This window comes from Gossypium hirsutum, chromosome A10, assembly GCF_007990345.1.
Source record: "Gossypium hirsutum isolate 1008001.06 chromosome A10, Gossypium_hirsutum_v2.1, whole genome shotgun sequence".
In the NCBI taxonomy this organism is placed as follows: domain Eukaryota; kingdom Viridiplantae; phylum Streptophyta; class Magnoliopsida; order Malvales; family Malvaceae; genus Gossypium; species Gossypium hirsutum.
The window spans coordinates 117,468,506-117,540,594 of NC_053433.1; the positions used below are offsets into that span (position 1 = coordinate 117,468,506).

The following is a 72,089-nucleotide window of genomic DNA, read 5'->3' on the forward strand; positions in this document are numbered from 1 at the left end:
GTATAAACATTTTCCAACATTCCTCCCATGCCGCTACCGGACACTCCACATTCAGAATGAATAAATCCTCCCGACACAAAGATGTAGATATGTGGGGAAAGGTTAAAGGCTCACACTTAGCTTCATGTCCATTCAAACGCGCCCTTCTTCTCTCTTGTCTCTTTCTACTTCTTTCTTCTTCTGCTTCATGTCTGGCTTGTACCCTAAACCAAATCTATCAAACTTTTCCTTCGGCATTGGTGCCTCAATCCTTCCCTGAAGATATTTTCCCAATCCTTTCCCGGGTAAGGCTTCTCTTCCTACCATCAATCGCAATCCCATCTCAGTGGTCCTGGATATTTTCGGTGCTGGAATTCTATTTCCCTCCGCAATAAACATCGCGTTCACAAATTCTAACGACCGAAAAGAACATTCTAGTGCCTCATCGTTGATGTCCACATAAGGTGCATCGCTAGTCATCATTGCGATAATATCCTCCTCTGCATCTATTGTTACCAACCGATCCTCCGATACCAACTTCACCTTCTGATGTAATGATGAAGGTACTGCCCCTGCTGAGTGTATCCACGGTCTCCCCAATAGACAGTTGTAGGAGGGTTTAATATCCATTACCAAGAAATCCACCTCATAAGTGACTGGGCCAATCCTTAATGGTACCTCAATTCTCCCCATAACCTCCTTTTTTGTTCCATCAAATGCCCTTACTATGCTCTGGCATGCTTTCATGTGCGAACTGTCTATTGGTAATCGACTAAGAGTGGACAAAGGCAATACATTTAGTGCAGATCCATTATCAACCAAGCCCCCGGGAGTGTGTACCCTTTGCATCGGACAGTAACATGCAGGGCTTTAGTAGAACCTCTTCCTCCGGATGGTATTTCATCATCATTGAAGAAGATAAAATTGTCAGCACCAATATTGTTGATCAACCGATCCAGCTTGTTTACCGAAATATCGTCAGCCACATATGTTTCGTTTAGCACCTTTAAAAGTGCATTCCGATGTACTTCTGAGTTTAGGAGTAAAGCTAATACAGAAATGCGGGCTGGCTGTTTGTGCAGTTGCTCCACAACACTGTATTCACTGTGTTTCAAAAACTTCAAAAACTCCTTTGCCTCCTCTTCTTTTATTGGTTCATTTACCAATGGTTCAACTTCTACTGCTTTCCCTTTCCTCTGTTCTTTCTTCCAATTCTCTTCCCTGGACGACTCTGCTTGAGCGTCATATCTTTTTCCATTGCGCGTGTAAGAGCCTATTTCCTGATTTCTTTCTGCTTCTTTTCCCAAAATGGTCACATTACACCCGTAATTCCACGGCACCATTTTGTTATCCCTATAAGAGAAATTTGATGGTTTCTGGATTACAATTTTCGGTGTTACCTGAGCCCTAACCTCATTACCCTTAGGGAGTGAGATAATGACCACAGGATGATTTATTTTTGGAGCCTTTGTTCCCAACTCTGTCGCGCATATGCTCCTCATTTCTTTCTCATCTTCGTAAAACCTCATCTCCTTGTTATCCATCATACTTTGAACCAAAGCCTTGAATCCTTCACATTCTTGGATTTCGTGCCCTGTTTTATGGTGAAATTCACAATAATTTCCCATCTCATGCCCTTCCTCAGAATCTGAAATAACCAAACCTCTTTTCGCCATTTCTTTCCAGACCCGTTTCAATGGAGTTTTTACTTCAGCAATGTTAGTCTTGACTTCTTCTCCCGTACCTTCGCTAACCATATTCACCCCATTATCTGCGTGATTAGGTAACGGATTCTTTCCGTTAGGTGAGTCGTCAAGTTTGACAACACCTAAATTCATAAGTCCTTCTACTACCTTCTTGAAGGCAGTACAATTTTCTATCGAGTGCCCAGAAATTCCCGTATGATAATCACATTGCGCGTTCGTATCATACCATTTTGGATACGGGGGTTGTAGAGGACTCAAGTAACGAGGAGCAACAACATGTGCATCGAATAAAGTCTGATACAACTTCTTGTATGACATCGGGATTGGCGTGAATTGGGGCTTTTCAGTAGTTTGCCTAGCTCCCGACTCTTGTCTTGATGATCCCTGTTGATTAGCAACCACTTTCTTTGGTTGATTCACGGTAATTGACCTACCATAAGCATTCACATTATTCACTTCATTTTCTCTTTTCCTCGGGGGTACCCTCCTATTATTTTCTCCTCCATCTATTTTTCCACTTTTAATGGCATGCTCAATCATTTCACCATTCATGATTATATCCGAGAAATTTTTTGAAGCGCTTCCCAACATGTGAGTGATGAACGGGGCTTTCAAAGTATTAATAAAAAGCGTCGTCATCTCCTTTTCCAAAAGCGGTGGTTGCACCTGAACCGCCACCTCTCGCCACCTCTGCGCATATTGTCTGAAGCTTTCGTTCGATTTCTTCTCTAAATTTTGCAGAGTTATCCTGTCAGGCATCATTTCTGAGACATGATTGTATTGTCTCAGGAAAGCCTGTGCTAAATCCCTCCAAGTAGCAATTTTAGCTCGGCTCAGCTGATTGTACCACTTTGACGCCGCTCCCGTAAGACTTTCCTGAAAGCAATGTATTAATAATTGATCATTATTAATATGCCCCGTCATTCTTCTACAAAACATAGTAATATGGGATCCTGGGCAACTAGTCCCGTTGTATTTCTCGAATTCCGGCATCTTAAATTTGTAAGGGAGCACCAAGTCCGGAACCAAGCTCAAATCCTTTGCATCTATTCCATAGCTTTCGATGCTTTCTATTGCCCTAAACTTCTCTTCTATCCATTTCCATTTCTCCTCAAATTGTTTTGGAAATTCCTCCTTCGCCTTGTCCTTTTCAACCATCTCGTCAAGATCTGGGACAGCAATATTATTCGGGCTATCACCGGGATTAAAGCCCGCTCCGAGTTGAAAATTCATTGGGATTGAAGCATCGCCTTGGAACTGCTGAGGCCTAACCGACACAGAGGGTCTCCGCGGATGCAGCTCAGTCTGTACTTGCGCATGCGGAGGCGTGAAACCTGGAGGATAAAGTGGTTCACCATTGTTTTCTTCTTCACTAACAATCACAGGACCTTTACCCTTATCTACTCCCTTCAATAATTGCGTCATCTTAGCCACCAGATCATTTTGGGACTCCTCCATCTTTTGCACCATGTCACGCAGAATCTTTTCTATTTGCTCTTTCATTTGCGCCTGCAACTGGTCTTGCATTTCTCTTTGAAGTCGCTCTAGCTTCTCCAACCTTTGGTCCATAATTTTTGTCTTAGCTCGGGTGCCGTAACTTTGTTGGTTTTCTAGGTTAACTGAAATGATTTTATTCGATTAGGTTTTTAATGGTCATTAATGCATATGATGTGATGCAATGCATGAAAAGAATGCAAAGAAAAAGAGGCACTGATTCTAATTCAACTTCATTAGAAAACTTTACTAGATAAAGAGTTTCTTTACATAAAATAGACTACATATATGGCTTTGCCCTTACACTCAAAGCCTTAACCTTTCTAAGAAGCCAAGCTAATTCTCGGCCCCTGTCCGACTCTGACTCATACTTCAAACTTAAGAGATCAGCCTGAACCGCTAGAGTTTGCAGATGATCAGCTACTTCGCGCACTTGAGTCACCGCCTCTCCCATAATATAATCTCTTTCTCTAATCTGCTCTTGAGACCGACGGAATTGTCTTTGCCACTGCTCATTATTTTCTTCCAGAAGCTCTATCCGGATTTCACTATTTTGCAATGCATTCTTTAGCCCTCCTATTTGTCTTTTTAATTCTTCAATTTTGTCTAAGCTCGCCCTTAATTCAACCTAGCATTACGATTACAGTACTGGTGAAGCGATCTTTCTAGTTCAGTTATCCGGACCTTCAACTCCGTCTTCTCGTCTTGGCAAACTAGTAGACTCTTTCCCAAGGCGACTTCTCGAGCCCGGGTATCTTGAAATTTCTTTTCCCATTGATTAGCTTTCGTCTTTTCCTCCTGAATTTCTTGTCGCCATTGTTCTGGCGTTTTACCCAAGCCAGCAGCTCTTACCGACCTACACAACTTCTTGTAATCTGTCTTCAGGCTGTCCAAATCTTCTTCTGCTTTGTTCTTTCCTTTTCTCAATTTATCGGCCTCTAATATTTGAATGTCCACATCCAGTCCTAACTGCATTTTTTCTTCCTCTAGTTGTTCTATCTTCTTCCCCAATTCTAAACTCCTTTTTTCAAATTCTTGTTTGATGATTTCTATCTCAGAAGGCAAAACTTGTAAGTGTTCCTCTAAAGATCGAGCAGTTTCTGAATTTGACGCCGGGATGTTGTCGTTGATCTTTTGATCACGCCACTGACTATACTCGGGGGTAATTGTCGGACCCACGGCTAAGATCTTCACTCGACGAGTCTGGTTCCAGGCACTAGATATTTCTCGAACCTTCTTCTTGTAATTGTCTTCCCTATAGGAAAAATCACAATAGGCCAACCCCTGCGTTGCTGGTATGAATTGTCGTGATCTATACTGTCTTGATACGAGTAGAGGAGCATATCCGATAGATCCCCATATCCCGAGCAGCGGAACCCATTCAAAATCTCCACATCGGTACAATATCTCATCAGGAATTAACCAAGGAGCCCTCCATTCAATATCTTCATCCCGGAGATTCTGGAGTATCTCTATCCATTTTTCTTCTGAAATATCATCCCGTCTTTGCGTGGCCACCAATTCTCTTAGAGGGGAGTAGCTATCAGAGAATACCCGATAAGAGACCTTTTCGACTTTCCAGAAGTGACTATGGAACCATGCCAATAAGAGCTGCGCGCATCCAATAAACCTTCCCTCCCCTGCTTTTCGACACGCATTCAAGGATCTAAAAGTTTCAGCGAGTATTGCCGGAACCGGTGTAACCCCTTTACTAAGCCGATCAAACAAATCAGATACAGCCTCGTCTATGTGTCCTAAAGCTTTGGGGAAAACCACTAGTCCATAGATACCTAAAGCGAAGACATCGACCCTTTTCTTTAAGTCAGGATGTACAAGCACCAAATCTCGCAAACTTTTCCAATGAACACATTTACTGTCGCCCTTCTGTTGGATCCGGGCAGCGACCCACTGCTTGCTCATCCCAGTGATGTTCATTAATTTCTTTAACAACGGAGGGACACAAGCAGCTCTGGAATAAGCCTTGTCGACTTGAATCTTTGGGCACCGAAGCAAGGTCGTATACTCCTCCACAGTAGGCGTCAAATCTACCTTCCCAAAAGTGAAACAACTGTAGGCAGGATTCCAAAACTGAGCAAGGGCTCGGAATAAATACTTGTCCACTTTGACACTAAGCAGATAAGGTAGGTCACCGTAGTTACAATAGAACAGCTGCTTGGCCTCGACATCCCATTGATCCCAGACTTCTTTCATTTCTCGAAGGTCATTCTGGATTACACTGATACGGGTAAAATCCCACAATTCTGACACGTACCCTTCGGTAAGACTATCGCCTTTCTCTCGTTGTGTCGTTTCAGCCCATATTCGCACAGCCGCATTATCCTCTACTTTATCAACAAACCCCTTTTCCATGATAAGCTTTCTACCAAGAAACTGAACGTAAATCGACACCTCTTTTAGAATGAAGATGCCATGCAATCACAAACAAAGTAAATTAGCATTAAACACAGAATAAGATTTAAAATAAGCGACAATAAATACAACATTCATTTAGGTAAGCACTAAAAATTGGAGTAGCTCTACCTAGGTCAGTTCCTATGGCTCATTACATGTGGTTTGGTTCTAAAGTAGGGTACCTGAACCAGCAGATTCCTTGATCCTCACCCATTATAGGCTCATACGGACCGAGTTCGATTCAGGGGGAAACATTTCCCTATGGCCATGCGGAGATGAAAATCTCACGAAGACATAGGTACGGATATATCCCGAAAGCGATTCACTATCCCATGCGGAGGTGAAAACCTCACAAAGGCGTAGCTTCTCACTCCCACTTAAAAAGGTGTGACCAACGGTCATGCAATGCAATGCGGAAAGATACCAAAATTTAAACAAACAGAGCAATTATAAACCCCAATGATGATGATTATGATAAAGACAGATAAAATGCGATGAAAGGATCGTAATTTTAAACCGAATTTTCAATTTCTGACAAAAGACAAAAAGTAGTCACCACGTGGCTTGACCCACTTATCGGTGTCCCCAGTGGAGTCGCCAAGCTGTTGACACCATTTTTGATGAAAAACGGGTCTTGGGTTTTGGAAAATGAAAACAAAAATGGGAGTCGCCACCAATCCTTTTTTATGAGGTGTGATTGGATTACCTCGAAAAATGGTTGTTTTTAATAAACGGTTTGATTTTATTAAAACAACGGTTTTGGTCCACGAAATTTAGAAAACGGGTTCGGGAGTCGGTTACGCACGAGGAAGGATTAGCACCCTCGATACGCCCAAAATTGGTACCTAGTTGATTACTTAATGTCTTAATGTCAAAAATTGAGAATTTAAAAGAATTTTAAAAATACGATCCTTTTATTAAAATGTTAAAAATTTTCAAGAAAAGGAGGATATTTCACGTTATTCGAGAAAAAGAATCATATTCAGTAAGTTAGAATACAATATCTCAAATTCTCGATACGCGAATGAAAAAGTTTATTTAAGAAATTTTAGCCATCTCGAATTTAAAAATGAGATCATAACCAGTAAGTTAGGATGCGACCCCTTTTTTAAATTTCGAGATCATTTAAAACTTGATTTTGAAAAGATTCGTGTATTTAGATTCATCGAGAAAATCGAAACCCAGTAAGTTAGGGCACGATTTTCTCGAATCCAAACACGAAATGCCATTTAAAAAAATTGTTACTTCAAGTAAGATAAAACACAAAATCATAGTGAAAGCAAATTACATTTTTATGCATGGTAAATAATAAAAAGTCAACAAAAATAAAAAATAAACAAACAAGAATAAAGACATTTAAGCAAATAATAACGAACATGTAGATAAATAAATAAATCAACATGAAATGATAATTATAATAATGAATAAAATGGTGATATATATATGTATGTATGTTAGAAACAAATTATACGGGGTAAAAACATAAAGTTAAATACAAAAAAGAAGTATATATAATTATAAAATACATATATATACATAAATAAGGAAATAGAAATGCTCATAAAATAAAAATAAAATATTCGTATGCACGTGTATTATATTGTATATGCGTAGGTATAAATATTATGTAGTATATGTATATAAATATATAGATATTAAATAAATAAAAAGCAGGATAGATATAAAAAATATTGAATATATATAATATAATATTATTATTAGATATATATTAAAGTTTATAAATATATAGATTCGTAATAATTTTAGACATATATATTATAGTATATAAGCACATATATATAAATAATAATAATATAATAATAATAATAAATAAATAAATGAGCAAAAAGGAAAAAACATGATTAAAAGGGACTTAAATCGAAATAAAACAAAGTTTCTAGGCCAATTTAAAAATAAAAAGGCGGAGGGACCTAATTGCAAGCGCGCGTAAAAAAGGGGACCGAAAGGGTAATTAAACCCTCAATGTCAAAACGACGCCGTTCCAGGGAGGAGGGCGCAGATGGTCGAAGGACCAAATCGAAAAACAAACTAAATTAATGGGCCAATTTGCAAAAATTAAAAAAGGATTAAATTAAAAATAATTAAAACTACGGAGGGGCTAAACGAGCAATTAGCCCCTCCGCAAAGAAAACACGCGGATCCTCCTGGTAATGGGTCGGGTCGATCCGATCCAAAGCAAAACGACGTCGTTTTGGGCGTTATGGAGCTGGGCCAAAACGGCGTCGTTTCACACGCCTATATATTCAAAAAAATTTCCAAAAAAATTCATTTTCTCCCCCTCTTTTCAGAAAAAAAACCCAAAAATTCTCTCTCTTCCTCCCTTACTCTCCCCAGAATCCGACGAACTTGGCCACCACGTCGCCGCCGCTCCGTCGTCGCGCCGGCCACCGTACACGGTGGCCGGAAAATTCAAAAAAGGTATTATTTTTTATTTTAAAATCTATATATTATATTTATATATATATATATATATGTTTTAAAAATAAAAGAAAAATAAAAATAAGAATAAAGAATCAAACAGTTTCGGATGGAAGAAAAATAAAGAGAAAAATATAAATAAAAGAAAATAGAGTTTATACCAAAAGAAAAATTTCTTGAATCCGTTTTCTTTGCCCTTTTTATTTCTTGAAATAGTGAAAGAGGGGCCGAACCCCTTACAATTCGTTTGAATGGCCTTTATATAGCCATTTTTACACAATTTATTTTATTATTGTTTCTACTGTTTTGTCCTTCTTTGCTTGCGTGTTCTCCTTTGTTTTGCAGGTGGAGCAGGTGGTGCAAGTGGGCGAAACAGTGGCGGTGGCAGAGGGTAGGTGATGGCGGCAGTAGTAGCAGAAAGATCAGAAGAGGCGGCTAGGGTTAGGGGGATTAGGTTTTCTGAAATGATTTTAAAATTTTGGGCCACTGGGCCTTGTAATTGGGTCTGTTGGTATGGGTTAGTGTTTAGGTGGGTTATTGGGTTTGTGGGTATTGGGTTCTTTTGTTAGTGGGCCGGGCAGAAATTGGGTTTGTACAAGGGATATTTTTATGTTTTTATATAAATTCTAAAAAATACATACCCATGATGGAATTCAGAATAAAACCACGAACTCTACTCTCTCGTTTTTACCATTTCAATTGAATACGTATTTAATATTTATATCAATTTCTTATAATTCTAAATACATTATGGTTGTGCCATACTTAAACTAATTTAACTTATTTAGATAACCCTTTAAAAAAAGTAAATAAATATTAAAGTGTTGAGTGTAATAATAAGGCATATTGTACTCTCTAGAAAAGAATATTTATGAATTCCAGAATCGCGATTTGCTAGAAATTTACTTTTAAACCCTCCTACGTGGACGCGTTTTATCAAAATCGGCCATTTCAGGTAAATAATGCAGAAATTGGCCCATTTCCGTAAATATACTTAGAAATGGACCTTTTTAGGTAAATTAGTCTTGTAACCTCTTTGAAATCATAAATTTCTAATTATTGCAACAATAACAAAATTAACCAAGTTAAAATTAAATCGAAAAAAAGTAGAGAGCTTGTTATTTTTTATATAATTAAACGTGTATTAATTCGTATTATGGTCTAAGATCAATCCTATTTGACCAAGCTTATATTTAAGTAAAACCCTAAATTGATCCAAACACTGGAAAAACAACTTACCTAGGTAAAAGAAAAGTAACTACAATTATCAAATTTTCGATTGTTATCATCATGATGATGATGATGTTCCAACACTAAAACCGACATCTTCCCCCCGGAGAAATCCAACGTTGCTATGGCATCGCCAATAACCCCGAGCTCCAAATATTGCACCCAACTCTCCAACGCTTGTAACTCCGGGCTCGCATGGTGTTTCCCTACAACAACAAGATCATATCCACTTTTTAATGACCGAAGTGCTTTCATTACATCCTCGACATCATCCGCCATCCATTCAACGCACTCAACACGACCATTGTTTACATTCATAGCTTCAAAATCTCTAAACAAAGTGTTATCCGCTTCTTTTTCTATTTGATCTTCTAATGTATAAGTCCCTCTTAAATTAATCCTAAAGACGGTAATTGAAACATTCGGTTGACACGAAGCGCGACTCGCCAACGCTAAAGCCTCTCGATCGTCGCCTCCGCCAATGAAAATCACCACCATGTTGTAGGAAAAAGTGGTTATAATCGAGCTCCTTAGCCCACGGTCAACAAGTAACCCCACCGTACATTTCGCCGTGGCTTGGATGTTAGTATTGAAAATCCGCAACGTACCGTCAATGTTATGTGCTTCTTCGCTTTTAAAAAATGGTACTATAATTAGTGGTGCATGTATTCTTTGGGAGAGCCTAGTAATCGGTTGGTGCATGTACTTATATGGCGAAATCATTTGAAAGGGCTGAATCTGAACAGGTCCTTTCGAGTGTTCAGAGTAGTTAAGGAAAGCTCGGATGATATTGTCGGAGACACTCGGTCGGACGAATTCCCGTAAGTGGTTTTTGTAAGGGGCTAATGTTGGAACACTTTGGCTAGCTACCGCGACAAGATGGATCACATAGGCACATACGGGACTAATTTCTTGTGGGTTCAATGCTTCAAGTAGGCTAATGATGCTTGGGACATTGTCTTCATCTTGAATGCATGTAATGATACGTAACTCGCCGACGTTCGATGTTGTCCCGAGCGACCTCGTGCCTAGTCGGAGCATATCGAAATTTTCCACCGCCGGTTTGTATAAGATTTCTATTATTGGGGTTATAATGGCATTTACCACAATGATGCTAACCACAGATGTTGCATATGTTTGATCATCTATTAGCTGTATATACACAAACACCAACCATTATTATTAGTAATAAAAATTTTAAAAAAGAAAGAAAAAGGGTAAATTTGTGGTTAGTCCATGTACTTTAAAAACTTTAAAAATTAATCCCCTATATTAAAAATTGCTTTAGAGCCCCTTTAGAAAAAAAATTATTTTAGCTTCCCAAACATTTATATTTTACTTTGGCCCTTTCAAGAAAAAATTCTAGCTTCACCATTAATGTCAAACTGACAAATTTTGATAAAAAATATTTACAATTTAAATGATTAGACTTAGTTTTTAACCTTTTTAAGGATTAAATCTAAATTTTATCAAAGTACAGGGACTAACAATATATTTTAAACAAAAAGAGGGAAAGAAAAGAAGAAAAATCTGACCTGTAGGTGTTTCCATTGAATGGATTGAATTAATTCAACAATTCCTTGTAAGCTCAAAACAAGGCTAAGCAAAACGGCAGTGCTTTTCCTCAAATTCATAGATGAAGCAAACAGAAGACATGCGATTAGCCTTCCTATGTATCCCACGATAACGATTGTTGCAAAAGTCGCACATTCCCCCCAATTTTTTATTGCCGATAAATCGGTGAAATATCCGATCCGAACGAAGAACAATGGAAGAAAAAACTCGTAAAGAATTAGTTCGCTTTTCCGTATAATCGTCGTCCCGAGCGGCGGTCCGTCTGGTGTAATAAATCCCATTACCATAAACGCCCCACCAAACGACGCTCCTATAGCGTCCGTGGTCACTCCCATTACAAAAGTCGACAGTAATATCGCTACGACATAAGATTCCTTCACAGGTTTCCCTTTAGGTGTTTGTTTGATAACCCAATATAACACCGGTCGTGCCACGAAGAGCGCAAACACTATAAACGAACATAACGAAAGGATGGCAAGGAAAGCGGATTTAGCTTCTTTTTGTACCGTAGCGACCCCGATGATAACGAAAGCGGCTGAAACCATCTCGTTAAGCATCGTAATAGACGAAGAAATTCGTCCTAGCTCGGAACTTAAAAGATTGAGTTCGTCTAAAGCACGCGTAACAACGATGAAATAACTCAACGACGAGACGACGCTGAATTGGACCGGAAACGGATTTCCGGCGTTTAAACCGGGGAAGAAACGTTGTTTCGCAATATCAACCGAAACAATGAGTACAATAGGAAAAGCAAGACAACATATACCAAGTTTCCATGTATGTTTGGCTGCTTTTGTTAACATTATTGTATCCATTTTAATACATACGATAAAAGTATATAAATTAGACGCCAACTGTGACATTGTTGCAATTACCACCTCTTCTTTTGCTGGAAACATGTTTTCCATGTATGTTTTGTTACGACCAAGAACAGAAGGTCCTAAAATCACACCAGCCTGTAATAAAAACCCATATAAGAACATGATAAACATAATAACATGAAAAGAAATTAGAAACTTACCAAGAGATGGCAGACAAGTTTAGGTTGTTTCAATGGTCTAAGAATAACATGGATGACCCGAAAGACAACTACAGACAAGATGACTTGAAGCATTAAGACAGGGAAGATGTGGTTTAAAGGGTTTTCTTTCCAAAACATGCTATTGTAATGCAGGTTTTTATTCAAGAAGACGCATACTGTAGAGCTAACCGGCGTTGCGTTTGATGTAGTTGAAGCCATTTTTTCCCTTCGAATTATGTTTCGAAGGGAATGCGTAAAGAACATAATGACAGGAACTTGATTATTATAATTAAGATGTAATTAATCAAACTAATGTTGGTTAAACTTGTAGTTTGTTACTAGGACACCTGTTGTGTTTTTTAGTTCATTTAGGTTTGGTTTTGGTTGTCCTTCTAAAACAAAACATTAATTAATTGTCTTGTAACATAATCCAACCTTCACATTAACAAATATTCTATATTTCTATTCTTTAACCTCTTCATTATTTTATTATTTTCAATTTTAATAATAAAAAGGATGAAGTTGGAGTATTTATGTAAGGTTACATTTTTTGAAAATTAAGAATTTAGTCCCTGTATGTGTATTTCTAGGAATTTAGTCTTTCTACTTTTCAGATTTCATAATTCAAGTCCAATTGTTAATATTGTTAATTTTTAGGAAATGAAGTGTCTTCTTTTAATTGGATGGGATCATGGATGATGTGGTAGAAAAGGTTCATAAAATAATTTCTCCATTTAAAGACTAGTTTAATATCTTTGTGCGAATCAGTATATCCCAAACATATATAACAATAAATTTCTAATCTAACCGGTTTAATTGCTACGTCTCATTTGATTCTGAAAACATTGAATTTATCATAATAAATTGACTGATTAATTGTTAAAGTCTAGATTATTTTCTTTTTTAGTCACGTAACTATGAAAAGTTACAAAATAATCACTCAACTATTAGGAAAATTCTTTTTTGGTTACAAAATGGTCATCCCACTATTCAATTTTGTCTTGATTCTAAAAAACATTGTGTAATTTGGTGTTTTTTGTAGTTTTGCTTTTCTTTGTGACTCTTTCACCTAAAAAGTTAGAAAAAAATAAATTTATCAACTAAATTTGATTGAAAATATACAAAAAAATAGAAACACTCAAAAATCAAAGAAAATAATTTTCATATTTTCTCATTCTTTTAAAATCAACCTTAATGTCACAAAGAAAAACAAAACTGTAAAAGATAAAAAAGACCAAATTACACAATGTGTAAATATTGAGGGTTATTTTTTTAGAATCAAGACCAAATTGGCAACACTTATAAATGTTGAGGGTTAAAAGTTCTATTATGTCAATTTTAAAAGCAGCTAGTGTTAGCCAGTTGGTGACCAAAAAAAAATTGAATACTTGAGTGAGCATTTTGTAATTTTTCATAGTTGGACGACAAAAAGAATTACTAATAGTTGAGTGGCTACTAGTGTAGTTTACCCTAATTAAATTTAATTATAAATTTTCAATTTTGGTACTTAAACTAACAACTACTTTTTTTTTTCTTTTTTAAAAAAAATCAAATTAACTAATATTATGTTATAGAATATCAACTATTCATAATTATAAGGGTTTAAGAGGACGTGGGTCAAGTGCGTTGAAGTAAATTATCTTCCTATTTAAGAGTTAAGGAGGGATTATGAGTAATTCTAGGTATTATATCAAAAAGAACATGTATGATAAGGACCTATAATGAAATTAATGTTAAAAAAAAACCTCATTCTTATTTCTTATTAATATTAAATATTAAGGATAGAAAGAAAATGTCAAATTCTACCATTAATCCCTGTATTATTTATAAGTTATAAATTTAGTCTATGTACTTTAAATTGGTCATTTTTAATTTCATTAGATTTTGAATTTGAATATTTTAGTTCTGGCTAAACGGTAGTCATTAAATTTGTTAAGTTAAATTTTCTATTTCTAAAATCTTATGTAATAGACATATTATCACGTGTAATGTCATATAGACTTATTATTGTCACATAATACTCATAAAAGATAGGTCATTTCAGTTAATAGGTTTAAGAAGTACTGTTTAAGTTATGACTAAAATTTAAAAAGTACAGAAACTAAATCCACAACTACGTATACTACAGGACTAATAACAGAATTTGATCTAAAAAAACGTAATTGCTACCAATTTTTTCAGGACTAAAATTTCAAGATTCAAAAAGTACAAAGACTAAAATTGACCATTTCGGACTAAAATTAACTAAACTAGAGTATAGAGACAAAACCCATAACGTATACATAGTACAAGGACTAATAGTAGAATTTGACCAAAGAAAGAAAGTGGCAATCTTGCAAATTGTAAGGATTAGTCAATGTGAATATGACAATATTGCCATAAATAATGAAAATAATTCAGATTTAGGTAACTATTATTATATGATAAAAGAATTTACTATTATTAAGAACTTATTACAATATTACTTTTTCCATTCAAAGGTTTTAGGATAATTTATTAAATAAGGTTTTAGTATATTTCTTAAAAATCTGACTAAGTCATATGTTTTTTTTTTCTTTTGACCAAGCCATATTTTTTAATAATTACTTATAGAAGCCTTTAACTTTAAGTGCAAGTAATAAAAAAAAGGGTAAACTAGCTAGGTGGGTCACTCAATTTTTAGGACGTTTTCATTTTAGTCACCCAAAATGAAATCCTTGAAATTTAGTCACTCGACTTTTAAGGTGTTTTCATTTTAGTCACTCAAGCGTTAAATCTTTAACAATGGTTTACTGTACATACCACATTATGTTTATACTTTCATTTTGATCACATATTGATCAGGGTAAAAAAACATTAAGCATTAAAGTGAAAAAGTGGTAGAAACTAAAAGAATACATTAAAAAATTTGTCAAGTTGTACTTATTTATTCCTTTGTCGAAAGTTTTGAATTTTTTCAATATTGAAAATTTAATTAAATAAATTATTAAAAATTTATGCCTTGATAGTGTCAATCAATTTTTTACTAAAATATCGAAACTAATTAAATTAATTAGTTTAATCTCCTTGTAAAATTTAAAATTTTATTTTATATTTCCAAATTAAAATACTCCAATTTCTTTTGATTATAATCTTGAATCCTCCATGTTAAGTTAAAAGTAAAAACAAAAAAAATCGTTGCAATTATTTAAATCAATTAATTTTATCTTCCATGCCAAACAAAAACTTTTCTTTTCATTACTTCTTTACCCGATAGAAGAATTAATTACAAGGGTTTTTATTTGCTTTTAGCTTAGCATGGAAGATTTGAGATCATATAATCAAACGAAATTTAAGTTTCGTAAATAATTATTAAATATAAGTTAATTGAGTTGATTTCGTTAAGGATAATCTAGAAACATAAAATAAAATTTTAAAATTAGATGAGTGAGCAAAACAACTGATTTGTTAAAATTTGGTGTTTATATATAAGATATAATAACAAATTTAGCCCTCAACATTTACAAATTTATTCAATTTGATTTTAACCCCTACTCTTTTATTGGTAGTAAATTATAAATTTTTGAAACTAATAAAGCTAATGGGTCAAAAAGGCCTTAGTAACAAATTAAAAAAATAAATTAAGTCCTTTTAAATTTTAAAAATTATTTTTAAAAATGTAAAAAATTAAAAAAATAACAATACCAGCCCAATGACTTTTAAAAAAATTGACCCCCACTCTTTTATTGGGTTAGTATTATTTTTTTAATTAAAAAATTATAATTTTAAAATTTTATAACTTTTTTCATAAATTTTATTTTCTATTTTTATTTTTTAATAATTTTTAAATTTTAAAAGGGCTTAATTTATTTTCTTTTAATTTGTTACTAAGGCCCTTTTGACCCTTTAGCCTTATTAGTTTCAAAATTTTCTAATTTACTTCCAATAAAAGGGGTCAAATTGAATAAATGTATAAAAATTGAGTGATAAATTTATTATTATACCTTATATATAAACATCAAATTGTAACGAATGGGCCTTTTTGCTCAGTCATCTAACGTATATGGGCTAATTTGTCTATTTTTTTAGTAGAAGAGCTGAAATACAATCCAATATATAGTACAGGAGGTTTTGTGGTACTTTTATCGTAGAGAAACCAAATCATATCAAATTAAAATATTGGAACAACATCCTGAATTTTAGCATAATAGAGACGCTAAATTAATAATTTCACATTATTAATATTATAAATTTAATATGCATCTATATACATTTAAATTATAGAATATCAACTGGCTTTTAAAATCTCGTAACTAGGTTTGTTCAAAGGCTAAGTCATTTATCCAAGCTGAAAGGCTCGTTCAAAAATTTAAAGGATTTAAACAAAAAAAAATTAAGCAAAAAATCTGTTTAGAATATGAATTAAACTTAAACTCCAATATTTAAAGCCCGAACTTAGCTTGACCCCACCCATTTTCAAGTTTACAATATGCTAAATTTTTTTCTTTTATATATGTATATTATTAATTTATATGATATGAAAAATTAAATATACGACACTATAATGTAAATATTAGCAAAAACATATTAACTTGTTTAAGTTTAGAAACTTAATAAAAAAATATTGTATAATGGTAGTAAAATATATATAATTACTAAATGTTAAATAAAATAATTATATATTTAAAATAAAAGATAATATGGGTAAGTAAGTTTAAATTAGTTATTTGTAAATATGAATAGATTTAGATAAAATTTAAGGCCAATGGCATATTTAGGGGGTTGACAAAGGTTCAGGTGTCCCCTAAAATGAAAACTTTACATTTATGCTTTTTAAAATTTTTAAAATTTTAAATTGGTAAAGAAAAAGTACACTGTAGCCCCCTAAAAAGGATAAAAATTTGATTTAATCCTTTCAAAATTATAAAATATAAGTTATTAAAAATTAAAATTTAATTTTGACTCCAAGGCTCATATTTTACAACAAATCAAACTTAAATAATTATGTATAATAGTTACACCATGTTTAAGATTAACCCAAACTCGATCCGATCCAATCCAACTTATAAACATCTCTACTCTTAGGATATTTATATACACCCACTCATCCACATATGTTATTAACTTCTTCTTTTTTGTGCAAGACACTCAGAATTCAGTACTGTATCAATAAAATTGAATGTAAAGTTCCTAGGTTAGATCCTAAATGGGGGACAAAGCACTTTAGACCTCTATTTTCTTTGTATACAAATCTCAAGACCTTGCTGAAAGCATATCAAGCTTCTTAGAATTGACCCAAAAGGGGCTGGTATTAATATTAATTATTAAAAATAATTAATTAATAAAATGATGATAATGTTATAGTTTATATAAAATAATTAAGACCCAAAAGGAAATGAAGCTCTTTCTATTTTGTTCATTCACAAGACTCAATTTAAGAATTAATCGAACAGAAATTGAGTTTTTATAACTCGACTCAAAAGGAGTTGGTATTAATATCAAGGGTAAACTATAGTTGTAGTCATCCAACTATCAGTAAGTATTTATTTTTTATCGCTCACCTATAAAAAATTATAAAATGGTCACCTGACTATTTCATTTTTTTTCCTTTTTAGTCACTTGCCATTAAATGGGTAACAGAAAGATGACGTGTCAGCCTTTAATATTGACATAAGAATAAAATTAGCCCTCAATGTTTACACATTATCTAATTTTATCTTTTTTTACATGAAAATATATTTCAATACACAATGTATAAGTTAGAAATAAAAATGTATTTTTAAAAATATGTTTATTTTCAAACTAGACAATCCTGGAATACATTGCTTTCCTTATACTTCAAATGATTAAAAACTTGATATTCCTCAATGACACTTAATTCATTTTTTGTTAGCTTTGAGCCGGTTGCCATTGATGAAGTAAATCAAAGTTTGGGGCTTTGCTTGGTAGAGTGGAAAGAAAATTGGAAGAATGAAAAAAATGAAATGATAGAAAACTAGAAGGATGAAAAACATAAATTTTCTTTCTATAGGTGTGCTTGGTAGAGGTTAAAAATGTAATGAAAGAAAATAAAACATTTGAAAAATGCATAATTTTGAACAAACATGCACATCTCTTTCATTTTCTCTCCTCTTATCATTCCAATTTGGAAGATTTGATTTTTATGCATTAAGATGGAAAATGATCATCTCTCGTATTTTCTTTCCTCTCACTTTTCTGCCCAACAAGGCACACTCAAAATTTATTTTCTTTCGACTTTTCCACCCAACCAAGCACAAACTAATTTTTCTTAAAGCTATTAGACTTACAATTGGGTTGAATTAACGAAGTGGATTTTTTTTATTTGCAAGAAATTGAATCGGCTATTTTTCAAAATTTGGGTCATTTTATTTCTTCTTCTTCTTCTTGTTGTTGTTCATTTTTCCATTGAATCAAACGCAAAGACAATTTCAGAAAGAGTCAAAAAGAAAAGCAAAATTACAAAACGATAAAATTACACAACATTCATTTTTTTAGAATCAAGACTAAATTTTCACAATGTATAAATGTTGAGAGTTAAAATTGTTATTATGCTAATTTTAAAAGTTACCATGTCAACTTTCCATTAGTCATTTAACGACGGGTTACCAAAAAAAAAAGAAATCGAATAATTAGATGACCACTTTTTGTAAATTTTCATAATGGAGTGGCTAAAAAAGAAATATTCTAATAATTGGATGACTGCCAATATAGTTTACCCCAACATTAAGTAATAAAAATAAATAAATAAGAAATGGCAATCTTGTAGTTTATATAAAATTAAAGGGTAAATATATGTTAACAAAGCCCAAAGGAACTACAACTTGGGCATCCACTTGCGTTGTCCAGCGTAAGCTGTTACATTTGCATACGAGAATACCGAAAATAAATAAATAAAATAAAACCCTTAAAATCTAAAGTGGAAATTTTCCTTTAAATTTTCAAATATCTCAAACTCACAAGCATACCACAAAAAAAGAAAAACATGCCTTCCCCTTTGCAACTCCACCGCTCCACCGCCACCACCCTCGGCAGCAGCCACCACCACCACCACCACCACAAACAACCTCAACCCTTACCCACCACCACACTCACAAGGTGTTCCCCTCTTCCATGCGGCGTCTCCCTACCTGACGCGGTCTCGTTGTACCACGTACACACCCGTGGACCGAACCAATGTTGTTCCGCGGTGGTTCAACCCATCGAAGCCCCGATCGAGACGGTTTGGTCTTTGGTTCGCAGATTCGATAACCCTCAAGCTTACAAAAATTTCGTCAAGAGTTGCCACGTTATAGTCGGGGACGGTGACGTGGGAACCCTCCGCGAAGTCCACGTGATATCCGGCCTCCCCGCCGCTTCTAGCACAGAGAGGCTTGAGATCCTTGATGATGAACGTCACGTGCTTAGCTTCAGCGTGGTTGGAGGCGATCATCGGTTAAGAAATTATAAGTCGGTCACCACCTTACACGCTTCTACAGACGGTAAAGGGACGGTTGCCGTTGAGTCGTACGTCGTTGATGTACCGTCGGGTAATACTAAAGAAGATACATGCACTTTTGTTGATATGATTGTAAGTTGTAACCTTCGATCTTTGGCTCAAATGGCCGCAAATTCGGCTAAAAAAGAAAAATATTCATCATCCCCATAATCATTCAACAAAAAGAAAACATATTTCTCTTTGTTTCAACATATAATCATACATACAGACATACATACATACATACATATATATGAAGAAATTTTGGCTTGGATGATGACAATTAATTTTCATTTCATTTCCCTATGCAATTATTGAGTATATTTCCCTTGTAAATTCTATATAAATTACCTATCTTTCATAAATATATATATTTGACTAAATTTATAATTAATACATCACAACAATATGCATTGAATGTGGTTCCAATTTGCTAATTTACCCATATTAGTACATAATGTACCTTTTTTTCTCCTCCATGGAAATTAAGATAAATTAACCCACCTTGTACTATATAGTTTTATGTCGTACGACTACATTATTCTTATATAATTCAGGTTTAATGAATGGCATGTGAGATTATATATATATGTATATATATAGCTTTTATAGGTTTTATTTGAAGTTTGTTGTGTAGAACATGTTTAGAAGAAAGAGGGTGAGAGTTGAATACATTATTGTATATAGAGGGTTAAGTGAATTAGTATCACCATCCATCTTAAAAAATTATCAAAAAATTATTTCTTTTTATAAAATAATAAATATTATCGTGATAGCATTTTTATCATGTTACGTAATTCATTTTTACCCACACTATGAATGTGTTATAATCTAATTATTCATATAAAAGATGTCCTAAAGTGGTTTTTGTTCATACAAAATGGGTTTCTGACCGTGTATAATTTTATAAATATTACCAGTAAATTTCATATTATTAATTTTTTATTTTACGCAGTGAACAATAATAGATTTTAATCCATATATTGCCTCTTCTTGAATTTGATAAATGTTATAATAAACGTCGATAATGGCAGTAGAATGATCAGAAAGCAATAAAAACGAAAATTAAGAACACATAGATTTTATGTGAAAAACCCTTATCGGGAAAACTACAAGCAGAGAAGAAAAAATTCACTAAGTTGAAAACACACCAATACAAGAGGAGCTCGATTACATCTATTTAAGAACTAAACAATCCTACTATAATCAAAATCTAATAAAAGAAAAAATTAGGATCACACAACTTTAACAATAAAACTAATAGGATTAATTTAACCATCTTTTATTAATGTTTATGTAAATAAAATCCTAATAGGATTCTTAAAATCAACAATACAGATGTTTTCTAAGAGACAAAGAATCAACAGCTGCTTTGCAAATTGCAACTTAATTAAGACTTTTATATAGAGAAAAGCATGCAAGTTGATGTTAACCTAGCCCCTTTTTTCTAATTATATATTCTCCCCCTTTTCTTTATTTATATATTCATCTGGTACATATATATATATATATGTTGTTGAGCAAGGGACGAGGTTTTGCAAGTTGGATTGCAAGTGGGCAACGAGGCCTTTAATGTTTCCACGTTGTAGGTTTCCTATATTATTCTAGAAGTATATTTTATATAGAGAGAGGAGAGGTAAGTTGTTTTATATCTTTTGGTATTTTTTTATACTATTAATATTCTATCGATTTAATCGTTATATTTTATTCATATAGATCATGCATATCAAATAGAGATATCAGATCAGTTTGTGAAAATTTACATGCATGACAATTACAATTATATTGATAAATTCAACAGTTAGATCGTTAAAATATTGATCTTGTAATACAGTAGTAAATAAGTGAATCTCTCACATGCATATATAAAGTAAATTATACCCAATGCCATTAAATTACTTCAAAAAGTTAGAAAATGTTCATTAAACTATTTAAAATTTTTAATTTAAATTATTGACATAACTTCATCTTAACTAGTAGCTTAATTTTCCAATATTAAAGAACAGGATAAAACTAAATTATCCATCGTTTTTAAGTTCAAATTTTAAATCCGACATTATTTAGGAGGAAAACTATGTATTCTAAAAGGATTAATATTTATAGACTGTAAAATGAGCATAAGATACCTTTATTCCAAAAAAAAAAATTATCCCCCATTCACATTTTACTATCTTTGATGAAAAAAAATTTTAAAAGCATACTTTGATCTCTCAATAAAAAGAAGAAAAAGAAGTTCATTTTGGCCACTTGTTTACATACATGTGATTTTCTCATAATTTAAACAGATGGAATTTGCTTAGGAAACCAGATGTTGGCCTCCTACGTGGGTTTGTTGTCTGCAACTTGATAAACATACAAAAAAAATTTAATATACAATGTGAAATTTAATTCTCAATGTTTATATTTTTTTTATCAATTTAATCTTTTTTTTTCTTTAGTTAAATTTGGCAAACAGTCTTTTAAAAACAGTTAAAAAAGTTGAATGGTTTTAAAATACTGACTAAAACGTTACATTTTTAAACGTGGGAGTCCATATGGCAATCCACGTGTACTTCATGCTTTTTTTTTAAATTTTTATAATTTTTTTACATTTTATAGTTTTTAATGTTTGTACAATTTTTAAGTTATTTGTCAACGTAGCATAAAAGACAAATAATGTTATGTTAACATGAAGTACATGTAGATTATCATGGCAACATCGTTAAAAATTAATGTTTTAGTTATCATTTCCTTTTAAAAAAAATTATTTATTCTTTTTTAAATATAAAAAAAGAATAAGAGCTAAATTGATAAAAATGTAAACATTGGGAGCTAAATTTGATCTCATGTCAAAATTTAATAATATATTCGTACATTTGAGATTTAGTCTTTTTACTTATACTTTCAAAATTTTAGTTTATCTACTTTCATATTTCTAAATTTAAGTCCAATTGTGTGACACTATTAAGAATTTTTGATAAATTCGTTGGCGTGACAGTTTGAAATAAAAAAATTTACTCAAATTGGTAATCAAGTAACAAAAAATGACATTATAATGAACTTGAATTTAACCAAAAAAACTTAACGGTATTAACAATTAGACTTGTATTTTTAAATCCAAAAGCTAAAAACTAAGCTCCAAATGTAAAGAAAGTACAATGAGTTAGAGCATATTTAACCTTAAATGCCAATTACGACTTGAAATCAATATTTTAGATTAAAAATTAATTCTATATATTAAGCCATTGACTGAATTGGCGTCGAGTTAATCGGGTACCAGTTTAGTTGAATAATGACTAAAATATCATTGTTTTACAAAATAAATTATATTATTTTAACGGTATTTTTTTTATCATTTTACATATTTTATATAAGAAAAATTAAAATAATATATATTTGAACTTAAAACATTATAATTTTAAATATTTTTAATTTATCATTTCATGTTATTTTTTATATAATTTTTTATAAATATATTTATTTAATTGTCACTAATATTTCAACATTATTAGTGTCAATATCACCTTTCAACACAGAATCATGTGGATAGTATTTCTGAAAAGGAAAATTGTTAATTTTTAACCACAAATATTTTAGGGGTAATCAATTAAATAAATGAAGAATTTCTTAAAATTAAGAAACATAGGATGTATATTGTGTTTATAATTTTTTTTATTAATTTACAGATTGAGCAGGGCGAAGTCTGAAATTTTTTTAGGGGGTCGGAATTAAATTATTTATTTTTTGTAGTAAAAATATAATTTCACCATTTTAATAACCTATATTTTTTTAAGTTTTAGAGGATTAAATTAAATTTTTGTCATTTTTGAAGGGAGCAAAGTGTAATTTTATTAATTTAAAATTTTATAAATTATAAAGACCTAAATGAAAATTTTTCAATGAGGCACGCCGATCCATCTCTTAGACCGAGAAGAAAGTATCCCCAAAAGGAGAACAATGAAGGTCCTTTGGCCTGTTATGGAATTGATAAAAATTACATGTATTAGAGAAACTTAAGAGGAAAGTTTTTGGGTTGCATTTAACTCCTCTACTTAAAAAGTGAATAATTTAATCTATGTAGGTAGATCAAAAATAAATCTATCCAAATTTATTGTTAAAAATGAGTTCACGTACGTCAACATTTGGTGCACATGGCATGCTACATATAACCGTTTTGTTATTGCGTCAATCACGTCAGTATTTAACAATAAAAATGGATAAAAAATTTATCAAAAAAGACTGCTCTTTAATTTAACATATAAGAACTAATTTACTCGTTTTTTAAATAATTAAAACAAAATACAATCTAATTCCTAATATAAAAACTTCAATTTAAAAAAATATCTTCTCCAATCACAGGTCCTTTGAATCGATTACAACTTTTATAAATATATTTATTATATAATTTTTTTCATATCTCGTGAGTATATCTATATATATATTTATACATATATCAATACACTTTGGAGAATTGGGCCTCTATTATTATCTTACAAAAGCTCTTCTTTTTCATCTATTTTGTTGATCAAATGTTACCACCTCAAGCACCAAAACCTTGTATCAATGGCAGTAGTATGCATGTGGGTATAACCAAAAACCAAATTGTAAAAGAATATTAATTTGATATATATAAAGTCATGAATGGAAATTAGATTAAATCAGGATGGAAAAGCTTGGCAAAGAGAAGCTCATTCCAAGTATCTTGAAGTCCCGGCAAACACCAATGGATGCAATCTGCATAGCTAGCCGGGTTGGCTAGTTGCTCTGTCGTCAATGGATTCCATTGTTTCTTGTAAATCGAGGTGTGCGCATCTTTGCGGTAACTCGAGAGTTGTGTGATGTTAAGAAACGTGATGGGGAATTCGGATTTACTGAATTCTTCCCCAATCACTTTCATTATGCTTTTCCTGCTATCAGAACCCCAATAATTTGGGTCTACAATTGGTGTTGTTTGATTGTAACAGTTCTCACCAGCCTCACCTCCCCAGTTGCCCCTGCCAATATATGTGTAGTGTAAATTTTCTATCTACTAGTCTCAAACCATCACCTAAATTCTAAATTTATCTCTAAATTTCAGAACATTTTAATTTAAGTTCCAAAAACATCACTATTGTATCAAACAAATCCTTCTGTAAGCCTAGCCATCAATTTAGACATTAAATGCCACTTTGGATCTAACATGAAACACAAGTGAATCAAATCGTAAATACGTGTGTGCCTAACGCATAAAAAACATAAATCATTTGTGTTAAAGAACATACAATGTCAATAAAATTTAAGAGGATCATTTCTTTTCTTTTCTTTTTTCTTAACAGGTCATACTTAGGTTGTTCATTCAATAGATACAAATAAATTTACAGTTTGATCCATGTATGTTAAGTATATGCCATCTCAAATTTGAGCTAGCATTTAACATCTAGGCTAATTGACAACACTATAGAAAGGACTTGGTTGATAAAATACTAATAATTTGAGGATTTAATTAGAATGTTTTAAAGTTTAAGGCCAATTAATCCAAATAGTAATAATAAACTATAACTACGAATAGACCTATCAATTGGCCAGTCGGGTTGATTAGAGGTCGGATCAATTTAGGATCATTTCAAGTTCAAGCTATCTTGGATTCGGTCGTTTTAAGTTTTATCAGTTGGGTTTAACACTCGAGTTTGAGCTTTCTTGAATTATTTGTTTAGACCATTTCAGGTTCATGTCATTTCTCGGTTTGGATTGCACAGGTCTAGCTAAGTTGTTAGACTTACTTGTAATCAAATTGAACTAGATCAAACTCGTATGATTCAATTTATCAATTTAGATTTCCGAATTTAGACCAAATTTAATTTATACTCACTTTGAATGAGTAGGAGACATGCTGGTGAAGAACACCCTAGTCTTCTCACGATCCAAATTTCTGGTCACCCATCTCAACAAGCTCTTCATTGCCATACGATAAGCATCCTCAGTTGAGATCTGCATTATTTCTTTCTCAACATCCTTGAATGACCCTTTCCTGTCAGAATAAAACACACATACAAATCATCACAATTAAGCACACAAACACATATATGTTTTCCCCTAAAAGACAAAAATTAAGAAAAAAAACAGTTGCGATTGAAATGAGACATACAAGATCTTCATGTCTTGGCCAGTCACCCACCACAAGTACGTATTGAAAACCAAAATGTCGACACCCTTCCAATGCCTGCCATGCTTATTCATCGAGCCTTTCCTCACTATCCTATCGGATATTCTATGAACTACAGCATTATCCGAGTTGGATTCTAGAAGAAATGGAGCCCAATAGAATTCTATTGTGGCATTGTAATCCTACACAAGAAAAACGCATATTAATTAACCATGCACTATGAGTTGGATTGATTTTAAGTTGGATTAATTCAAAATTTAAAATTTTAGAGTCATTTTAGTTCAGTTTAGATCAATTTCGGGTTTCGATCATTTTAGATTTGTATCTATTTCAAATTTAGTTTACTCGATTTTGAGAGTTGAGTTTTTTCAGTTAGGTCATTATTCAATTAATTTCAGACTGAAATCATTTCGAGCTTGGGGTTTGAATTTTTCATTCAAGTTTTGAAGCTTGTATGAATCATTTTGAGATTGTGTCAAGTTCAAATTTTTCCTTTTTAGATTCAAGTCATTTCGGGTTCGGTTTATTTGGATCTAAGTCTTGGTTTTTCCTTACTCGTTATAGATTCAAGTCTTTTCAAGTTTGAGTCAATTTTAAGTTCTAGTTATTTCAGGTTCCAATCATTCCAAGTTCAATCAATTCAAGTTTGAAGTTTTCATTCAAATCATTATAAGTTCAAATCACTTTAACTTCGAATTTACCTTGACTCGAAAAACAGTGAGGGCGTCATTATTGTATGTTTCCATGGATTTTTTATCCTCGGGAATGAGCCTATGAATGAGGCAAACCATTGATACATATTGACCACGGTTCAATGAGTCACCCACAAACATCATTCTCTTCCCCCTTAGGCTCTCTAGCATCAATGTGGCATTGAATCTGTTAATCATCAAAATCTACTATCATAATTAAATTTATTTTCATGCTAAATAAACTATACAATTATAATTAATACGCACAAGTTACTACAATAAATGTATGTATTGATAATCAAAATATATCTATTTTTTTTACACAATGCCTAAAATTACTTATAGGAAGATAATGTGTTTCAGTGCATTCGAACCCACATCCTCCTACATGTACAATAATGCTTATGTTAATCGAACTAAGACTCAACCGCAACTAATAATTAAATAAATTTAATATTTTAAATTTTTTTATGCAACTAATCGATTAATAGATTTATTTATAGATTTATTTATAGGTTGAGATTCGAGCAACCACTCATCAATCGTGATTTGAATTCAAATTAAATCATAAAAAATATTTATTATTCAAATTAATTATAAAATATAAAAATAATTTTTTAATATTTTAAAAACTTGAGAACAGTAAAATGAATTTACTAATCAGAAAATAAAAATAAAATATTCCTTTTTTTAAAACCAGACCAGGATCTGACCCATGGGAACAGGTCCCTAGACTTGCTTGCACCTGCTTGCACGTGTTCCCAACTCAACACCTGATTGATCCCACGTGGCAGAATGACAATATTACAAGCCACCACATCAAGCGACACGTGGAAATAATGAAAGAAAATGGGTCCCACTTTCTTAATATTTCCTACCAACACCTCACCGACAACTTTTGCTTATTCCTATGGCCATATGACCCATCCGGTTCGGCACGTGTGTACAATCACGCACCCTGAACCGCCGGCCCTAGAATTTAACCCCACTAATTCGTAATTACTTCAATTTACTACCCAAATTCATCTTTCGTTTTACTTAAAAAATTTAGATACCAAAATGAAAATTTTGACATAATTTAGGGACTTATTTATAAGATAAACCTTAATTTATAGCTCTAATTTTACTAAGTCAAGTCAAGCCTACCAAGAAAACAACAACATCACTATTTTTAATCACATTTTAAATTTATTTCATAGAAAATTAAAATTATTTAATTGAAAATTGCAAATTATATTTTAACCCTAGGCTTTAATTCAATTTTATTATAGAAATTCAGTTTTTTAATTTAATTTAGTTTATTTTTTTTTACTTTTTATAATATCGGTTAGTCTTAATAGTTAAAGGATGTAAAACTGAAACATGCATACTAGAAGGATCAATAACAAAATTAAACCTATAATTAAAAACCCTTCAAGAATTCAACTAAAAACCCAAAAAGAACAAGACAAAGTTCGTTTATGAATTCGGACAATTTTTCTATCAGTCGACAAAACAATGAGAACAAACACAAGAAGAAGAAAAAAAAATTCAGAGGCTTTAAATTATCAACCAAAAAAATAGAAAAATAAACTAAAGGGGCTTTCTGTGGAATTATACCTACCTAGGAAGATCACAGCCATGGGGTTGCCATCTCCATTTCTGATACTCAGTATCCGGTCTCCCATGTGTTCTACACGTTAATTGTGGCTGGATGTATGGACACTCCGATTCATCATAGTGAGGCCGAGTCAACTCGTCCTTGACCCACTTCCCACTGAATATATCACATCCTTCTTCACTTTCCTCCACCGCAAATGACGGCAGCTGCACCACCAACTTCTCCCTTTTCTTCACTAACCCCACAAAGAAAAATCAGCCAAAAAAACAAAGAGAGCTCGACTTTTGAGTTTGAGTTGGACTGACTGAGTCAAGTATAAGATGAACTCACCTGGTGTGGTGGAGATAACTGGGCTGGGGATTATTGGGTCAACTCGGCCAAAATTGGCGATGGAGTATTCTCCATGGATGATAGCAATGAAAACAATGAAAGCTAATAAAATGTATAAGTAAGTTGAGAGACGAGACCTTCTAAGAATACCAGAGGATGATGATGTTGATGAAGAAAGTGGAGCCTTCATTTTTGTTCTTTAAAAGAAAAAGAAGAACAGAGAAACTTTTCTTTGGTTTTGATTGTTTGTGGAAGTTTGTTCATGAATAATTAATGTATTTGGATACCATGGAAAAGTGTTGAATGCTTTTATTAATGTGATGTAGGTGTGGTGAGAAAGTGAAATTATATAATTTTATAAAAGGCTAAATTCCATTTTTGATCCCTCTATTATGATTCATTTTGATATCAACTGGCTAAATGATTAGACTATGGTTACATATAGCAAGTGTCACCTTCTTACGTGCCTATTTCGATCCCAACCCCATAATCCTTACATAAATCTCTTTAATTTGACATGATTTGGTCTTTATAATTTTATAAAATATCGAATTATGGCTGCATATAGCAAGTGTCACCTCCAATGAAGCACCAATTCTAAAAGCATCATCTCACTAATAATATTAACTATTTGAACTAATACATTGTGAAATCAAAAGGTTCAATTATGTTGAATCAAAATAAAAACACTAAATTTCAAATTTGAGCACAGTTGAGGGACTGAAATCAGAATTTAACCCTTTTGTAAAATAAAATAAAACAAAATGATTGGTTGCATATGATCACCAGGTCATATCTTTCTGTTTGTTCGCCACTTTCTGACATGTGAGGTTGGGATTTTGGGGGTTTTCTTTACTTTATTGTTTTGTAACAATTTAATTTAGGTGAATAATTTTTGGATTAACATTAATTAAATGGTGATTAGGTTGGGGATCAATTTGCTAACAGGAAAAAGTGATCCAATTTCTGTTGTAAAGACAACTTGCCTTTGCTTCAACTCAACTCAATTTTTGATTATAGATCTTGTAGAATAAGAATTTTTGATCGATCGAGTCTTAATTCAATTGATATAGGTATTGTTGTCAATGCAGGAAGACGTAGGTTCGAGTGTGCTGAAACTTATCATCTCTCTATTTATAGGTTGGAGAGGGACTATGAATAGTTGTAGACATTGTGTCAAAAAAAGCAAATATGATCAATTTTCGTACGAGTTAAAAAAAATCGATTTTTGATATTCATCTAATTTAATAATTCATTGATTTTTAATCCAATATGTATTTGATATTCTTTCAACACTAACTAGTAGTGCAAGGAAAGTCAATAATATTTATCTTTGTTTTTAAGCCTAATTAGTATTCTTTCAACATAGATGCACCCATTATTACAATGACTTGAAGGGTAAAAAAGTGGGATAAATAGTAAAATCATAAATGAATTTTAGTTTAATATGTAATTTGATATATATAAATTTTGAATTTGTGCAATTATACACATAAAACTTGAATTATGGTTCATATATATGTATATAAAAAATTTTGATTTAATTAATTGTACATATTTAAATAAATGAATACATACATTTAATTTCATATTGGATTAATATAATTGTTTGTGGAAATTGAATCAGATTAAAATTTTATGTATAAAATTACACAAAATTAAAATTTATATATGATATTATACATTGAATCAAAGTTCATATATGATTTTGATATTTATCCTTAAAAGTAGTTTCATCATTGAGGATGTATTAAAATAGGGTTGCTTTAATTAATTAAGGGATTTAGGTGAAGATTTGGTAACATTTCAACTTCTACTTTGTTGGTTTTAAATGTTTTTCTTTTTCTTACTCTAATCCTCAACAAGAAAATAGGTGTTTAAGGTGTCATCCAATTGATATGATCAGCAACCCAATTGGGATGTATCAACTACAACATATTCCATATTCATATGGAGAAAAACACTTTATAAAAGAGAAGATTTTTATAATTTTTTGTACGATTAATATTTTAATAATTTAATTGTTGTATTTCATGTTCTTGCATATTATGTTAGTCACGTTTGGGGTAAATTAAATTTTTTTGAACTATTTATTTTAATGTAAAAATTTCAACAGTTAAACAATGGTAAAACACATTACACTCTCAATGAAAATTTTGGGTTCGAACTTTGGAAATAATATTGTTGAGAGAGGCCACAAAGAACCTCAGAAAGATTAATCTTAATCTTCATAGACCATAAAATGAACATAAAAGATACATTGACCATACCCCAAATATATATATAGAGAGAGAGAGAGACAATAAGTGGATTTTTTAAAATTTTAATTGTACAAAAAGTTATGAATTCTCATACTATCAATTGGAGAGATCAAGTCACTCTAGATGTAGTTAATTCAAATTATTAAATTTCTAAGTCGTTTCGGTTTGAGTCAATTTTAAGTTCGAATCCTTTTAAATCTTGACTTTTTCTAAATTTGGGTCATTCAAATTTGAGGTTTAAGTTGTTGGTCAAATCATTTTGAATTATATTAACTTTAGGTTCAAATCACTTCAAATTACTTGTTTGATTCATTTAAGATTCAATTTAGTTTCATATTTGAGTTAATTTACATTTGAGTCAATTCGGAATCAAATTTTTGACTCTTTATAATCAAATTAGATTAAACCGAATTCGAGCTCAAATTATTTAAAATGACCTGTCGAGTTTAACCCAAAACTGACAAATCTAATTATTATTTATTAAATGATTCCAAATTCAAAATAATCTATATTTGAATTTGATAATTTGTACCTATTTGGTACCTAAATTATTTATTTATTTGGTATTTAAACTTGAAAACTATAAGCTAACTTGGTACTTTCTTTAGGTACCTGGCTAATACTATTAAAATACGTTGATGTGACAGTAATGACCAATAGTATATTGACATGTGATAGTCTCACATTTTGATACGTAGTAAAAAAACAAAAAATCGGAATTTATAATTTTTTATTTTTGCCCCTTGTCAAAATGTGAGGCTACTATATGTCACAATGCTATTGATTATCAACGTCACGTCAGTGTATTTTAACAGTGTCAATCAGATGTCTAGAAAAGTACCAAATGGACTTATCAATTAAGTCCAAAAATATTTTAAAGAGTAAGTACCTATAAATTACCACCTCTATATATATGTTAACCCTTTTAAGAAAATTTATTTTGGCAGGTTGCAGAAAGTGGAGATAAAAGCTGGTCATGCAAAGAATGTAAGGGTATTCTCAATCTTTGCTTACTTTTATTATGAAATTAGCATAAAATGCATTCAATTTTCTTATATGGGGAGAGAGGCATTTTAAAGGAGCTCGTGTTACACAAATTGAGATTTTAAAATTTACCAAAGTAGTAGTTATAGAGGTTAAGTGAAATAGTAAATGTCTCTCTTACCTTAATTAATGGTCAAGAGTTCAATTCTCATCTTGAGTATGAAACAACTTTAAAATCTGTGACCAATGTCTACACCTTTAATGGGCCTACAGAACACAAAAATTTAGATACTAACCTCGCTGTAATGGATACGTGATAATGGAGAAAGAGACTTCACAACTTTAGAGGTTAACCCTTTTCCATTAAATAGATGTATTTGATTGCAATTCGTTTTCTGCTTAACTGTACAATTTTCGTTTTTCCAGTTAGGTATTTAATCTTCTTTAGTAACATTTTTGGGACCACATATCCTATTTTTATTGGACTGGCCGAGGTCATGTTTAGGGTAAGACGAGACTAAATTAATAGTTTAAGTATCATTTTGATAGAAAAGAAAAAAAAATTTAAACACTTGACCTTAAAATATATTTTCTCTCAATTTTGAAAATGAGAAAATTAATCTCTTAAAAAAATTGGATCAATTTAATCCCTGTAAATTTTAAAAGTGAGTAATTAATGACAATTAATTAGAGCATTAATGTCTTTTATCAATGGTACATAAGTTTGATATAATAACAAATTTAATCCTCAATGTTTACATATTTTGTTAATTTGATCTTGATTTTAAAAAATTCAATATATTTAACTTTAGCATTTACACATTTACAAAAATATTGTAAGCCAAATTTGTTAAATCATTACCAAACTAATACAATATGTAAATTATGAAAGTTAAATTTATTATTATACCAATCAAATTTATGTAAAATTGATAATAATAATTAAAAAAAACATTGATGCTATGATTAGTTGTCCTTAATTGCTCACATTCGAAATTGACAATGATTAAATTGTTTCAATTTTTTTTAGAGAGGCCAATTTACTCAATATCAAAATTATAATATCCAATTTTGCATTTAAGCCAAAAATTAAAATTCCTAGATTATGGCAAACTCATGATAGGAGTAAAAAAAAATTATGTAACAAAATGAAACCTGTAAATTCGTGAATTACCGAAACAAGGAATTACTTAAAACACGAAAAAATAACAATTTTCTAAATGCAACAGTCATTGAATTAGGTTTTAACAATTCAAGCAAATTTAACATTGTACCCTCTTATCAATTTAAATGTATAACTATCCCTAGTAAGAACAAAGGGAATGAAGATTCTACTATTAGTTAGTTGTTCTCCGAGTAAACTACTCTTTCAACACTGGAAAAAATCGTCAACTTCAATTAACAAGAGGCGTATCATCGGAAAACCGATTCCCTGTGCAATCATATTAGCAGTTTGGAACTTACTGGGAACAAAGGGTTCCTGACCAAGCGATCTCAAAGCTGGTTTACATCCTATGAACGCGGAACCAAAATTGCAAGTGCTCAAGAATTGACTGGCGAATAGGAGTTTCTGTGACTGGTTGAAGGTCCACTAAACTGTCGTACCAAAGAGGAGAAAAATATCTGCAAGAATGATAACATGTACGATTGTAAGACTAGTGGGTTTTGGCTTGGCTCGTTTTTATTGCTTGTGCGGTTGAAAATAGCGAATAATGAGAGGTACCTGAGTTCTATGTGGTAAGCTGGCCCACAAATCCAAGTTTGGAACTGCCTGAAGAAAGTAGAGCAAGGATATAACAGAAGTTAGGAAAATGGTGAGTCGATCGAGGCAAGACAAAGTACCAAGTACCGACTTTTGCATAGAACAAACAGAGAATTTTAAGAGCAAGCACTAAAAACTTACTTCTATACCGTGAACTCCAAAGAAAAAATATCGATAAACTGTACCAGCAAGCAGATAGGCTCCAAAGAGGCATATGATACTACAAAAGAGAGAGAGTGAGAGAGAGAGAGAGAAGTCAACCAAGAGACTCTTTTAGAGCTAAAACTGTTGTCGATTATTATTAGGCATAATGATAAGTTTAGCCCTCAGTGTTTACATCTTTTGTCAATTTGGCTCTTATTCTTTCTTTGAGCTAAATTTGGCCATAGACTTTTAAAAAAAAGTGAATTTGACTATCAACCTTTCAAAAAAAGTTGAATTGTCGTTTTTTTAATGGGAATTCGGACTAAAACATTAAAATTTTAAACACAACTCGCATGGCAATCTACATATATGTTAATGACCAAATTTAGCTCAAAAAAAATAAGAGCCAATTTGACAAAAGATGTAGAGCTAAATTTATCATTATACCTTATTATTATTGAAGAAGTAAAAACCTTACATGATTAGCAAGGTGCCAAACCAGCCAAACCCTTTCCCACCAATGGATATGATTGTTGCACAACCAGAAGGATGCCGCAGCGTTGTAGCCTATCAAAAGTAAGGAAACAAACTTGAAACACCAGAGATGACAAATAAACCATTTGTCAAATGCGAGGAAACAGAAAAGTTATCAATATAATAGATATCGTGCTCTCTATTGAAAGTCTTTCAGACATAGAGATTTGTACTCTGATAACTAAGTATTCCCGAACTCGAGAAAAAGTAAGCATCCTCATCTTTCTCAAATGGAAACTATATTCCTTTATTCTATCTTTGCCATACTACAAAAAATTTTCTTTGGCCAGACAGGTTGATAAGAGACACCTTTTTGTAGACTAAACCTCAATTATTCGTAGGCAACTTGAGCTTAAACACGAATAACCTTACCATAACTAGGAAAAAGAGAACCTAAGTGTTCCAATCTGAATTCAAAACCACAACATTGAGACAGTCAATCGGTTGGATGGATGAAAACCACCATTTATGGTAAAAGCTATAATCCTCAGCCCAAACATAAAGCTAGAAGCCTAGAACCCTCTGCTCATATTTCTGAAAATGCATTGGACGACACTCACTCGTCCTTTCTTCCCTTCCCCATTATTTCTAGAGTAGTGGTCAAATGAAATAGGGGACAACCAGGGTCAAAGTACTATGGAGGCCCTTGTACTAGGAGTCAGATTGCATTTTGACCCCTCTACCTCTACTCAAAAAAAGGGCAAATTGATCCCTGTACAGTATATCAAAAAACAAATTGATCCTTTTTGTTAATTATCATTTTATCAAAAAACAAATTGATCCTTTTTGTTAATTATCATTTTTTTGTACTGTTAAAAACCAACATTACTGACAGAATAACCAGATAGTGACAAGTGGCGTGTCACGTATACCTCATGCTTATATACAAAGACCAATTTTTAACAGTAAAAATGGATACAATTTTTAACAAAATAACCAGTTTGCTCTTTGATCTAATGTACAGGAACTGATTTGCCCATTTTTTGAGTAGAGTGACCAAAATGCAATCTGACTCCTAGTACAAGGGCCTCCATAATACTTTTACCAATAGCCAAATTATTATATAAAGTAACATTTGCAAAAGAATTTAAAATGACTGGTTATAGAATAATATATCACAAAACTGCACTTCTTGGACACGATGTAATGCATGTGCATCTATATTCAAGCATATACATACTCACCACATACATGATGTTTGGTTAAAAATATCATCAAGTATATCAGAAACTAAGTTTGCTAGAAACTTACATAATCACAAGTCCCCAGTTTCTCCACTGAATCTGGCCCCTGTTAAAAACAGAATGATGTATAGATATATGTCATAATACAGGTATTTGCAACTCTAGAGAATTTCTATTTGATCAAATTCAGCATAAACATTGTGGTAAACGATCTTACTTGAGCTCCATTTGAATCACAAATGATTGAGACCGAGAGCGAACAACTGGGATCTTTTCCACTGCTTGACATTCTAACGATGACACCTTTGAAAGGGTTCTGCTTGTCTGTCATGTAAAAGGTGATAGAGAAGTCAGTATTACCAAACTGCATTCATACAAATAAGCATGAAATCGACTGCCTCCTAATAGCACAGCACTATGGAAAGTGAAAGAATTTCCATTTTGAGGCTAAGTTAGAGTGTTAATTTTATTTACTAAGGCCTGGACACAATTGAAAGACACCTACAAAATAAAAGGTATGGTAAAAGTACCATAAGAGCCAGATTGCATTTTGCCCCCTCAACTCAAAAAAGGAGCAAATTCATCTCTGAACATTAGATCAAAGAGAAAATTGGTCCTTTCTGTTAAAAATCGCATCCTTTTGTACTGTTAGAAACTGGTGTGGCTGATAGAATAACCAGATACACATGGCATGTCATGTATAACTCATGCTGATGCACATAAACCAGTTTTTAATAGTAAAAATAGATGAAATTTTCATCAGAAGGACCAGTTTGTTCTTTGATCTAATGTATGGAAACTGATTTGCCCAATTTGTAAGTAGAGGGGCCAAAATGCAATCCAACTTCTAGTATAGGGGCCCCCATGATACTTTTACCTAAAAGGTATCTTTGACTTACCAAGGATGCTAACATTTGTACTTGAAGCATGTCCAAGAGTAGAACATACGTGATAACCTACATGAACCACAGAGATTCAATTAGAATTAGACAATTTAACATACTGAATTTGTTAGCAAGGCAGGAAAATCTTTGGTATCCTACATGAATATGAAGTTTCTACCATGTTGTCAATAACGCATATATAAAAGAATATTGTAGATTTCAAGTAATCCAAATGTTAAGCAGCAATCCACTCCAAAGAGAAACAAAATCACACATTTTTAGCACCGTTTTTTATTAGACTCTTATAGGTTACGGTTTAGAAAAGATAATATTAAGTGACAATGCCTAAACAGAGAGTGATGGGCCACTAGTAACAAAGAATCTGCTAACTAGATGCAAGAAAATCAGCAAAAAATGCTTACCTCCAGCATTTCTAGCCGCTAACGCACTACATTCCGTTCCACAGCGTGATGGACCTCCACATTCCTAAAATATCATAAGACAATCAAATAAATAATTACCACCATCGTTATTCTGGATCCTTCCACGATCAGAATGTAAACAATAAAACTCTGATAAAATTAATGAAGTAATTACCGAGCACTGAGCACATCTAGGTGGATCATGGTTAAAAAGCATTCCACCACAAAGCTGCTCCAGTAAGTCAATGAAAAGAAAGCCAATAAGAGAATAAGTTAAATTTATAAGGTAAAACATCCTATACTCAGCTTGTAAAAGACCCTCGAACAAAGATCAGTAACAACTTATTGCCTCTGCTCAATAGTTACAAGTTCTCTAATTAAAACGCACAAATGTTCTCGAGTTTAAACAATCAACAAGAATTTAAAAGCATACTTCAGTTGTTTAATTAACCACATCAGATTCCACATAAGAAGTTCATACTCAAAAGGAGAAAAACAGTGCTACTTAAACAAAAGTAATAAAGTGTAACCTGATGGAGCCAACCTGAAACCAAAGCACAGTCTCATTCCCCGCCACTTTATAAAACCTAACACATAGTTACACGAAATAAAACATATTTCAATAAAAATGGAAGCTGACCCAATCAAGATATGATAGCTTCCAATCAAACTAAGATAATCTGCAATTTAACCCAATTTCATTATTCAAACAGGTCTAAAGTTCTACTAAACCAAGAGGAACTCTCTTCAATTCAAACCAATTCCTTTATCACTTCGTCTTCAAACAAGTATCCTTATCAACAATGATTGGATGCAACAGTAGCCAGCACCAAAGTTTCTTTTTAATCTCATAACAAATACAAAATCAAACTTGTTTAAAAACCATAGAAATTTCACTCTTTGATGAAGTTAATTATACCAAATTGCACCAAACAATTAAATTCAAAATATTCTAAATTAGTATAATATACGCATAAAAGGGGAAATTACCAAAATTTTCAACAACCTCGTACACTAAAAACGAACAATATAAATGTATGTACATATAACAGAGCATTTTACACTAAAATTCAATTAAAACAAAGTAATTTTAATAGAAATGAGAGACATTCAGATCAGGCAATAAAAGGAAAAAGCTAAAACCTAAGAGAAAGAGGGAATTAGTGAGTTACCCGTCTTCGCTGAGAATGCCATGAGGGAATTTAGGCAAAGGAGAAGCCAAGCTAAAGTTGTATAACTTGTTGCCGTCATTGAAGCTGTGTTCACAGATCCCAATGACTGAGATAACTCGGAGTTGAACCGTCAAGAGAAAAATCAATAGAAGAAGCAATCTCCGAGATTCATTTCCCATTATCAATTTATTCACTCCAAAAAAAAAATCTAAATTATTTTATTTCTTTGGTTCCTGAATTTCCTATGATGTTGTTTTGGTTTTCAGCTAAAAAAAAAGAACAGTGAAGAGGGAAATAAAATACAAAGCTGGGCCGAAGACGACAAGCAGGGAAGGGAAACAAGCTTTCATTGCTGAAATTAAGAGGAAATTTTTGAACTTTGAGTTAATTTCTCAATTTCAACTCATGTTTTTGATTAATTATAATTTGACCCCTTTATTTTTAATAGTGCCCAACTTAAATTCATTAAAATATTAGTTAAGCTTAAAAAAGTTACAAAAATAGTTAATAAATTATTCGAATATTTTTATTTAAGTCATTAGGCTGTTAATATTTTTTTTAAATGTTCAACTAGCGAGTTCCAAATAACTATTCGATGATTAGTACGATGGATCAATACACATCGACGAGTAGAACAACATACCTTAAGTCCAAGTCGTTCTAACGGTCAATGTCAAAATCAGAAAAGAAAATTATTTAAATTTTGATTCGTAAATTTGTGACGTTTAAACTATTTTATGAAAAAACTAAATTGTAAAAGAAAATGAAGAAAGCTTTCTAACTTAAATTGTAGTGTAAATAAAGAATGCCAAACAATAGTGATTTTAATAAATTAGTGACTTAAATGAAAATTTATTATTATTAATTTTCTAACTTTTTATAATTGAATAAGTAAAATATAAACTTACTAATATTTTAATTTAATGACATTAAATGTAATTTACCCTTAATTTTAATAATAGCGATGTGGCCACTGGCCCAAAGTGCCCAAGATTATCAATTATCACTTACCAGTCACTAGCCCGCTTTAAGAGGGGGTTAATACTTAATGTTTGAAACTATGTTGAGCCATGTCAGGATAGAGTCGTCTATGGGTCGGGTCGGATTTGAGTTTGATTAAGTAAAAATTTTAGGCCTATTTTCTAGATTTGAGTCTGGCCCGGCCTAAAAACTAAGCCTAAAATTTTGTCCAAGGCTGGCTCGGATAGAAAAGTTAAAACCCGAGTGGACTCGGCTAGCCCGTATTAGTTTTTTTTATATTTTTTATACAAACAATAAATCAAACACATTAAAAACATTAAAATAAATATTTCTCAACCAATGGAAAACAAATTAAAAAATTTATAAACTTAAATAACACTAAATAAGTGTAACTTAGCAAGCAAATATCTCTAAAATAGTAGCAAAATTATTAATAAAATAATAGCAATATAATAGTAAAGTGATAGCAAAATAATGAAAAAGCAGTGGCAAAATAGTAAAAAAACCCTCCTAAGGCCAAGAAATTTTTTTTACTCAAGGCCCGATCTATTTAGAAATCAGGCATTATTTTTTTTATTCAAACTCATTTTTCAAGCTTATATTTTTACTTAAACCCTCCCCTTCAACGGCTTTCACGCCTGGCTAGTGAAGTTGATGGCTAATTTCAAAAAAAAAAAAAATTAAGCCAAGCTTAGCTTAACCTGAGCTACTTAAAAACCCACATTAATATTTAAAAGAATACAGATAACATGTTGAGGGACCCATAGGTTCCTGACAGATAACACTTGGCAAATTTTTCTCAACAAAATCAACCAACCCTCAAAAGATCCAAACTCAAATACTCTGAACCTGAAATTAATTTGAATCAAATGAAAATTTTAAAACCCATGTTGACTCGATTCAGAACTAACCTATTCATTTCTGCTTCTCCAAATCATCATTATTTTTACATTATTTTCCAAATCATTATCAACAAGAATAATCTTTTTCCATTATTTTTCATTATCTTTTTGTGTGCATAAACTTAATTATTCCCAAAGTCACATTGAACTTGAAACTTATTTCTATAGGACTAAAAGCATTAAAGGCAAAGCTCTTCCAACAGATTTACTTCTTAGAATAATTTGAACATGTTCTTATTTTTTGGGATGAAATTGTCATCACCTTAATTAACAGCTTGAATAATATGCAAATTTGAACCATAAATAATTGTTTTTATTTAGCACTGGTTCTAAATTTTTCGTATGAAATTAGATGAAGTCCTTGGTGGAAATTGAGAAATTTCCAAGTAGTTTCCTTCGAGGACTGAAGAAATAAATGCCCTACCAAATTAGTCCTTGTGTGAATAAATTGGCAAGTTAAAGTCAAGTCTTGCACCATTTTCCACGACTTGAATAATGCTGCCATTGGATCCAAGAAAAATATAGCATTTTTCTCATTTAATGGGGTCCAAGGCCACTATCTGCTCCGTTAGTGTCACTCTTGGTTTGATTATAAACAGTCAATGAGACTTGATAGTGTTAGCAAAGGTCGAAAAGCTTTGAACATACAAATTCGATTATTATCATGTGCAAATGTAATGTACGATCTAATTTGAAATATTCGAGCTTCAAATACAAATAACCTTGCCGAGGGTTGGACCCCAACACCTAAGATATTTGTCCCAAATGATGCTTTGTCTCCCGAATTTGCTGAGAATTTAGCTCGAGTAATAACAGTCTAATTTATTATATGCTATAGGGTATAAGTTTGAGTCAAACCATGTGAATTGCACATGGTTTGCCCCTTTATGTATTTGACGAGGCGTTCTTGTTTTTTGACCGTGTCGTCTCTTTAAGTATTCAAGTTTTAACAAGAGACAAAACTCTTGTTAGGAGATAGAATTTGACTTGTTGAATGGTCTGTGAAACACTTTACAAATTTCTCCTAAAAAAATTAGTCGACCCTAAAAAATATTCAAACTTGAAATTAATATAAATCAAATAAAAATTTTAAAACTCGAATTAACTCGACTCAAAACTAAGCTGAATATTTTTATTTCTTTTATTATTGCAAATCGTCATTGTTTTGCATTATTTTCCAAATCATTATCAACAATAATATTTTTTTTTCATTTTTCTCTTTCTCGTTTGAAAGTCCCTTTCCCCACTCACGTTAAGACAAACAATCCGAGGAAAATAAAGACAACCAAAGCGTTATAAATAAGTTAAATAGAGGTAAAATTTTTATAGAGACACTTGTACTAAAAGTTAAATTACATTTTGCCCCTTTTATTACAAAATAAGTAAATTAGTCCTTGTGCATTAAATCAAAGAGAAAATTAGTCATTGTGCATTAAATCAAAGACAAAGACCAATTTATTCTTTAATGTAACATATAATGATCAGTTTACTCATTTTTTAAGTAGAAGGAGTAAAATGTAATTTTACTCTTAATATAAGAAGCTACATAGTACTTTCACCCAAACTTCACGTCATGTCTCAGTAAGTCAACTGCTAGTCTTCTTATATTGTAACCCACAAAAAGAAAATTCCAACATACTTTCCTCCACCATTCTCCTCCACTCTTAAACTCATCGAAAAGAAAACCCTCATCGGAGAACCCAAAAAAAACATGTCCGGCCAATCCAACGATCAAAAATCCGACCCGACACCCCCACCTTTCGATCCATCAAAGCCGTCCGTTCCCATCTCTTATCCAATCAAGACCCTTGAAGACCTTGAAAATGGTTCTTACTACAAGTCTTTTCATTACCCTTTTAATAAAACCAGTGTTCCTTTACGACCAAACACAGGTTTGGCTCAAAGGCCAAGGGTTTTGGTTTGCCATGATATGCAAGGTGGTTACGTGGACGACAAGTGGATCCAAGGTGGCGAAAATTCCGGTGCTTATGCCATATGGCACTGGTATTTGATAGATGTGTTTGTTTATTTTTCTCATTATTTGGTTACTTTGCCTCCACCTTGTTGGACCAATACTGCTCATACACATGGAGTTAAGGTTAGTTAATGTAATAAATATTTTTTTTAAATAATTTTAAAGCATAAAAAGTAGGATGATGTTCATTTGATTGAAAAGTATGATGATTTTTAGTTTTAGGATAAATTGAATTTAAAGTGGTTAAATTATTAGTAAACTTATGCTTTGGTCACTCAATTTCAAAAAGTTGCACAATGGTTACTAAATTATTTGAAATTTTTTTATTTAAATCACTATTTTGTTAAATCTATTGATTTATGACCTTCTTCGTTCTCATCTCCGGCACCAATCGAAAGGGTAAACATCCCCTCTACTTCTACTGTTTAATTTTTTTGTGAAACAACTTTGAATGTCAATAATCTGCAAACCAAATTCCAAACAACTTTTTTTCCAATCTCTGACATCGACAATCAGATCAGCCTGGATTTGAGATATGTTATACTACTCGTGAATGGGTATTGTTGTACTGTACGAATCATCGGATTGTCACTCAAAACTCGTGATGGAACTTTAAAAAAAAAACTTAACAATCCAGTGACTATTTTGTAACTTTTTGAAGTTAAATAACTAAAATTAAAACTTACAAATAGTTTAGTGACCTCAGGCATAATTTACTCTTATTTTTATAAAAATTGATTTTTTTTATGTTTAATTGTGCTTTAAATGATCAAATATCTTTATATGCATCATTGGGTTTTAAATTGAGTACTAAAAAAAATCAAATTACATAATGTGTAAATGTTGATGATTAAATCTTTAAGAATCAAGACTAAATTGATATAATGTATATTTAGGGTTAAAATTGTTATTATGCCAATTTTAAAAGTTAACACCTTTCCATGAGCCATCTAATAGCTAGTAACTAGAAAAAAGTTAAAATTAAATAGTTGAGTTGCTATTGTATTACTAATGAAAAATCTATTTTAACAAAAATAATTAATTGTATTGTTTGGACTGGCTAATGAAATTATAAAGGCATAATTAAGTAGAGGGGCTAACTGGCTAATGAAATTATAAAGGCATAATTAAGTAGAGGGGCTAACTCAATTTTTCTAAAGTAGAGAGATGAAATTCATAGTTAGACCCATTATAAAGGTCAAAGTACCAAATTATGCTAATTTAAATATAGAAAAGGGACCAAAATCAGAATTTGATTGTAGTTGGAAAACCTTGTTCATTGTCTTTGGATCATGGTGTGTGTTAAGACACTAACAGAAACATGTCCATATATTGTCTTTCTTTGGAAACTAAGGTATTAGGGACATTCATTGTTGAAGGAGAAGAAGGGACAGCTACTTGCAATAAGATGCTTTCAACAAAGGAATCTGCTCACAAATATGCTGAACTCTTAGTAAAGCTTGCTGTAGCTTTGGGCTTTGATGGATGGCTGGTACACAACATGCTACTCATTCAATCCCAATCTCAAAGGTAAAAAAGACCTCTCCAACTTCTCTCAATTTTGAAGTTGAGCAAATTGGTCCCTCTAAAAAAATCGAGACTATTTAATCCCTGTCGATTTTGAAATTGAGAAATTAAGGACAAGTAATCATAAGGTTAATGTCTTCCGCCAATTGTACATATATTTTTGGTTGGTAATAACAAATTTGTCCCTTAATATTTATATATTTTGGTTTTTTTTTTCAGAGAGAGTTTATATTTTGGTAATTTAGTCTTGATTCTAAAAAAAATTCAACTTAGTCTCAACATTTACAAATTTACAAAAAAAAAATTACCTGCAAAACTTGTTAAATCGTGACCATGTTGATAGTATGTGTAAATTATAAGAGCTAAATATGTTATTTATCAATCAAATTTATGTACAATTGACGAAAAATATTAACTTTGTGATTAATTGCCCTTAGTTGCTTATTTTTTAAATTGACGGGGATTAAATTGTTCTAAATTTTTTAGAAGAACTAATTTGCTTAATATTGAAATTGAGAGGGAGTGAAGAAGTCTTTTTTACCAATGTCAACCATGTTCACTTTTTTCCCGACAAGACAAGATAAATTTCAGAAAATGTTTTATAATGTTGATTTCAATGCTTTACTTTGCAGCTCAACATGGAGGTTGACCTTGACATTAGCCAAATCCCCAATCTCAAAGAATTTGTTAGCTATTTAACGCAGACAATGCACTCCTCGGCTCCTGGTTCTTTAGTTATCTGGTTAGTAAATCAGGTTTAAGCCGTTACGGATCTAGAAATACGATTTAGGAAAGTAAGGGTAAAGTTAGATTTTTTTTTTGCGAGGAGACTGGAATTAAATTATATATTTTAATGATAGTAAAAATATAATTTTACCATTTTAATAGCTTATAACTTTATAACTTTTAAAGGATTAAATTAAATTTTTTTATCATTTTTTAAGGCTATAGTGTAATTTTACTATTACTAATTTAAAATTTTATAAATTATAAAGAACTTAAATGAATAATTTTCCATTTTAGGGGTAGGGATGTAGGGGGTTGTTTTTATTTGATTAATGGTGTTGGTTTTTCAGGTATGATAGTGTTACAATTGATGGAACACTTAGTTGGCAAAATCAGTTGAATGAAAAGAATAAACCTTTTTTCGATATTAGCGATGGGATCTTCGTTAACTATTCATGGGAAGAGGACTATCCGAAGCTATCTGCAACGGTTGCCGGCGATAGAAAGCTCGATGTTTACATGGGGATTGATGTATTCGGAAGAGGAACATACGGTGGCGGGCAATGGACGGTATGTTTCATGCTAATGATAATCTTTTATGGGTAAACTACACTAGTAGTCACTTAACTATTAGTAAATTTCTTTTTTGTTCATTCAACGATTTAATTTTAATTTTTTTGTCATTGCTAGAGGTGCTATTTTTAAAAATTGGAATAATAACAACTTTAACTCTCAACATTTATAAATTATGTCAAATTAGTCTTGATTTTGAAAATTTTAAGGTGTTTCTTTTTCTTTCTTTTTTGTATATTTACAATCAAATTTAACTGATAATTTGTTTTTTTAACCTTTTATATGAAAGAGTCACATAGAAAAGCAAAATTGTCAAAAAGACTAAATTACATAATGTATAAATGTTAAGGTTTAGATTTTTTAGAATCAAGACTAAAATGATACAATGTATAAATGTTTGTGGATTAAAGTTACTATTATACTAATTTAAAAGCTACCATTGTTTGTCCATTGGTGACTAAAAAAGACAAAATTGAATAAGTGAGTGACCATTTTATAACTTTTCTGGATTAAAGTTACTATTATACTAATTTAAAAGCTACCATTGTTTGTCCATTGGTGACTAAAAAAGACAAAATTGAATAAGTGAGTGACCATTTTATAACTTTTCTTAATTGGGTAATAAAAAATTACTAATAGTTGAGCGATTACTAGTATAGTTTACCGATCTTGTATTGTCTTATACCAAACTTTATATGATAATTGTCCTTTGACAGACGAATGTTGCACTTGATGTGATAAAGAAGGATAATGTCTCGGCTGCAATATTCGCTCCGGGATGGGTTTATGAAACGAAACAACCACCCGATTTTCAGACCGCTCAAAACCGGTAACGGACTTAATTCGTTTATCAAATGTCCTGATGTATCCAGTTCGATGTGGTTGCAATAGCATCGTCCAGTACTTGCTTTATTTTCTTTTACGATTTGGACCATCATCGGGTCCTCTGCTTAAAAAACAAAGAAGCATGATACATTTTCAAGTTATCTTCGTTACGAACAATTTGGTTTTCGCAGTTGGTGGAGTCTGGTCGAGAAATCATGGGGGATCGTCCAAAATTATCCTAAAACACTACCGTTCTATTCCAATTTCGACCAGGTAACAACCATCTCAAATTCTTTGTCGTTATTTTGTTACGTCCCGTGCATGTAGCAAAATAATCAACTCATCGACTATCTAGCATGACGGGCATATACGCATCCGATGACCGCGGTTTTAAAATGTTCAGGGCCGTGGTAATCATATTTCCGTTGATGGAGCACCAGTATTAAGCACTCAATGGAATAACATTTCTTCACAAACATTTCAGGTTTATCGCTTTGCTTGTCAGTTTGGATCTAAGTTGCTTTTTTATAGAAAAAAAAAAGTGTACTTACTTGCGTGTTACGTTACCTTCTTGTTTCAGCCTTTCCTGGAGTATGTTGATGATTCCACCTCAAAAACAATTGAAGTTCATGTTGAGTAAGTTCGCATGATTTATTGTATACCAAACGATTCGGTTGTGTTTATGTAATGTTCAAAGGTTTAAGAATTGGTTCATGAATGGTAGTTTTAAGGAAGCATCGTTTAACGGAGGTGGAAACATAACATTTAAAGGAACTCTCGAAGCCGGCGCCTCATTCTCGACTAGAATCTTCTCAGGACAACTTCTTTTGGGTCCATTACCGATTTACTTTATATATTCTGTAAGCTATCTCGACTTACTACTTTACATCATAACCAAATATTTTTGAAATCAAACATTGTGACTGCTAACGAATAGTGTTTGATAACCCCCGCTTTAGGTAAGCTCCGAAGGTAATTCTCAATTGGGCCTTTCTCTTGAATTCTCTTCCGAAACGGAAGGAAAAAAGAAGTTATTTCTTGCATCCCAAGGAACAAACCAATTCTCGAGTGAAGTCCTCGTGCCACGACGACTTACAACGCCGGATAATGCTCCAAGATGGGTCATGCAAGAGGTCAGCATTGCAATGAACGGATACACATTAACAGAAATCCACGCCGTATGCTACAAACAACAACCCGAAATCACAAACACAACTGAATACTTTGCTGTGCTCGGAGACATTAAGATTTCAAATTCGAGAAACAATACCGAATTCCCTCCATCTACTACTTGGATCGTCGACGGCCAAGACATAGAATGGGGAACATCTCAAGGTTCCAAAACACTTAGTCTTAAGATCAGCTGGAAACCGGAAGATGAAAAGGGTCCTCTTTTCCCAAAGTACAATATCTACGTCGAGAAATTATCGAAACAATCGATCCGAACATTGAAAGGAACGCTAGAAAGCGTTAGAGAGTACATCGGAGTAGCACACATAGAAGCCTTCTATGTATCTCAACTTGTCATCCCTTCGGATACTTCGAGTCTTAAGTTTATTATTCAAGTATGCAATGTTGACGGTGCCAGCCAAAATCTTGACGACGCTCCATTTTTTCAACTCGATGTTCAAAGCTCGACGAACATATTATCACTTCTGTTCGGTTGCCTTCCTCCCTTGGTGAAGAAATTCATAGCTTATCTATGAATGTAAGCCAATCTATTATTATAATAAATTTGGGATGAACATCAAAACTATACATGAACTTTGATTCAATGTGTAATGTCATATATGAAATTTCATTTTGTGCGATTTTGTATATGAATTTTTTATTTGATTCAATTTTCATAAATCACTAACAACATTATAGAATTATCATCATTTTAGGTTGATATGTTGCATACACAAAACCAAAGTTTTATGTATCAAATTACACATTGGACCAAAATTCATGTATAAATTTGATATTGATCCCAATAAATTCATTAACTTCATCAAACCGTGTTAAATTAGTCAAGTTCTGATTTTGGCCCCTCTATTATGATCAAAATTAAAATTTAGTCCTCATAATTTATTTTTTAATTTAATTCATCTACTTTTATAATATCATTGATTAATCAAAATAGTTAATGATTAAATTGTTGATGTAGTTCTTTTTAAGAACATTTTCTCTCATCATGACGCTGGATTGAGTATTTTAAAAAAAATCTACATCAAGAATTTAATCGGAATAATTAATAGTGTTAACTATTTAAAGTATGAAATTATTAAAATAGATAATTAAATTATGTTAAATTAAAATATGGGATTAAATCAAGGTACGTAGTCAGTATCGTATTGGTTGATGCACCGTTTTTGTCCTGATACTTGTACGTACTATTACCGGTATGTTTCGGTGTACCGTTTTAATTTTATCAATGTTTTTAAATATTTTTCATATATAAAAAGAGTTTAATTTTTAGTTTCTTAATAAATTATATATACATTTAAATAATTTTCACATATTTATTTATAGCCTAATTTTTAGTTTTTCAATTAAATTATATATTATTTTGATCAAAAAATAAATCATCTATTATATATACATATAAATATATCTCAATTACATCTATATAAATTAATTTATATGTAAGTATAAATTATAAAATTAATAATTAGGTTCCATAATTTAATTTAATTTAATTACTATTAATTTTAGATGTAATTATTAAAAAAATAAAATGGTTAATACAAAATATATCGGAATGGTCAAAACACACCAAAATTTTGACCAAAACGGAACATTGACTATTTGGTACCGGTTTAGGACCGGAATGGTATGGTCCCGACTACCATGGATTAAATGTTGATTAAGTCTTAACTTAGTAGGCATCGCTGCTATGCAATAACCAAGAGGACTTGAGTTTGAGCGCAACTATATTCTTCTTTTTCTCCAATTTAAGGTAGAAGAAGACTTTGTATAAGAGAAATATAAGGATTAGATCACAAATTTGAGTGTAATGAAGGGATCAAAACTATAATTTGACCTTAAAATTTGTATACATTTTGCAAAATTCGAAGAAACGAGTTTGAGAAAATGTGAATAAGTGTGAAATATTGCACAAAAATCAATGAAGAACGTTGGGTGCAATGATGGATAATGAATGATTGACTTAAGAATGTCAAATAATAGAATATTAATAGTCACTTTACTTATTATTGATAAATTATATTATTAAAAGATTAAATCAAATCAAATTTTAATTAATTAAAAAATCTCATATATATAGCCAATTAAGCCTTAACTCGATTGGTATGGATATTGTTGCTAATGCAAAAGGATATGGATTCGAATGTGCTGAAGCGCATTATCTTCCTATTTATGTGTTGGGGAGGAACTATGAGTAATTCTATAAAAAAAATATGATAAGAACTTATAGTGAGATTATTTAAAAAAAAAATTCATGAGCTGGATGACTTGTCCGACCTACTTTGGCCATGCTTGGTGTTATATTTTTCAATCTCGAGTCGGCTCAGTTTATAAATAATAAAAAGAATATAAAAATAATTTATATATTTATATATTTATATATTTTCTAATTAAATTTAAAATGAATCACTTTTACCTTGAATTTCTATATTGTGGGCTAAATCCTATTTGATGTGAACTCTATTGCAGCGAAAGCTCTCTTTTAGATTCTCACCTAAACGAACTAATCTCCTTTTTCACCCACCGACATACATCATCAAAATATTCACCATCATTTCACTTTGATAATATAATCATTACAACTCTCCATGACTAAATAGCATGCTTTTTTTGTTATTATATGTATAATCTCAAATTTATCGGATACTATTTTTTTAAGATGAATATATGAATCAATCGAGATGATATTAAACTTTGATTGGTTTCGTTGTTAATGATCACACTAAAAAATATTGAGATATCCTCTTCTTTTGTCTTAAAAAATTTGCTCATAAAATCATATATTAGTTGAGTAAAATAAAAAAAAATTTATGGAACCAAAATTAAATTATAAATTTTTGAAAGATCAATTTTTAATTTTTAAATAGACTAAAGAACAATTTTTCCATATTGGATATCGGATTTATGAATTAGCCTATTGGCATTGGAAAACAATAATACTTAAAGCTAATGAGGTCTTGATCGTGTTGGTAAGATTGATGCTTCATATGAGATCTTGAGTGTTAAGTTCGAGACCTGCTCTGTGAAAGAAAAATCATGTTTGGGTTTTTCTTAAATATATTATTGATAGTTAGTTGTTGAAATAATTATTTAATTCAGTACTTGTAATGATTAATTCTGATTAGAACGATGATATAGTTTTGTTGAGGGGAGCTCGACTCCTTTGAAAGAAATCTTCGAAGTGTTGTCTGTCGATGGTCAATAAATTCCTCAACGGATTAGTATTGTCTCCTATTAAGATTTTGTCCCTCAACTCTACAAAAAACTTAAGTGTCTGAGATAACAAGTTCAACAAAATGGAGACAATATTAACTTAATAAAAGATTCACCAACTCTGGACAGATGAAACTTTGAAAAAAATTAGATATGAATTCAAAAACTAAATAATAAATGCTTACAATTGAGTTGATTAATATATTTTACCAAAAAGAAAAACAAAAATTTCACTCTGGTTCTGGTTTCAATCATGGAGATGATTCCAAGTACTTTGAATTTTATTTGGTTGGTGCAAAGAATATATGTTATTATTAAAAATGAAATCATCACTCATGCTTCGAAACATAAAATCGTAACTTTAATATGAAAGCTTGCTTTCATATTTCATAATCATTTAATCATTGTACTAAGATGGAAAAGCTATTTAAAAGGTTATATATATTATTTAGTATTTGAGTTTAATTTTAATATTTAATTTAGTATTTAGTAGATGAAATTTCGTAATGAAATTTACCTCTGGTTGCGAAAACACAGCAAATGCCTTGCAGATGGAATCTGCCTCTGATTGTGGATGCATAACTGTAGAAGCCCAAATTGCTCGGGCCCGATTACATCAAAACCCAACCAAACCTCTAAACCCACTAAAACCCTTAACTCATGACCCATTTACATCTACCCAAACCCATTACAAAACCCAAATATTAAACTCAATTCAAAAGCCCATTAAGCCCCCCCAAAAAAAAACCTAACCCCCCTAAAAAAAAACCAAGAAACCCTAGCCACCTAGCCACTTTCCCACTTGCCCCATTTTTCCTCCTATTTTTGATATCCATTGTCTACCACCATCACCTACAAAATAGAAAAAGAAATAATAGAAAATCATGTAAAAGATGACTATAAAAAGCCATTCAAAAATCATGTAAGGGGGGGAATTTTTACAAAGATTGAAAAAGGAGACAAACACAAAAATCCTTTCAAATTTTGAACACAAAAGAAACATCAATAAAAAAGTTGCATCTTTTTTTCCTCTTCTTTCGAATCTTTTTTCTTTCTTTTTTTGTGTTGTTTTTTTTCTTTCTTTATATATACATATATTGTTAAGAAAATTTTTTTTTACCTTTTTCGGCCACTGTGGGCGGTCGCCGGCGGTGGCTGGCGACGGGCGGCGACCGACGATCGATCGGTGACCCCCCTTGGCCGGATTTCCTTTTCCCCCCTCCCTTCTCTCTTCTTTCTCCCTTCTTTTTTTTTCTTTCTCTCTTCAAAATGATTTTTTTTGTCAAAAATTGGCTTTAAAGTATGTAGCGCTTTGCGATTTAGTCCCTCTTGCTATGTTATGTTTTGAAGGGAGTATTAATTGTGTTTTTGGTCCCCCACAGTTTTATGCGTGTTCTAATAGGTCATTTCCCCTTTATATTTTTTTAAAAAATTAGCCCCAAAGTTTTGATTTTAATCCAATTTTGGTCCTTTTTCATTTATTTTTCGTATTTACCTTGGATTTCATATTATTTTGCTATTTAATTCAGCTTTAAATATTAATCATGTTATATATGTAATATTGTTATCACTATTATTTTTATATATTGTTATTATTATATTATATTTAGCTATATATATATTCTTTATGTTTCGTTTCTTACTATTATATGCATATATATCTATTATTATATTTATTATTAATATTGTTAGCATTAGTACTTTTACTTAATGTGTATATAAATATACATGTACATATTAATAGTTTTTTTATCATATGTGTATATTGTATATATTATATTTATATTATGTATATATTTTTTATGTATGTTTCCTAATATTTTCTTTTATTGTAGATATTATTATTATTACATATTTTTATTATATGCCTATATATATGTATTTTTTTGTACATATTATTATTTTATATTATTATTACCAAATATATCATTTTTCCTATTTTATTATTAGTACATGATTTGTTTTTATTTTTATTTTTTTGTAAATATCATTATTATTGTTATTCTAATATTCTAGTATTCCATGTTAATATTTTTCATTAATGATATCATTTTTTGCGTCCTTTATCTATTTTTAATTTCTCACTTTAGGAATATTTTTTTCTCATGTTCTAATTAATTTCAATAAATAAGGCAATGTATCGATTTAACATAAGGTCGTTGATTTCATCGCTATGTTAGGTAAATATCATTGGCTCGTGTTAAAAATGGGACGTCCTTTTAAAAAAAATCGAAAATTTTAAAAATTCTCGTGTTTTGAAATAGGATATTTATTTTTGTGATTATTGGTAAGTGATCAAATTTTATTTTTAAAATGCAGATGAGGATAGGTAATTTGTCAAAATTCTAGTGTTGTAAACTTTTCGTGTTTCCAAAATTTTTCGTGTTTTTCTAAAAAAAAATTCAGGTTTCAAAAATTTTCGTGTTTTCAAAATTTTCGTGTTTTAAAAATTCTTATTTTTCAATTGGATCATGATTAAATATTATATTGAACTCGTATTTTTGAAAATCAAGTCAACAAATGTTTATGAGATACCAATTTTGGGCGTCGCGAGGGTGCTAATACCTTCCTCGCGCGTAACTGACTCCCGAACCCCAATTTTTCTCTAGACTTTCACGTAGACCTAAATTTGGCATTCTTTTTGTTTTAAAATAATTTTATTAGGTGTCCGATCACACCTATAAAAAAGGATCGGTGGCGACTCCCTTTGCTAATAAAATCAAAAGTCGGTTTAAATTTTCAAATAATCGCCTTAATTAGCGACTGAAAGCAGAAATTTTTACGTCACTACAGCTGGCGACTCCGCTGGGGACACCTTTTTGAGAGTCGAGTCGAATTAAACTCGCGTTGTCAAAATTTTCAAAGTTCCTTATTCAAATTAACATTTAGTCGTGATCCTCAAATTTTTTATTTTCAAAAAAATCATGCATTTGCATCGTGTTGTATATATTCTAACTTGTTTTATCCGGTTGTTTTTCAGCTTTAAATTTTTGTGATTTTAGTTTTGGTTTAGTTTTTTAAATAAAACGTAAAGGTTTGCAAGTTTCTCCCCACACACCGTGCACGTGCATTTTTGTTGCATAACATGAGCTCTATACCTTGGCTCCGTCCTTGTTAAGTGAAAGTAAACGCTACGCCTTCGTGAGTTAACTCGTTCATCCGCACAGGCTAGTGAATATTTTCGGGTTACATATGACTTATGCTTTCGTGAGTTAACTTGTCCCTCCGCATAGGCATAAGTAAATGTAATCCCTCGAATTGATCTCGTAAGCCTATGATGGGCCATGACCGAGGCTCTGTACTAATCTTACTAGATGACAGTGCAGACGATTCGAGTACCCATCTAGAACCAAAATCGCATATAGTGAACCATACGAGCCATCCAACTAGAGCCGTGCCAAACCTCCGTCCGTTTACTAGTCACCGAAATAAGTACACGGGAAAAACACATCTTACCCTCTGTTTTTTTTACATTTACGCTTTCTATGCAAAGGAATCGAGTCTATTGGACCAAGTAGCTTAATTTATTAGATTGTCTACAGTTTTTCTTTGTTCATATGTGTTGTGCTAACCAAGTTTGTTTGTTTTTATTCTTATTTTACATCATGCATTATAGGCATCATATTAGGAAGGTGTTGACTAGAGATCGGTTGCCAAAAAACGGGTTTCTAATGGAAGAGTTAATTATACAAACAACCGAGAGGAATGCCGCGGTTCGAGACTGGTCTCTAAAGACTCAGAAAGAAAGAGGAAGAAAAGACTGCGCGGGCTATGATAGAATTGAGGAAGAACGCCGAATATGAAGTTGTGTCTGCCGGGATGATGACTAGTCGATCTAAACGTCAAGAACTAAAAGAAATGATACGAGAGTTAGAAGATATGCTGCAAGATCGTCAACAACAGTTAGATACTTTCTTGAAGGCTTTGGAAGAAAAAGATAGTCAATATGATAGAGACGTTCGTGCTTACAAAGAGGGCCTCCAAGAAAAAGAAAGGCAACTTAGCTATTTGATCAATGAAGTTCGTGGGGTAGCCATGCACGTGGTACAATTATCGGAAGAAGCTGAAAATCTCAGTTGCCAATTCCCATCAAGCCAACGATCGAGCATATCGGAATTCTTAGAGCGAGTAAAGAAATATGGCGATATAGCTAGAAAGTTTGTGTAATAGCTGAATCAAAAATGGCAAAATGTTTTGTAATGAACTCTTTTGATGAACGAAATGCCTAAATAGGGGCTATCTTGAAATCAACACCAATTCCTTACATGTCATTCATGACTAACATTCATTTGGCATTCAAGCATTCATGCATTCATTCATTCATGGCATATCCCGTACTCATTTGCTGAGGTTAAAACGTACAATTCGCAGTTGCAATACTTCAAATCTGGAATGTATAGAACGCGTCGGCAAACTAGAACAATGGAGGCTGAATTTAATGAAAGGATTGAAAGAATGGAAAGAATCCAAAAAGAATTACAAGAGCAGTTAGCTAGGTCACAGCAAGAGACGAAAGACTTAATGGTGAGATCACGAGAAGAATCACTCGAACAGAAGGATCAAATGGCCAAGATGATGGAGATGATGTCAGCTTTAGTTAAAGGAAAGGGACCCATGCAGAGCCCTGACATTGAGGAATCTCGATCAAGAGTTAATCACAATCAAGATCCGCTTTATCCCCCCGGATTCACTCCACCACACGCCCGCGCAGCACAAAGAGGGTACACCCAAGGAGAACCCACAGACCCATAGCAACGGCCGGTGCCACATACTCATTTAGGGAGAGGAATATTCATATCAAATTCTAGGGCTAATCCTGCCAATCCAATTGTTCCAGATTTGGACGATCCAGCGGAAATAGCCAGGTTGAGAACGGATGATCATGAGGCTCAAAAGAAGTATAGGAGCTTAGAGGAAAGACTCAAAGCAATAGAGGGTACTGAAGCCTTCTCTGCACTAAGTGCCAAAGAGCTCAGTTTGGTGCCCGATCTAGTTCTGCCTCCGAAGTTCAAGGTGTCTGATTTCAAAAAATACGATGGCGCGAGATGTCCAAAGGCGTATCTCGTCATGTTTTGCAGAAAAATGACTGGTTACGTGAATGAAGACCAGCTACTCATACATTGTTTTCAGGATAGTCTAGTAGGATCGGCTCTCCGGTGGTACAACCAGCTTAGTAGGGAAATGATCCGATCTTGGAAGGACTTGGCATCAGCATTCTGTGAGCAATACAAGCATGTATCGGATATGGTACCAGACCGGATGACTTTGCAAATGATGGAGAAAAAGCAGTCAAAAATTTTTAGACAGTATGCGCAGAGATGGAGGGATGTCTCAGCCCAAGTAGAACCCCCACTAACAAAAACGGAGATAACCGTTCTTTTCATCAACACTTTGAAAGCACCGTTTTATGACAAACTAGTGGGAAGTGCCACGAAAGACTTTACAGATATTGTAATATCCGGTGAGCTTATAGAGAATACCATCAAGAGCGGTAGAATGGAAGGTCAAGAAAGTTCAAGAAGGGCAGCGCCTATGAAGAAGAAAAAACCAGAAACCCACATGGTGGGAATGGGAAGCCGTTATGCCCCTAACTCATATCCAAACCAACCCCGACCTCGAAATTATCCACCTCTGAATTTCTATTACCTTCCTCAAACCCCTTACTACCAAACACCGCCTCCTTACTCTTCTTACCCCGTTTACGCCACAAGTAACCCGAAACCAACCGCCACATTCCCACAAAATACAATACCCGCCCAAGGTCAACCCAAAAACTAGCAGAAGCCAGCAAAACCCAATTCCGAGAGACCACAATTTACCCCTATTCCTGTGTCATATGGGGAACTGTACCCAAAACTTTTGGAGAAGCAATTGATATCCCCGCATTATACGGCACCATTGAGGCGGGTATCCTACGATTCGATAGTGCCAGTAATACAACTAGGAACCCATTTCCTAACCATACTGAAGGGAATGTGAACACAGTGGGGAAAGAAGATGAATGGCAGGTCAGAAGATGTGTTTCAGAAATAAGGACGCATCTGCAGAAAATCTGGGAGGTACTGGTTAAGAATGGATTGCTCTGTCGCCCCTACGATAATCTCAGAAAAGAATGTCAGATTTTTTGTAATTTTCATGGAATTGTAGGGCACGACATTTAATCATGCGAGGAATTTAAAAGGTTACTGCAAGACCGGATAGATAATAAGGAGATTGAGATCATTAATAAAGGAGAGGACAATGAGAAAGAAGTATGTACCTCCGATAATCAATCGTCAGGTTGTCCGTATAGCGCCGATCGACCATTCGTAATTTATTACGATGCAAGAAAGGAACCGGTGAAACCAAAAATAATAATTGAAGTACCGTCTCCTTTCCCTTACAAGGACAATAAAGTAGTACCATGGAAATATGACGTTAATATCGTCACACCTGAAGATGAAAAACCCAAAGCCATGACTGGAAGCGTCGGGGAAGTAGGTTATTTCACTCGTAGTGGAAGATGTTATTCGAAGAAGATAAAGAAGAACAGTGACTTGAAACAGAAAGAAAAAACACCGATGCACGTGACTGAAGATGAGCATGAAACTATGCCTGAACAAGAAGCTAAAAATCCTGTGGAAGAGGAGAAAGCACAGGAATTCTTAAAATTTATCAAGCACAGTGAGTACAACGTAGTAGAACAATTGAGTAAGCAGTCAGCGCGAATCTCAGTATTATCTCTGCTGTTGAATTCAAAACTACATCGGAACGCTCTGCTGAAAGTGTTAAATCAAGCTTATGTGGCAAACAATGTATCCGTTGAAAAACTGGATAGATGGATGAACAACTTAAATGTGGATAATTTTATTTCTTTTAGTGATGATGAAATACCGCCCAATGGTAGAGGCTCAGTGAAAGCATTGCATATCACAACCCGTTATAAGGGCTATATAATACTGAACGTGCTCATCGATAATGGATCGGCATTCAATGTCATGCATTTGGCCACACTTTCCAGGATTCCGATGGATTTATCCTATCTAAGACCCTGTCATTCTACAGTAAGGGCATTTGATGGAACAAGACAAGAAGTTATGGAAAAAATCGAGATCCCTCTAGAAGTGGGTCCCTACATATACGATGTTGAGTTTCAAGTCATGGACATTACACCATCATACAATTGTCTCTTGGGAAGACCTTGGATCCATTCTGCTGGAGCAGTCCCATCATCCCTCCATCAAAAGGTAAAATTTATCATGGATGGCTGTTTGGTCAATGTCGAGGGAGAAGAAGACATTGTAGCATCTATTTTTGCCGACGCACCATATATTGAAGTGAGTAAAGACGCTCTGGAATGTTCCTTCCGATCTCTTGAATTTGTCAATGCCACATTCATCGCTGAGGGAAACAGAATTCCCGAGCCAAAACTGTCGAGAAATACCAAGATGGGTGTCAAGTTGACTGTAGGAAAGGGAGCCCGAGCAAGGAAAGGTTTGGGAAGGTACCTACAAGGAATAGTCAGGGCTCTAAAGCCAGTACATCACAAGGTCCGATACGGTTTGGGGTTCCAGTCGGACATGCGTCAAAGAAGAAAACAGTGGAAAAAAGATCAGGAGAGAAGGATTGCGAGAACTTTGGGCCGAGAAATAGAATGGGAGCCCATAACATACCCTCATTTGTCAAAAACATTTACATCTGTGGGAATGATATACCCCGGACAGAATAATATACAAAGCACGTTGTTTTTAATTGAAAGGGGTCTTTAGAATGTCAGTATAAATGTCATTGACAAAGGAAGTTAGGCTATTAAAGATGTTTCAACGATACGCCATTGTCCTCCGGGTTTTATGTTGAACAATTGGACTGCCGAGGACCTTCTTGTAGTTTATAAGTCTTCAGAGTAATGCTCAAACATTAACATTCTATTGTGTCCTTAGATATAATAGAATTCTTTTGTAAGAGCTTGCATTCACTCTTTATCATTTAAATGAATATCAATGAAGATGCATTTTATCACGATCTTTCGCATTATCACTAATTTCATAATCATCTCCTCATTTCATAGCCTATCTATACATTTGCCTCATACCATGCCATAACATTTCGTTTGTTGGTTCCAATACTTGGATGCCCCTCTATAGTTTCCTTTTCCATTCAACTTTCAGGTGCTCAGATATCAACAGCATGAACAAACCCGTTACGAGTCCTGAAATTGATTTTGAGAAGGCTGTTTGATTAGGAGAATTTGAAGTCGAAGAAAATGCTGAAGACTATGTCTCGTCCCCTGACTTGCTAAGAATGGTAAAACAAGAGGATAAATAGATTTTGCCTCATCAAGAATCTGTTGAAACAATAAATCTGGGAACTAAAGAGAGGAAGCAAGAAGTGAAGATTGGGACTTCTATTTCAGGGGGCACCAGGCATAATTTGATAGCTTTGCTCCGTGAGTACAAAGATGTATTCGTATGGTCATATCAGGACATGCCAGGATTGGATGAAGATGTAGCAGTCCATAAGCTCCCATTAAAGCCAGAATGCAAGCCCATTCAACAAAAGCTAAGACGGATGAGGCCTGAGATGTTGTTGAAGATAAAAGAGGAAGTCAAGAAACAATTTGATGCTGGCTTCCTACAAGCCTCCAAATATCCAGAATGGGTGGCTAACATAGTCCCGGTACCAAAAAAAGATGGCAAAGTACGAATGTGCGTGGATTATCGTGACCTGAATCGAGCAAGTCCTAAAGATATTTTTCCCTTACCACACATTGATACGTTGGTGGATAACATAGCAAAACATTCATTGTTTTCTTTCATGGACGGATTCTCGGGGTATAATCAGATCAAGATGGCTCCTGAGGATATGGAGAAAACTACCTTCATAACAATGTGGGGAAATTCTGCTACAAGGTGATGCCATTTGGGTTAAAGAATACTGGGGCAACATATAAGAGGGCTATGATGACGTTATTCTATGACATGATGCATAAAGAAATAGAGGTCTACGTCGATGATATGATTGCTAATTCCCGAGGGGAAGAAGAGCATGTAGCGAACCTGAAGAAGTTGTTCGACAGACTGAGAAAGTTCCAGCTAAAGCTCAATCCGTCTAAATGTACGTTTGGGGCTACTTCGGGAAAATTGCTTGGCTTCATTGTCAGCGAGAAAGGCATTGAAGTTGATCCAGATAAAATAAAAGTCATTCAAGAGTTACCACCCCCGCGCACGCAAAAGGAAGTCAGAGGATTTTTAGGGAGATTAAACTACATCGCCCGATTTATCGCTCAACTTACCATCCAATGCGACCCAATCTTTCGAATCCTTTGAAAACATAATCCCGGATAATGGAACGAGGAGTGCCAAGTGGCTTTTGACAAGATAAAACAGTATTTGTCTAATCCTCCAGTGCTAGTACCGCCAATGCCGGGAAGACCATTGATATTGTATTTGACTGTGTTCGAGAATTCAATGGGTTGCGTACTGGGGCAACACGACGAGTCAGGAAAGAAAGAAAAGGCGATCTACTACCTCAGCAAAAAGTTCACTGAATATGAGGCAAAATATTCGTCAATTGAGAAATATTGTTGCGCTCTGGTCTGGGTAGCTCGGAGACTCAGACAATATATGTTGTATCACACGACATGGTTAATTTCAAAGCTGGACCCAATAAAATGCATGATGGAATCGCCGGCACTATCAGGAAGAATGGCACGATGGCAGATCCTCCTTTCGGAATATGACATTGCCTATGTAAGTCAGAAGTCGATAAAAGGGAGCGGAATAGCTGACTTCTTAGCAACTCGAACGACAGAGGAATATGAGCCTTTAAGATTCGATTTCCCAGACGAAGACTTAATGTGCATCACAGAAATAGAATCCGAGTCATCAAAAGAGAAGTCATGGAAGATGTGCTTTGATGGTGCGTCAAATGCTTTAGGGCATGGAATTGGAGCAATCCTGGTATCACCAGACGGGAATCATTATCCATTCACTGCAAGACTGAACTTCTTCTGTACCAATAATATCGCAGAATATGAGGCCTGTATCATAGGGCTTCGTGCAGCTATCGAACTAAACATCGAGATCTTAGAGGTGTACGGGGACTCAGCCCTAGTGCTTTACCAAATCCGTGGAGAGTGGGAAGTGAGGGACTCAAAATTGATTAAGTACAGTGATTTAGTGGCTGGATTGATCAAGGAATTCAAATAAATAACTTTTCATTACTTCCCACGAGAAGAGAACCAACTGGCTGATGCCTTGGCCACTTTGGCTTCAATGTTCAAAGCAACTAGAGAAGCAGAAATAATGCCCCTCAAAATGAGCATATACGAGGTCCCTGCACATTGTTGTAGCATTGAGAAAGAAGTAGACGGACGGCATTGGTTCCATGATATCTTAGAATATATCAAGAATCAAAGGTATCCCGAACAAGTGAATGAGAACGATAAAAGAACAATTAGAAGAATGGCAGCGGGATTTGTTCTTGATGGGGATATCCTGTATAAAAGAGGAAAGGATCAGATGCTTTTGAGATGTGTGGATGATGTTGAAGCCAGAAAAATACTTGAAGAGGTCCATGAGGGAATTTGCGGAACACGTGCCAATGGTTTCAATATGGCCAAAAAGATCATGAGACTCGGTTATTATTAGCTGACAATGGAAAGTGACTGCATCAATTTTTCCAGAAAATGCCACAAATGTCAAATCTACGGTGATAAAATTCATGTAGCCCCTTCACCCCTTCATGTCATGACTTCTTCGTGGCCTTTTTCTATGTAGGGCATGGATGTCATAGGGCCAATTTCTCCAAAAGCTTCAAATGGACATCGATTCATTTTTGTGGTTATCGATTACTTCACAAAATGGATTGAAGCCACTTCGTTTGCCAATGTGACGAAGACTGCAGTGTGCAAGTTTTTGAAAAAGGAAATCATTTGCCGATATGGTTTGCCTGAAAGAATCATTTCAGATAATGCCATGAATCTGAACAATAAGATGATGGAAGAAGTGTGCGAGCAATTCCAAATAAAGCATCATAACTCCTCACCCTATCGCCCAAAGATGAACGGGGCTGTGGAAGCAGCCAACAAAAATATTAAGAAGATCATTGGGAAAATAACTGAGACATATAAAGATTGGCACGAGAAACTACCCTTTGCTTTGTATGCATATCGCACATCTGTGCGAACATCTACAGGAGCAACTCCTTTCTCTCTGGTTTATGGAATGGAAGTTGTGCTACCTATTGAGGTTGAGATCCCCTCTCTATGAGTCTTAATAGAATCAAAGTTAGAAGAAGCAGAATGGGTACAAACTCGATATGATCAGCTGAGCCTCATTGAAGAAAATCGTCTCAGGCCAATTTGTCATGGACAAATGTACCAGAAAAGAATGATCACAGCCCATGACAAGAAGGTACGGCCAAGAGAATTCCATGAAGGAGAACTCGTGCTGAGGAAAATTCTCCCAATACAAAAAGACCTGCGAGGAAAATGGGTACCAAATTGGGAAGGACCATATGTCGTAAAGAAGGCATTCTCAGGAGGAGCTTTGATCCTTACCGAGATGGTTGGGAAAGAGTTGTCGAATCCAGTGAACTCAGATGCTGTGAAGAAATATTATGCTTAAGATGAAAACCCGAAAAAGGCATCTTAAAAAAAAGGGATCAAGGCGAAAACCCGAAAAGGGCGTCTTGATTAGTACAAAAAGATTAGGATGAAAACCCGAGAGGGCATCCTAATGAAACAAACCTGGTGGTCGAACGATAGGTCAAGCAGTAAGGCTACAGTATTTGAAGCATTTCTGAAAGCTCGAAATCTTCTACACAAGAAGTCATGCTCGAAAAGATTCTAGATGAAGGAATGTGGAAGAGTTCGTGTGTTGAATATCTAGAGCATCTGTATCCATTAAATGCGATCCGTTTTCTCTTTATAACACTTTCTCATTATCATTGGTTAATTTTCTTTGATCGCCATGTTTGAAATAAATAAATGTGAGGTATCCCTTTGTCCCTACCTGACCATTTTCATGCATCTCATTATGTCGTTTATTTTCATGATAAATAGTGAAATGACATACTCTAAACAAAAGAAATGTTAAACATTACCTGGATAAGAACTTGATAAGTACAAGAGCCTCAACGCAAGGACAAAGTTCAACCAGGGGCAAAAGAGTGATATCTGAGAAATGTAGATTACTCATGAAGCTTGAGGATGGGTACAAGGCCTAAATAGAAAGTCAAGAGTCAAAGCAATGAACACAGATCATTAAAAATCATGACGAAAGAGGACATATGACAAACAAGCCCAAGGTGCATAGTATAATCATGTAGGCATAAAGGCATTTAAGACCAAAATGTGCATATCATGATAACATCATGCATGACATATACAGGTATTCCAGTAGAGCAAGAGGATGTGATGATAGCTGTACTGAATCAAAGGAAAAGACATCTGAGTTCCACCAGTTGACATCTTTTGGTATTTTGATGTTTTTATTTCTGTTCATCAAAAAAAATCAACTCATATTGCGAGAGGTGAGTTGAACCTCAGGTCTCATGATGAGGTATTTACGATTTCCATTTTTCAATTTATGTTTTTCAAAAATCAATTCATATTGCGAGAGGTGAGTTGAGCCTCGGGGTACGCTGAGGTATTGTCAATTTTTGTGTTTTAATTTATGTTTCAAAAAATCAACTCATATTACGATAGGTGAGTTGAGCCTCAAGACACGTTGAAGTATTTTCAATTTCTGTCTTTCAAAAAAAAAATCAACTCATATTGCGAGAGGTGAGTTGAGCCTCAGGTCACACGCTGAGGTAATTTCAATTTATGTTTGTCAAAAATCAACTCATATTGCGAGAGGTGAGTTGAGCCTCAGGGCACGCTGAGGTATTTTCAATTTATTTTTGAAAAATCAACTCATATTGCGATAGGTGAGTTAAGCCTCAAGACACGTTGAGGTATTTTCAATTTCTGCTCACATTGCGAGAGGTGAGTTGAGCCTCAGGACACACTGAGGTAATTTTCAATTTCTGTTGTTAAAAAAAAAATTAACTCATATTGCGAGAAATGAGTTGAGCCTCATTACACGCTGAGGTAATTTCAATTTCTGTTTTCAAAATTCAACTCATATTGCGAGAAATGAGTTGAGCCTCAAGACATGCTGAGGTATTTTCAATTTTTGTTTCTCAAAAAAAAAATCAACTCATATTGCGAGAGGTGAGTTGAGCCTCGGGACACGCTGAGGTAATTTCAATTTCTGTTTTCAAAAATCAACTCATATTGCGAGATGTGAGTTGAGCCTCGAGGCACGCTGAGGTATTGTCAATTTTTGTGTTTCAATTTATTTTTCAAAAAATCAACTCATATTACGAGAAATGAGTTGAGCCTCAGGACACGCTGAGGTAATTTCAATTTCTTTTTGTCAAAAATCAACTCATATTGCGAGAGGTAAGTTGAGCCTCAAGGCACGTTGAGGTAATTTCGATTTCTGCTTTTCAAGTTATATTTTTCAAAAAAAAATCAACTCGTATTGCGAGAGGTGAGTTGAGCCTCAGGACACGCTGAGGTAATTTTCAATTTCTGTTGTTAAAAAAATCAACTCATATTGCGAGAAATGAGTTGAGCCTCAGGACACGCTGAGGTAATTTCAATTTCTGTTTGCAAAATTCAACTCATATTGCGAGAAATGAGTTGAGCCTCGAGACATGCTGAGGTATTTTCAATTTTTGTTTTTCAAAAAAAAATCAACTCATATTGTGAGAGGTGAGTTGAGCCTCGGGACACGCTGAGGTAATTTCAATTTATGTTTTCAAAAATCAACTCATATTGCGAGAGGTGAGTTGAGCCTCGGGACACGCTGAGGTAATTTCAATTTCTGTTTTCAAAATTCAACTCATATTGCGAGAGGTGAGTTGAGCCTCGGGACACGCTGAGGTAATTTCAATTTCTGTTTTCAAAAATCAACTCATATTGCGAGAGGTGAGTTGAGCCTCGAGACATGCTGAGGTAATTTCAATTTCTGTTTTCAAAATTCAACTCATATTGCGAGAAATGAGTTGAGCCTCAAGACACATTGAGGTATTTTCAATTTCTGTTTTCAAAAAAATCAACTTATATTGCGAGAGGTGAGTTGAGCCTCGGTTCACATGTTGAGGTATTTTCAATTTCTGTCTTTCAAAAAAATCAACTCATATTGCAAAAGGTGAGTTGAGCTTCAGATTACACACTGTGGTATTTTTTCAATTTATATTGCGAAAGGTGAGTTGAGCTTTTTAATTTCTGCGAGAGGTGAGTTGAGCCTCGAGTCTCATGTCGAGGTATTTTCAAAATCTGCTTTTCAAGATAAGTTTCAAAAATCAACTCATATTGCAAGAGGTGAGTTGAGCCTTGGCTCACTCGCTGAGCTATTTTCAATTTCTGTTTTTAATGTCTGTTTTTAGAGAGTCAATTCATATTACGAAAAATGAGTTGAGCTCAGGATCACATGCGAGTAGAGAATAAAGATTGAAGCTGATTGAAGACGTCAGATTCTGTCTCCTTAAAGTTGCAGTGGAGTTGATCGAGGGCATCAGACCTTACCTTTCTGAAGTCACAGAAGAAAAGACCACAAACCTTATCTCACTGAAGCAATAGAAGAGCAGATTGAAGTTGTAGATCTCACCTTTCTGAAGTAACAGCGAAGTAGATCGAAGCCATAAATTTCATATCCTTGAAGTTACATTGGAATAGATTGAAGCTACAAGGCGTATATCATAAGATGCAGTGGAGTGAACCAAAGCTACAAGATGCAGTGGACTAAAAAGGGACTAACTAAACAAGAAGAGTTCCAAAGCAAGTCAAGACCTAGCAAGACCGGGCAAATTTGGTCTTCCTTGAAAGTCTTTGCTCTATTCCCGTTGCACGACAATGAGCAAAGAGGGGCAGCTGTAGAAGCCCAAATTCCCCGGCCCCATTACATCAAAACCCAACCAAACCTCTAAACCCACTAAAACCCTTAACCCATGACCCATTTACATCTACCCAAACCCATTACAAAACCCAAATATTAAACCCAATTCAAAAGCCCATTAAGCCCCCCCAAAAAAAACCAAGAAACCCTAGCCACCTAGCCACTTTCCCACTTGCCCCTTTTTTCTCCTATTTTTGATATCCATTGTCTACCACCATCACCTACAAAATAGAAAAAGAAATAATAGAAAATCATGTAAAAGATGGCTATAAAAAGCTATTCAAAAATCATGTAAGGGGGGAATTTTTACAAAGATTGAAAAAGGAGACAAACACAAAAATCCTTTCAAATTTTGAACACAAAAGAAACATCAATAAAAAGGTTGCATCTTTTTTTCCTCTTCTTTCAAATCTTTTTTCTTTCTTTTTTTGTGTTGTTTTTTTTTCTTTCTTTATATATACATATATTGTTAAGAAAATTTTTTTTACCTTTTTCGGCCACCGTGGGCGGCCGCCGGTGGTGGCTGGCGACGGACGGCGGTCGACGATCGACCGGTGACCCCCTTGGCCGGATTTCCTTTTCCCCCCTCCCTTCTCTCTTCTTTCTCCCTTCTTTTTTTTTCTTTCTCTCTTCAAAATGATTTTTTTGTCAAAAATTGGCTTTAAAGTATGTAGCGCTTTGCGATTTAGTCCCTCTTGCTATGTTATGTTTTGAGGGGAGTATTAATTGTGTTTTCGGTCCCCCACAGTTTTATGCATGTTCTAATAGGTCATTTCTCCTTTATATTTTTTTAAAAAATTAGCCCCAAAGTTTTGATTTTAATCCAATTTTGGTCCTTTTTCATTTATTTTTCGTATTTACCTTGGATTTCATATTATTTTGCTATTTAATTCAGCTTTAAATATTAATCATGTTATATATGTAATATTGTTATCACTATTATTTTTATATATTGTTATTATTATATTATATTTAGCTATATATATATTCTTTATGTTTCGTTTCTTACTATTATATGCATATATATCTATTATTATATTTATTATTAATATTGTTAGCATTAGTACTTTTACTTAATGTGTATATAAATATACATGTACATATTAATAGTTTTTTTATCATATGTGTATATTGTATATATTATATTTATATTATGTATATATTTTTTATGTACGTTTCCTAATATTTTCTTTTATTGTAGATATTATTATTATTACATACTTTTATTATATGCCTATATATATATGTATTTTTTGTACATATTATTATTTTATATTATTATTACCAAATATATCATTTTTCCTATTTTATTATTAGTACATGATTTGTTTTTATTTTTATTTTTTTGTAAATATCATTATTATTGTTATTCTAATATTCTAGTATTCCATGTTAATATTTTTCATTAATGATATCATTTTTTGCGTCCTTTATCTATTTTTAATTTCTCACTTTAGGAATATTTTTTTCTCATGTTCTAATTAATTTCAATAAATAAGGCAACGTATCGATTTAACATAAGGTCGTTGATTTCATCGCTATGTTGGGTGAATATCATTGGCTCGTGTTAAAAATGGGACGTCCTTTTAAAAAAAAATCAAAAATTTTAAAAATTCTTGTGTTTTGAAATAGGATATTTATTTTTGTGATTATTGGTAAGTGATCAAATTTTATTTTTAAAATGCATATGAGGATAGGTAATTTGTCAAAATTCTAGTGTTGTAAACTTTTCGTGTTTCCAAAATTTTTCGTGTTTTTCTAAAAAAAAAAATTTAGGTTTCAAAAATTTTCGTGTTTTCAAAATTTTCGTGTTTTAAAAATTCTTATTTTTCAATTGAATCATGATTAAATATTATATTGAACTCGTATTTTTGAAAATCAAGTCAACAAATGTTTATGAGATACCAATTTTTGGCGTCGCGAGGGTGCTAATACCTTCCTCGCGCGTCACTGACTCCCGAACCCCAATTTTTTTCTGGACTTTCATGTAGACCTAAATTTGGCCTTCTTTTTGTTTTAAAATAATTTTATTAGGTGTCCGATCACACCTATAAAAAAGGATCGGTGGCGACTTCCTTTGCTAATAAAATCAAAAGTCGGTTTAAATTTTCAAATAATCGCCTTAATTAGCGACCGAAAGCAGAAATTTTTACGTCGCTACAATAACAAATATCCCATATATGGAATTTGTCTCTAGTTGTGGATACATAGTAAATTTACAGATAAACTATCAATCTTCCTCCCTACATATCGTCCCACCTTTTGCAATGTAATGTGGCATACTTATAATAGATCAATACGATAGCATTTAATATACTTATAGCATATCAATACTATAACAATTATTATACTTATATTAATTCAATTCAGTAGTATGAGACATGCTTTATCATGTGTTCGGTTTATCAGTAACATAAGGCATGCTGATCCTACAATCCGTAATACAGATGCAACAAACATAATTTATTCTCACATCATGCATATACAGTAATAATACAAACATTCAAATCATAATACCAGTACTCATATTATCAAGGGTTTAATTGCAAGAAATAAAACTCTAAAAGTAGTTCAGGGATTAAATTGAACAAATCATAAAATTATGGGTGAAACTGTAAAGAATGGGTCACACAGTCGCGTAGTCAAGTCGTGTAAGAGGCTATAGGTCGTGTTGAAGGGTTACACAACCGTGTAACAGACTGTGATCGTGTGACAAATGCAAAAATTAACCTACAGGGGAGACACGGCGGTGTGGCAAGCCGTGTGAGATTCTAACTAGCCTAGGGTTTCAGAGGTATATGGTCCTGTGGTCCACATGCTTGTGTGGTAGACCATGTGGCTCTAATCCTAGGTATGGTTTGCCCCGATTCGCTTGTAAAAGAACACACACCTTTCACCAGAAGCTCAATCGACGTTCCTCGCGATCAAATCTGATACGACGCACCTAAAATAAGTCCTTCAAACGACCTTTATACATGAGTTAACATTGAAAATCAAGATTCAACAAGATTAATGGACGATATCGACAAGAATCGCAAAAGGTCGTGCTTAGATTAAAAAATTAACGTGGATCGACAGTATTTCAGAATTTACATGTTCTACAAATTGAGAAGAATGTACTTACTAATCTTGGATGAAAAGAATCGGATGCTATTAATGGCATAGTTGATGATCAGTAGGGAAAATGATTCAAACGAGAATTGATTTTGATTCGAGAAGCAAAAATAGTTTCAACAATGGAGAGAAAATATTATGCAAAAAAGAATATGAAAAAGAAAAGGGCGAAGAAATAGGGAATATGAAGCAAAATTCTGTTTTGTTTGGAAAAGAAAGCAAGAATTCAAATGTAATTAGGAAAAAAGAGCTAAATACAGGTGCTCATTTTGTATGGGCTTTTAGTTTAATGTTTCTATTCAGTCGACGTAGTTATTGGCAAGAACTTATTGAATCTATCGTTTGGACTCATAATAAATTAAAAGTTGCTCCTGCTACTCAGCCTAGAGCCTTGAGCATTGTACAATGATGTGCTGTAGGGGTAACCCATTACCTTCTGTGTGGAATTTCCATAATATGGGCATTCTTCTTATCAAGAATTATTGCAATAGGATAATGGCTAAGAGGATTTGAAAGGCATTATGGCATTAAGATTTCCAAGGTTTAGCCAAGGATTAGCTCAGGACCCACTACTCGTCGTATTTGGTTTGGTATTACTACCGTGCATGACTTCGAAAGTCATGATGATATTACTGAGGAACATCTTTATCAGAATATTTTTACTTCTCACTTCGGGCAACTAGCAATAATTTTTCTGTGGACTTCCAGAACTCTGTTTCATGTAGCTTGGCAGGGAAATTTTGAGGCATGGGAAGGGGATTTTGGCAACTCAAACTCAAATTCTATATTTTTGACACTGACGAAACTAATCACACAATATTCACAGTTTTTTTATCTCTTTTGTGCAATTTAGGATATAGTAACCAATTCCATAGATCTATGTAGTTCCAAAAAATAATTTATTTATCTTATTATTAATAAAGGATTTTGTATATAGCTAGAACGACCCTCACAAATTGCGACTACTAATTTGTTAAGAATTAATTGAATTGAAGCTATAGCGTCATCATTTGCTGGAATCGAAATATCTGCGAGATCGGGATCGCTATTTGTATCGGTTAAACAAATTATTGGAATTCCCAAAGTGATACACTCTCACAAAGCCGTATATTCTTCTTGCTGATCAACAATGATTACAAATCAGGCAATCTCGTCATATATTTAATCCCGGCCAGATATGTTTGCAAACGAGATAATTGTCTCTTCAACATAGTTACATCTCTTTTCAGAAGACGATTGAGTCCCCTCGTCTTTTGTTCTGTTCTCAAGTCCCTAAACTTATGAAGCCTCATTTCTGTAGTGGGGGAATTTGTTTACATACCACCGAGCCATTTTTTATTAACATAATGACATCGAGCCCTTATTGCAGCCCGCGCCACCGAATCAACGGCTTTATTTTTGATACGCTTAAGCCCATTTCTTATTTTATTTTTACTCCTAACAAAATATATTTTAGTATGGTTTTTATCTTAGCTTGTTGAAATTAAAAAGAAAAAAAAAAGGAGAAGAGTGGCTTGAACTTAAAACCTCTAGAAAAGAAACTAATTACTTAATCATCAAGCCTAATTCATTTCTTAATTAATTATTTTAATTAACCCTCTATATTTTAGGGTGTGACATACTTAATTGAAACAAAAAAAAAACTCATGTACCAAATTGAATATTGAAACTAAACTAAGGTACTTAGCTAGGAAAAAAAATACTTAGCTACCAAATTAAACATTGAAATCAAACTCAGATACCAAATAGTATATTAAACCCTTATTTAAATCCACATTTTCACATAAAAAAAAGAGTTCATTTTAATTATCAAAAAATTAATTATGTCAATAGTTCCAATTAAAATCAGTCATTGAAATAACTTAACTATATAGCTTAATTCAACTAATTATCTAAGCAACATATAATTTTCATAATGTGAGACTCGAATTTACACATTTAGAAAAGGCTTGACTTTTATCAATAGTGTCAATGTCTCACTAACAAAGACGAATGTAAGGAAATAAGCAGAGACCTTGACCCCTCCAAATGGTAATTTTTTTCTGAATTTCTTGAAATTTATAAATTAATAAATAATAAATTCAAAATTTTATAATTCAATTTTCATCCTAAATTTTTTTAGCATGAAAACCATTAATTAAGAGAAGCCATAGAATCTTTTTGAGCATGCTAGTGCTGACCAACTCTCCCATCATCTCTCAATCACTTTGGCCTTTTGTGTATTTAAGCAAAGTGTATACAAATATGCTAATTCCATGACTTAGACAAGAGGAAAAGAGGGACTATAATTTAAAAATTAAACACTATTTTGAAAAAAAGAACAAAACCCTATAAATAAATAAATAATGGAAATATAAACATTCATTTTATAAATAGTAACAACAAAATTAAATATTTAAATTAGTTTAAATCCAATTTGAACGGCTTTTAATTGGATTTTAATTCGATTTTGCACCCGTTCAAATTTTTTATGGGATTGATTGAACTAATTAGAACATCAATTTTTAATTTAATTGACCAGTTCAATCTAATTCTAATAATCATAATTTCATAAAAAAATTTTGAAAATTCTCAATAAACCACAAAGATTTTGAAATTTTTTGAAAATTTTCAATAAACCACAATTTTTATTTTAAAAATGATTAAATCTCGTAAACCCAAAATATTTAATGTCACATTCCATCTCTGATACCATATTAAACCTATAAGTATTTAATAAATTTGATGAAGGTTCCTCCCCCACCATATCTCATTGTGTCCCCATAAATAAGTGAAAATCAAAAGTTTGATAGAAATCAAAAGTGAGCTATCTTTGTCGTCTAATGACCTTCCAATGAAGTTTCTTCTTTCCTTTCTCTAATCCTATTTTTCAACACAGAATTTGACTGTCCCTCTCTAAGCTGTAAAATCCCATGAAATTGATGTATTAAGCCAATTTCAATCAAGTTTACAGCTAAGTACGTATTCATATTCTTATAGGGTTAGGTTCATCATTTTTTCTATCATTAAATTCTTCAAGTATCATTCCCGCATGACCTTTTATTTATCATTACCATTAGCTATATGTGACCCTCCATGCTAGGGTTGGTCAAAAAATCCAAAAAAATCGAATTTTAAATTTAGTTTGGTTTTCAATTTAAAAGTTGAAAAAATTGTAACTATTTATATATAAATATATATTTATATTTACTTTTTTTAATAATATAAAATAAATATGGGTAAGTTATACTTAAAGTTATAAAATGATCATCAAACTATTCGAAAATTTTTATTTTAGCTACTAGGTTATTGCAATCGTTGTTGTTGGCCTTCTCTATTCGCACCGCCTGCACCAATCGAAAGCTATCATTCTCCTTATTTTCTCCAGTTCATTTTTCATAAAACAACTTTAAACGTCACGAATCTGCAGTCCAAAACTTATTTACCAATATGATGTAATAATCAAATGAATCAACTCCAAAACTTATTCACTGCATTTTTTGTTTGAAAACAAATATGTAGTTTTCTTTGAAAATATTTGTGTTTTGATTAAAAAAATTTGAACTTTTTAGAGTTAGGATCAAATTGAGAATATTTATAGATTTTAAGGGTTAATTTTTTAAAATTATGACTAAATAGATATAATATGTAAAAGTTGAGAGCTAAATTTGTTATTGTACCGATTTTTTAATTGCCGCGTCAGTGTGCCATTTGTGATTTTAACAGGAGTGACCAAAATGACCGAACTGTGTAAAGTGGATGCTTCATTTGCAAATTTTTTTATTTATTTTGGGTACCTAAAATAAAAATGTCTTATAGTTGAGTTACTACTTGTTTAATTTACCCAATATTTTATTCATCTTTTCATCATTTTCATATTGAAAACTAATTTTATTTATAAATATATTTAGATTGCAAGATATATGATAGAGTATATATTATATATATATAGGTATCTTTTATATCCATTTTATGATTAATATTTAGGATTTGTTGTTATTTCTTTTAATAATATCATCTTCAAAATTCGAATATACGGTCTCTCTTTGATAATACAATATATCTTACCGTTATACATAACATTTCAATCCATAGATATATCTATGATTTGAGTAGTTACCCTTTGTTGAAGTTAATTTCAACCTAAAGATAAAAAAAAAAATTCATGTTAAAAAGATGGTTCAAAGCGAAACTCTCCTTTTAAGTTGGCTGGTTAGATCAAAAATTGATTGGTACAATTCAAAATATGGTAAAAAAAATCGATTGACTCGTAAGTCGAGTTAAAAATCTGTTGGACCAGATTTTATAATTGTTTAAATATTCTATTTTAAAAAATTTAATGATTTTTTAATAAATTTTTTGATTTAAACCTATCAAACCAATTATCTAACTGATTCCACCACCGATCTAACTCCAAAAGCATTGGTTTTCTTGAAAATATTGGGTTAAGAAGGGAAAAAGAACCTTTTTAATGATGAAAAATATAGTTGGAGATTCTCATAATAACTTCATGCTTTTGCTTGCCAATGCAACCCAAGCTGTCCCCTAAAAGAAGCAAATCAATTAATCAAATTCTCTACTAATTAATTACATATTTAGAAAGTTCCCCACCACTTGTTTACCTTAATGTTATGGTTAAAGTTTCTTAGAATTTTGATATTTTAAATTCGAGTCATGCGTAAATATTATGTATGGATTCTTAATTTAGATTACTTTAGGAGTAAAGTTAAAAAATTACTTTTAAGGAATCATAGATG

The 72,089-nt window shown here is 32.9% G+C and overlaps 5 protein-coding genes across 5 annotated transcripts; 2 read left to right on the forward strand and 3 right to left on the reverse strand.

Annotated features, from left to right (window-relative positions):
• Positions 1-9,269: 9,269 nt before the first annotated feature.
• Positions 9,270-12,075, reverse strand: LOC107939398 (cation/H(+) antiporter 15). Its single transcript, XM_041078650.1, has 3 exons — positions 11,857-12,075; positions 10,796-11,791; positions 9,270-10,412 (listed from the first exon to the last, which is right to left on the reverse strand). The coding sequence occupies exons 1-3, from the start codon at positions 12,073-12,075 to the stop codon at positions 9,270-9,272; spliced, it is 2,358 nt and encodes a 785-aa protein (XP_040934584.1).
• A 6,615-nt stretch (positions 12,076-18,690) lies between these two features.
• On the forward strand, positions 18,691-19,592 carry LOC107939394 (abscisic acid receptor PYL4). Its single transcript, XM_016872724.2, has one exon. It carries the CDS (start codon positions 18,818-18,820, stop codon positions 19,478-19,480), a length of 663 nt encoding a protein of 220 aa, XP_016728213.1. The 5' UTR covers positions 18,691-18,817; the 3' UTR covers positions 19,481-19,592.
• A 4,298-nt stretch (positions 19,593-23,890) lies between these two features.
• Positions 23,891-28,339, reverse strand: LOC107939381 (protein trichome birefringence-like 33). The gene is made up of 6 exons (XM_016872710.2): positions 28,053-28,339; positions 27,726-27,957; positions 26,132-26,309; positions 25,413-25,612; positions 25,137-25,295; positions 23,891-24,282 (listed from the first exon to the last, which is right to left on the reverse strand). Exons 1-6 carry the CDS (start codon positions 28,240-28,242, stop codon positions 23,937-23,939), a joined length of 1,305 nt encoding a protein of 434 aa, XP_016728199.1. The 5' UTR covers positions 28,243-28,339; the 3' UTR covers positions 23,891-23,936.
• A 4,128-nt stretch (positions 28,340-32,467) lies between these two features.
• Positions 32,468-37,750, reverse strand: LOC107939391 (uncharacterized). Its single transcript, XM_016872721.2, has 11 exons — positions 37,400-37,750; positions 36,772-36,814; positions 36,403-36,456; positions 36,228-36,291; positions 35,821-35,877; positions 35,139-35,245; positions 34,989-35,027; positions 33,682-33,770; positions 33,201-33,279; positions 33,021-33,068; positions 32,468-32,920 (listed from the first exon to the last, which is right to left on the reverse strand). The coding sequence occupies exons 1-11, from the start codon at positions 37,576-37,578 to the stop codon at positions 32,840-32,842; spliced, it is 840 nt and encodes a 279-aa protein (XP_016728210.1). The 5' UTR covers positions 37,579-37,750; the 3' UTR covers positions 32,468-32,839.
• Positions 37,751-40,906: 3,156 nt separating this feature from the next.
• On the forward strand, positions 40,907-46,726 carry LOC107939385 (cytosolic endo-beta-N-acetylglucosaminidase 1). Its single transcript, XM_016872716.2, has 10 exons — positions 40,907-41,380; positions 42,612-42,749; positions 43,417-43,526; positions 43,861-44,080; positions 44,800-44,912; positions 45,100-45,181; positions 45,312-45,392; positions 45,489-45,544; positions 45,633-45,768; positions 45,868-46,726. Exons 1-10 carry the CDS (start codon positions 40,994-40,996, stop codon positions 46,612-46,614), a joined length of 2,070 nt encoding a protein of 689 aa, XP_016728205.1. The 5' UTR covers positions 40,907-40,993; the 3' UTR covers positions 46,615-46,726.
• Positions 46,727-72,089: the final 25,363 nt, after the last annotated feature.

Excerpts from the sequence above, each read along its gene's own strand:
- LOC107939398 (XM_041078650.1), bottom strand. The coding sequence starts at position 12,075 with ATGGCTTCAACTACATCAAACGCAACGCCGGTTAGCTCTACAGTATGC. Across the intron at positions 11,792-11,856 it reads AACTTGTCTGCCATCTCTTG|GCTGGTGTGATTTTAGGACC; the intron begins GTAAGTTTCTAA and ends TTTTTATTACAG. Across the intron at positions 10,413-10,795 it reads TTCAATGGAAACACCTACAG|CTAATAGATGATCAAACATA; the intron begins GTCAGATTTTTC and ends GTGTATATACAG.
- LOC107939394 (XM_016872724.2), top strand. The coding sequence starts at position 18,818 with ATGCCTTCCCCTTTGCAACTCCACCGCTCCACCGCCACCACCCTCGGC.
- LOC107939381 (XM_016872710.2), bottom strand. The coding sequence starts at position 28,242 with ATGAAGGCTCCACTTTCTTCATCAACATCATCATCCTCTGGTATTCTT. Across the intron at positions 26,310-27,725 it reads CATGGCTGTGATCTTCCTAG|ATTCAATGCCACATTGATGC; the intron begins GTAGGTATAATT and ends GATGATTAACAG. Across the intron at positions 25,613-26,131 it reads TCACTGTTTTTCGAGTCAAG|GATTACAATGCCACAATAGA; the intron begins GTAAATTCGAAG and ends TTTCTTGTGTAG.
- LOC107939391 (XM_016872721.2), bottom strand. The coding sequence starts at position 37,578 with ATGGGAAATGAATCTCGGAGATTGCTTCTTCTATTGATTTTTCTCTTG. Across the intron at positions 35,246-35,820 it reads TACAAATGTTAGCATCCTTG|ACAAGCAGAACCCTTTCAAA; the intron begins GTAAGTCAAAGA and ends TTTACATGACAG. Across the intron at positions 33,280-33,681 it reads TTTGGCACCTTGCTAATCAT|TATCATATGCCTCTTTGGAG; the intron begins GTAAGGTTTTTA and ends TCTCTTTTGTAG.
- LOC107939385 (XM_016872716.2), top strand. The coding sequence starts at position 40,994 with ATGTCCGGCCAATCCAACGATCAAAAATCCGACCCGACACCCCCACCT. Across the intron at positions 42,750-43,416 it reads TGGGCTTTGATGGATGGCTG|CTCAACATGGAGGTTGACCT; the intron begins GTACACAACATG and ends TTTACTTTGCAG. Across the intron at positions 44,913-45,099 it reads TTTCAGACCGCTCAAAACCG|TTGGTGGAGTCTGGTCGAGA; the intron begins GTAACGGACTTA and ends TGGTTTTCGCAG.